We start from the raw sequence: 71846 nt of genomic DNA, 5'->3' as shown, positions 1-71846 counted from the left end.
TACATATTCGTCGCCAGACCCACTGGCTCCAGGTCATCTATAAGTCTTTACTAGGTACAGCTCCGCCTTGTCTCAGCTCACTGGTCATGATAACAACACCCACCAGTAGCATGTGCTCCAGCAGGCATATCTCACTGATCATCCCCAAAGCCAACCACTTCTTTGGCTGCCTTTCCTTCTAGTTCTCTGCTTGCAATCACTGAATCAACGAATTGCAAATTGCTGAAACTGGAGACTTATATTTCCCTCACTAAATTTAAACATCAGCTATCCGAGCAGCTAACCGATTGCTGCAGCAGTACATAGCCCATCCAATCTACCTACCTCATCCCCATATTGTTTTAATTTACTCTTCTGCTCTGTTGCACACCAGTATTTCTACTTGCACATAATCATCTGCACATCTATCACTCCAGTGTTCATTTTGCAAAATTGTAATTACTTCGCTACTACGGCCTATTTATTGCCTTACCACCTCATGGCATTTGCACACACCGTATATAGACTTTCTTTTTTTCTATTGTGTTGTTGACTGTATGCTTGTTTATTCCATGTGCAACCCTGTGTTTTTGTTTGTCGCACTGCCTTGCTTTATCTTGGCCAGGTCGCAGTTGTAAATGAGAACTTGTTCTCAACTAGCCTACCTGGTTGAAAAAGGTGAATAAATAAATAAGTGTACCAGGCTGCGGGTGTCGTGGCCCGGTTGTGGCCACAATGCTGCAGATGTAACATATCGATTTGCTGCAAGACTTGAACAAGGTCATGGAGGCGGGCTTCTCATGGGCCGGGTAGTGACCACGGAGTGATCATGATGGGAGTATCCATACTGGGATGGGGAGCGACGTGTGTGCTACTCAGAAAAGGGATTTGGTAAACAGCGCAAAGGATGCTGCATATTAATTACCTAGAGCTACAGACAGTTTTGTGAGGCATTTTCTTCTGATGTTGGAGGGCCGGTATGTGTTGGTAACATCTATGGAGTGGAGACTGCACCCCTCTGTGGTTGAGTTTCTCCTTTTCAGAACTCTTCGGTGGACATTTTGATGTTCTTGCAAGGATCCCCGGGACCACCCATACATAGAATGTATGCACACATGACTGTAAGTCGCTTTGGATAAAAGCGTCTGCTAAATGGCATATATTATTATTATTATTATAACCTTTTGAGTAGGGCCTTTCTTTTTCCACATTGAAGCTTTATATGGCAGCCATCTTGGCGTGTCATGTAGGGGTTGATGGCTCTACCCTGGGGTTTTATCCTCTTGTGTGCAGTTCCTGAAAGGTGTGCATCAGCTCAGACCAGTGTCTAAGCCTATGGCACTTATTGGAGTATGTGGATCTGAAGGTCCTTTGCTACAAGACTGTCCTGCTCATGGCCTTGGTGTCGGCCAAGCGAGTTCGGGATCTCCACATGCTATCAGTACAACCTTCCTGTTTGCACCTGGCGACTCCAAAGTGATATTACATCCTAATGCAACTTTTGCTAACTATTGTTTTGCCTATGTCTTACAGGTCCCAGCTTTCAAACTATTCCCTTTTCATATCTCTTCCTTATGGGTGTGGCAGCTTCTTGGCCATTGTTCAGGGGCATGACGATTGGTGATATCTGTGATGCAGTGAATTGGGGTTCCACACATACCTTTGAGGTTTTATCGCTTGGATTTAACTACTCCCAGTGTTGCTCAGTGTTCTTATGGCTGGGTCCAGGAGTGGGTGTTAGGCAGTGTACATGTTATGCATCTATCCGAGTTACCACAGTTCCCTGTGAGTTTGAGCCTTGTGCTGCCTTGGGGTGTGGCAGCACTTAAAGTGCACATTATCAGGGTTACTTCAGTTTCCTTTGGATTTGAGCCTTTGGCTGCCGTGGCAGCATGCAAGTATACAGTTTTCAGGTTATTGCTGATTTCCTGTGTATTTGAGCCTCGGGCTGCCATGGTTCATCGAATCTAGTGGATGCTATGCAGCACATGTGTGCGTTTTACCAAGTCACGACAGGTGTTCTAAACATTTTAGACTCGCAAGCTGAGTATTGTTTTTGAAAGCATGGGGTCTATGGAATTGGGCTGCAGTGACAGCGTGTCAGTGTGCCTTGCCAAGTTGCAGCAGGTTCTGGTTCCTACATGTGGCTCTGACAGTTCAGGCTTCTTGGGTAAGTATTAGTGAAAAAGGTGTCTTCTATAACTAGGGCTACACAATATAGGCAAAAAATCATATTGCGATTTATTTTTTTAACCAAATGTTACAATTGAAATTTGACTTGCAATAGATATCAAAACACTTGGGTGAACTATTGGAATAATAGAAGTAGGATGATTTATATTTAGACGCAAAGTGGAAAGCAGCATCATTCTTCTTTGGATCAATCTGCTGACTGAATTTGACCTAACAGAACAGCATGCAAACTTATAGTAAATATTACAGCCAGGAGGAGGAATTGTGATGTTTGAGTGTCAGGGCCGGGCTTGTGTGTGAAAAGCAGCCGCAAGAGGGGAAAAAACGGAGTAAGAAAAAAGGACGCGATACACAGATCTCGATACACCCATCTCTTGTGATATGGATATCTGAATTCAATTAATTGTGCAGTGTGCTTGGACTGCCGTAGGCCTCCTAGTTTGGTACCCTCTAAACCTGCTTGGGGTGTGACCATTATCCCAGAAACCCTTGACCCACCCCATTTTGCATACCTTCCCAACGGGTGCACATATGATGCAATCTCTATTGCACTCCACACTGCCCTTTCCCCCACTGGACAAAAGGAACACCTACATGAGAATGCTATTAATTCACTACAGCGCAGCGTTCAACACCATTGTGCCCTCAAAGCTCATCACTAAGCTAAGGACCCTTGGACAAAACACCTTCCTCTGCAACTGGATCCTGGACTTTCTGATGGGCCTCCCCCAGATGGTAAGCGTAGGTAACAACATATCTGCCATGCTGATCCTCAACACTGGGGCCCCTCAGTGGTGCGTTCTCAGTCCCCTCCTGTACTCCATGTTCACCCATGACTGTATGGCCAAGCACGACTCCAACACCATCATTAAGTTTGCTGACAACACAACAATGATTAGACAGCCTATAGGGAGGAGGTCAGAGACCTGATGATCAAGACAAAGGAGACGATTGTGGACTACAGGAAAAAGAGGACCAAGCACAGCCACATTCTCATTGACGGGGCTGTAGTGGAGTAGGTTGAGGGCTTCAAATTCCTTGGTGTCCACATCACCAACAAACTATCATGGTCCAAACACACAAAGACTGTTGCTAAGGACCCTTGGACAAAAAACTGGATCCTGGACTTTCTGATGGGCCTCCCCAGAGGGTAACAACATATCTGCCATGCTGATCCTCAACACTGGGGCCCCTATTCCCCTCAAGAGACTGAAAAGATTTGGCGTGTGTCCTCAGATCCTCAAAAGGTTCTACGGCTGCACCATCAAGAGCATGACTGGTTGCATCACCGCCTGGTATGGCAACTGCTCGGCCTCCGACCGCAAGGCACTACAGAGGGTAGTGTGTACAGGCCAGTACATCACTGGGGCAAAGCTTCCCATCCAGGACCTCTATACCAGCTAATAAAATGGCTATCCAGACTATTTGCATTGTCCCCCACCCTTTTACGCTGCTGCTACTCTGTTATTTATCTATGCAAAGTGCTTTACCACTACCTACATGTGTCATGTTTTGTCATTGATTATCATGTCTTGTCCCTGTGCTTCCCCTTCTATTCGTTTCCCTCTGCTGGTCTTATTAGGTTCTTTCCCTCTTTCTATCCCTCTCTCTCCCCCTCCCTCTCTCCCTCTCTCGCTCTCTCTCTCTATCGTTCCGTTCCTGCTCCCAGCTGTTCCTCATTCTCCTAACTACCTCATTTACTCTTTCACACCTGTCCCCTATTTTGCCCTCTGATTAGAGTCCCTATTTCTCCCTCTGTTTTCCGCTTCTGTCCTTGTCGGATCCTTGTTTGATGTTCGCTGTTCTTGTCCTCGTTCCGTCCTGTCATGTTTTTTGCCTTCTTCAAATGCTGCGTGTGAGCAGGTGTCTTGATCAGCTACGGCCTGCGCCTTCCCGAAGCGACCTGCAGTCTGTGGTCGCATCTTCAGTTGTTCCCCTCTACTGTCTAGAGGGTTTCTGTATTCCTGTTTTGACTTGGAATAAACTCTGTTTCTGTAAAGTCGCTTAGGGGTCCTCATTCACCTGCATAACAGAAGGATCCGACCAAGAATGGACCCAGCGACTACGGATTCTCGCAACACTGCCGTCGAGATCCAGGGAACTATGCTCGGCAGACACGAGCAGGAATTGTCTGCTGCTCGTCATGCCGTTGAGACCCTGGCCGCTCAGGTCTCCGACCTCTCAGGACAGTTTCAGAGTCTTCGTCTCGTGCCACCAGCTACTTCCTAGTCTTCCGAGTCTCCGGAACCTAGGGTTAATAACCCACCATGTTACTCTGGGCAGCCCACTGAGTGCCGCTCCTTTCTCACCCAGTGTGATATTGTGTTCTCTCTCCAGCCCAACACATACTCTAGAGAGAGAGCTCGGATCGCCTACGTCATATCACTTCTTTCTGGTTGGGCTTGGGAGTGGGGCACAGCTATCTGGGAGGCAAGGGCTGAGTTTACTAACGATTATCAGAACTTTAAAGAGGAGATGATACAGGTTTTTGATCGTTCAGTTTTTGGGAAGGAGGCTTCCAGGGCCCTGGCTTCCCTATGTCAAGGTGATCGATCCATAACGGATTACTCTATAGAGTTTCGCACTCTTGCTGCCTCTAGTGACTGGAACGAGCCGGCGTTGCTCGCTCGTTTTCTGGAGGGACTCCACGCTGAGGTTAAAGATGAGATTCTCTCCCGGAAGGTTCCTTCCAGCGTGGACTCTTTGATTGCACTCGCCATCCGCATAGAACGACGGGTAGATCTTCGTCACCGAGCTCGTGGAAGAGAGCTCGCGTTAACGGTGTTCCCCCTCTCCGCATCTCAACCATCTCCTCCCACCGGTTCAGTGACTGAGCCCATGCAGCTGGGAGGTATTCGCATCTCGACTAAGGAGAGGGAACGGAGAATCACCAACCGCCTTTGCCTCTATTGCGGTTCTGCTGGACATTTTGTCATTTCATGTCCAGTTAAAGGCCAGAGCTCATCAGTAAGCGGAGGGCTACTGGTGAGCGCTACTACTCAGGTCTCTCCATCAAGATCCTGTACTACTTTGTCGGTCCATCTACGCTGGACCGGTTCGGCAGCTTCCTGCAGTGCCTTGATAGACTCTGGGCTGAGGGTTGTTTTATGGACGAAACATGGGCTCGGAAACATGACATTCCTCTCAGACAGTTAGGGGAGCCCACGCCCATGTTCGCCTTAGATGGTAGTCTTCTCCCCAGTATCAGATGTGAGACATTACCTTTAACCCTCACAGTATCTGGTAACCACAGTGAGACCATTTCCTTTTTGATTTTTCGTTCACCTTTTACACCTGTTGTTTTGGGTCATCCCTGGCTAGTATGTCATAATCCTTCTATTAATTGGTCTAGTAATTCTATCCTATCCTGGAACGTTTCTTGTCATGTGAAGTGTTTAATGTCTGCCATCCCTCCCGTTTCTTCTGTCCCTACTTCTCAGGAGGAACCTGGCGATTTGACAGGAGTGCCGGAGGAATATCATGATCTGCGCACGGTCTTCAGTCGGTCCCGAGCCAACTCCCTTCCTCCTCACCGGTCGTATGATTGTAGTATTGATCTCCTTCCGGGGACCACTCCTCCTCGGGGTAGACTATACTCTCTGTCGGCTCCCGAACGTAAGGCTCTCGAGGATTATTTGTCTGTGTCTCTTGACGCCGGTACCATAGTGCCTTCTTCCTCTCCGGCCGGGGCGGGGTTCTTTTTTGTTAAGAAGAAGGACGGTACTCTGCGCCCCTGCGTGGATTATCGAGGGCTGAATGACATAACGGTTAAGAATCGTTATCCGCTTCCCCTTATGTCATCAGCCTTCGAGATTCTGCAGGGAGCCAGGTGCTTTACTAAGTTGGACCTTCGTAACGCTTACCATCTCGTGCGCATCAGAGAGGGGGACGAGTGGAAAACGGCGTTTAACACTCCGTTAGGGCATTTTGAGTACCGGGTTCTGCCGTTTGGTCTCGCCAATGCGCCAGCTGTTTTTCAGGCATTAGTTAATGATGTTCTGAGAGACATCTTTGTTTTTGTCTATCTTGACGATATCCTGATTTTTTCTCCGTCACTCGAGATTCATGTTCAGCACGTTCGACGTGTTCTACAGCGCCTTTTAGAGAATTGTCTCTACGTAAAGGCTGAGAAGTGCTCTTTTCATGTCTCCTCCGTTACTTTTCTCGGTTCCGTTATTTCCGCTGAAGGCATTCAGATGGATTCCGCTAAGGTCCAAGCTGTCAGTGATTGGCCCGTTCCAAGGTCACGTGTCGAGTTGCAGCGCTTTTTAGGTTTCGCTAATTTCTATCGGTTTTTCATTCGTAATTTCGGTCAAGTTGCTGCCCCTCTCACAGCTCTTACTTCTGTCAAGACGTGTTTTAAGTGGTCCGGTTCCGCCCAGGGAGCTTTTGATCTTCTAAAAGAACGTTTTACGTCCGCTCCTATCCTCGTTACTCCTGACGTCACTAGACAATTCATTGTCGAGGTTGACGCTTCAGAGGTAGGCGTGGGAGCCATTCTATCCCAGCGCTTCCAGTCTGACGATAAGGTTCATCCTTGCGCTTATTTTTCTCATCGCCTGTCGCCATCTGAGCGCAACTATGATGTGGGTAACCGTGAACTGCTCGCCATCCTCTTAGCCCTAGGCGAATGGCGACAGTGGTTGGAGGGGGCGACCGTTCCTTTTGTCGTTTGGACAGACCATAAGAACCTTGAGTACATCCGTTCTGCCAAACGACTTAATGCCCGTCAAGCTCGTTGGGCGTTGTTTTTCGCTCGTTTCGAGTTTGTGATTTCTTACCGTCCGGGTAGCAAGAACACCAAGCCTGATGCCTTATCCCGTCTGTTTAGTTCTTCTGTGGCTTCTACTGATCCCGAGGGGATTCTTCCTTATGGGCGTGTTGTCGGGTTAACAGTCTGGGGAATTGAAAGACAGGTTAAGCAAGCACTCACGCACACTGCGTCGCCGCGCGCTTGTCCTAGTAACCTCCTTTTCGTTCCTGTTTCCACTCGTCTGGCTGTTCTTCAGTGGGCTCACTCTGCCAAGTTAGCTGGTCATCCCGGTGTTCGAGGCACTCTTGCGTCTATTCGCCAGCGCTTTTGGTGGCCGACTCAGGAGCGTGACACGCGCCGTTTCGTGGCTGCTTGTTCGGACTGCGCGCAGACTAAGTCGGGTAACTCTCCTCCTGCCGGTCGTCTCAGACCGCTCCCCATTCCTTCTCGACCATGGTCTCACATCGCCCTAGACTTCATTACCGGTCTGCCTTTGTCTGCGGGGAAGACTGTGATTCTTACGGTTGTCGATAGGTTCTCTAAGGCGGCACATTTCATTCCCCTCGCTAAACTTCCTTCCGCTAAGGAGACGGCACAAATCATTATCGAGAATGTATTCAGAATTCATGGCCTCCCGTTAGACGCCGTTTCAGACAGAGGCCCGCAATTCACGTCACAGTTTTGGAGGGAGTTCTGTCGTTTGATTGGTGCGTCCGTCAGTCTCTCTTCCGGGTTTCATCCCCAGTCTAACGGTCAAGCAGAGAGGGCCAATCAGACGATTGGTCGCATACTACGCAGCCTTTCTTTCAGAAACCCTGCGTCTTGGGCAGAACAGCTCCCCTGGGCAGAATACGCTCACAATTCGCTTCCTTCGTCTGCTACCGGGTTATCTCCGTTTCAGAGTAGTCTGGGTTACCAGCCTCCTCTGTTCTCATCCCAGCTTGCCGAGTCCAGCGTTCCCTCCGCTCAAGCGTTTGTCCAACGTTGTGAGCGCACCTGGAGGAGGGTGAGGTCTGCACTTTGCCGTTACAGGGCACAGACTGTGAGAGCCGCCAATAAACGCAGGATTAAGAGTCCAAGGTATTGTTGCGGCCAGAGAGTGTGGCTTTCCACTCGCAACCTTCCTCTTACGACAGCTTCTCGTAAGTTGACTCCGCGGTTCATTGGTCCGTTCCGTGTCTCCCAGGTCGTCAATCCTGTCGCTGTGCGACTGCTTCTTCCGCGACATCTTCGTCGCGTCCATCCTGTCTTCCATGTCTCCTGTGTCAAGCCCTTTCTTCGCACTCCCGTTCGTCTTCCCCCCTCCCGTCCTTGTCGAGAGCGCACCTATTTACAAGGTACATAAGATCATGGACATGCGTTCTCGGGGACGGGGTCACCAATACTTAGTGGATTGGGAGGGTTACGGTCCTGAGGAGAGGAGTTGGGTTCCGTCTCGGGACGTGCTGGACCGTTCACTCATTGATGATTTCCTCCGTTGCCGCCAGGATTCCTCCTCGAGTGCGCCAGGAGGCGCTCGGTGAGTGGGGGGGTACTGTCATGTTTTGTCTTTGATTATCATGCCTTGTCCCTGTTCTTCTCCTTCTATTCGTTTCCCTCTGCTGGTCTTATTAGGTTCTTTCCCTCTTTCTATCCCTCTCTCTCCCCCTCCCTCTCTCACTCTCTCGCTCTCTCTTCTCTCTATCGTTCCGTTCCTGCTCCCAGCTGTTCCTATTCCCCTAATCATCATTTAGTCTTCCCACACCTGTTCCCGATCCTTTTCCCTGATTAGAGTCCCTATTTCTCTCCTTGTTATTCGTTTCTGCCCTGTCGGTTCCTTGTCTAGAATTCACCGTGCTGTGTTTGTGTATCGCCCTGTCGTGTCGTGTTTTCCTCAGATGCTGCGTGGTGAGCAGGTGTCTGAGTCTGTTTGGTTCAAGTGCCTTCCCGAGGCAACCTGCTGTTCACCTGCTGTTCAAGATCGAGTCTCCAGTTTGTCCTCGTCATTTCGAGTGAAAGTTGTGTTTTTTGATTGTATTTACTTTACTGGATTAAAGACTCTGTTTTCGCCAAGTCGCTTTTGGGTCCTCTTTCACCTGCATGACATGCTGATGGTAGGCTTTGTTACTTAGGTCCCAGCTCTCTGCAGGTCATTCACTAGGTCACCCAGTGTGGTTCTGGGACTTTTTTGACCCCACGGGGTGAGATCTTGCATGGAGCCCCAGATCGAGGGGGATTATCAGTGGTCTTGTATGTCTTCCATTTCCTAATAATTGCTCCCACAGTTGATTTATTCAAACCAAGATGCTTACCTATTGCAGATTCAGTCTTCCCAGCCTGGTGCAGGTCTACAATTTTGTTTCTGGTGTCCGTTGACAGCTCTTTGGTCTTGGCCATAGTGGAGTTTGGAGTGTGACTGTTTGTGGTTGTGGACAGGTGTCTTTTATACTGATAAAAAGTAAAAAGAGGTGTCATTAATACAGGTAACAAGTGGGGGACAGAGGAGCCTCTTAAAGAAGTTATAGGTCTGTGAGAGCCAGAAATCTTGCTTGTTTGTAGGTGACCAAATACTTATTGTCCACCATAATATGCAGATAAATTCATTAAAAATCCTGCAATGTGATTTTCTGGATTTTTTTGTCTGTCATAGTTGAAGTGTACCTATGATGAAAATTACAGGCCTCTCATCTTTTTAAGTGGGAGAACTTGCACAATAGGTGGCTGACTAAATACTTTTTGCCCCACTGTATAATCTATTCTGTGTGTGTGTTTTATGTAATTCTGTGTGATTATTTAGTTAGTCAGCAAATAAATAATTAAGACAATTTGTGTATCGCTGATTCATCATGGAGACTTGGGTTCGTGCAGATTTCCAAGAGTTTTGCGACATTCAGAATGAGACTGAAGGTAAATAAGAATTAATGAATTGACTGTGACTGATGTAAGACATATTTATATCTTTAGAGTTTAGTTAGGAGATAGTAACTCGTTAAATAACTTTTCCTGTGGGGCGCCAGATTACTACTTCATTAATTGTTATATTATTAATTTAATCGCTTAATGAACGTGGCATGTAATTATTTGATCAAATAACAGTCAAACATATCAATGATAGTCAAGACACAACATGGGCCTACATACCAAGTTAAGTTAAGCCCTCTATAGCATGTCCTAACGGTTAGGACCTTACAGGTGCACGTGAGATCTCAACAGACCCGGGGCCTCAAACATTGCGTAGCTACAAAAGAAGATGTACACCACTTTCTAAGCAAACTTTGGCGATTTATATAAAAACACACTTGACGAGAGGATGTGCGGTCCTCCATGTCCACTTTGACCCATACGTACAGCACATAAACTGGAGACATTAGAAACTGCGAATTTGATGGCAGAAGGATGAAACTCGGGAAAGGCTTTGAAATTGATACCATTGTGTAAAATAAATTGAAATATTACCTCTCACATTATATATGAAGGGTTCCCTGGAGTGCACACAAAAAACATGATTTAGGATAATAAATACAAATGGAGATATCTGTTTTTACAAAAGACCCCTCAAATGTGTTCTACAGTTTAATCGGGAATCAAATTTAATTGGACCTGTAATTATTAAACAATACTTTGCATGTTATGAAATGTATTCTCATAAATAATAAGGTGAACAGTAGGACAAATTGCATTTGAACTCATGCCGTTTTCCATGCCTCAGGTGGGAAGATACGAGTGCACAGTTTCATATTGTCTTCACATGTTCTTTGCGCAGAACTGTCAATGTAATAATGGCCCTGTCATTGTCCGTTACAATCAGGGGAATTACCACACCTGAAGGTGTTACGCAATTGAGTAGCTTTGACAATCAAATGGGTGGGTATTTAAAAGGCATGCAATTACAATGTGTAATGACTCACCATGGCTGCTTCAGCACTGTTGGAAGATTTGGCGAATGGAAGAATTAGACAAATATGGGCGTTAAAAAGGGTTGGACACGACGTTCGCTCACGTGCGCCAAATTTCAATTTGATTGTGATTTATAAAGGGAAACCGATGTGGGACGTGCATGCGCACTCTTATAAATCAGAATATTTCTGTGAGTAAGCACTTTCACTCCCTCTGGAGATAGAGGGTAAAAAAACATCACAGTCAACATCACTACACCCTGTGAAGATGGAGGCCCAGGAGATGAGGAAGGTAAGATAAATCATTATCCGTTCATGCCATCAGCTCTGAGCTCCATGCACTATTGTATAAATCTCTCATGATACAAGGGCTTAGTAGACTTGTTGTATTGTGATGAACCTGAGATTAGATTGGTCAAGAGCACCTCCTATTGGAGAAAATTTCACTGTGAACTTATACAATTATATACTTGAACTTGAGGACCCTAGGAAGAATATCTGCTGCTTCTTCAACTGTTTGCAGTTTACATTGTATGCTACCTTGTACCTTGTATGCTTCTGTGTTCTATTATGTGAGGTACACTAAGTATGTAATGTATTGTATTTGTTTTTCACTCACACAACACCACACAACAAAGATGAGGCATGGATGAAGATACTATACTCTTATCCCAGCAGCCTGTGCGGTGTACCCAGGAATCTTTGCAGAGTTCTTTAAAGGACAAAAGGCAATTTTAAAACTGTCCCGCAACTCCTGCTGTGTCTATAGACATCCCAAAATAATCAATAACTGAGAATGAATGCACCAGAGGAGGCTGGTGGAAGGAGCTGTAGGAGGAGGGGCCCATGAAATGGAATGGTACCAAACACATCAAGCACATGGAAATCACTAAAACTCAAACCTGGTTACGGCCCTTGAAATGGGGATATTAATTGCTTCCCCTGCACCTGTGGCCATTGCTGAGGTCAACGGCATCATGGACTTTACCCAGTACGAATACATTTTTGCCAAAAACCTGGTTGCCTCTGCAATAAGGCTGACACTTGGCCACAAGTGGATCTTCCAGCAAGACAACCTCAAGCACACATCAAAATACACAAAGAAATGATAAACTGACCACAATCAATATTGTGCAATGGCCATCTCAGTCTCCAGACAAAACATTTTAGAAAATGAATCAAGGTCATTATCCTTGCAAGGTAAGATATTGAAGGGTTTTGACCATTTTTATTTTTGAAAAATGTTTTTGACTTGATAAACAAAATCTCTTTCTCTGAGAAATTGTATTAGTATAAAATACAAATACAGCTCAATATTTGTATTTATTTCATACAGATTTTTTAAAACATCTTTGCCAAGGGTGCCAATACTTTGGTTTAGATTGCTATGGTCTGAAAAAACGAAATCTGTCGATACCATAGTGAGTTGTTGCACTCTATGCTATTTCATTTCTATATTTTTCTGTAGGCCGTTATCAATAAGACGTCACAATAGAGTGCAGAGTGTTCGATTAGCCTGCTGGGGGTCAAGGAGACCACAGCTCTGCTAAAACCGTTGACAACTGCATAACATTTTTGGGATTCTACACATTTATTGAATTGTTTGGTTGTAATATCATCACCTCCTGAAGAGCATACAGTGCCTTCAGAATGTACTAAAACCCCTTGACTATTCCACATTCTGTTGTGTTACAGCCTGAATTAAAATAAAATAAAAATATATACAGTTGAAGGTGGAAGTTTGCATACACCTTAGGCAAAAATATTTAAACACAGTTTTTCACAATTCCTGACATTTAATCTGAGTAAAGAATGTCCTGTCTTAGGTCAGTTAGGCTCTCCACTTTTTTTTAAGAATGTGAAATGTCAGAATAATAGTAGAGAGGATTATTTATTTCAGCTTTTACTTATTTCATCACATTCCCAGTGGGTCAGAAGTTTACATACACTCAAATAGTATTTGGTAGCATTGCCTTTAAATGGTTTAACTTGGGTCAAACATTTCAGGTAGCCTTCCACAAGCTTCACACAATAAGTTGGGTGAATTTTGGCCCATTCCTCCTGACAGAGCTGGAGAAACTGAGTCAGATTTCTAGGCCTCCATGCTCGCACACACTTTTTCAGTTCTGTCCACATATTTCTATGGGATTGAGGTCAGGGCTTTGTGATGGCCACTCCAATACCTTGACTTTTTGTTGTCCTTTTTTGTTGACCTGTTAAGTATGTATGAAATGCTGCAAGGTTTTATAAATCAATCAGAATCATGTTCAAAATCATTATACGGTGTCTTTCTATGTAGTAATGACACATTTCACACAAAACAAATTCCTTTTGAATTGGAACCAAATAATTTAATGGAAATGGGAGTAGAGGACAGAATTGCTGTTACTGTCTGTCTGTGTGTGTGTGTGAGGCAAACCACAGCATCAGTTCCTTTTGGTATCAGAACAGCATTGGTTTATGAGGGAGAAACTGGTCAGCTGGAAAGAATAAGATAGATACAGTAGGACCAAATCAGGTGTATATTATATTTGTTTCTCGACACCTGCAGGACTGACACTTGGGAATCAGAACTGTCAGCCTTACAGACTGGCCTCAGTTTCTCTGGGACTGCATTGTCTTCTCTTGCTGACCAGTCACAAGTCTCTCTGTACACTGTGACTATTCAAAAATCACGGGTGTGAGTGTGTATGTCTGTGTGTGTTAGCATCAGTGTGTGTGTAAAGAAACATGAAATTGTACATTTGTTCTCTGTTCCATCACAGATGACGATCACTACAATCAAATGTCCAGGACTCTCTCTAACGGCCAACCATACTTCAGAGAAGGAAGAACTAGTTACGAAAACCTGACTAAGGAGAGAGACCAGCTGGAGACTTCTTTCAACGCCTTGAATAACGACAGAGACCAGGTTCAAGCACGTTTTAACACAATGACTAGAAACAGAGCCCAGCTACAAACCCATTACAACACCTTGGCTGTAGAGAAACACCAGTTACAAAGGAAAATATCAGAGCTGTAAGCACGACGCTGGAGATGAGAAGCAGGCACAGGGAGTGAACATTTAATTAACCACGGACAATGGACAGGGCAGAACAGTGTCTGGACAGGAACACAACGACATTAATGCTGACACAGGGATCTAACCAAAGAAGCAGACAGATATAGAAGGGGCAATCAACAAGGTAATGGAGTCCAGGTGAGTCCAATGATGCGCAGCTGCGTGTAATGATGGTGAAAGGTGTGCGTAATGAAGACAGTCTGGCACCCTCGAGCGCCAGAGAGGGAGATCGGGAGCAGGTGCAACAGTACCGCCAACTCTAGGGGCGCTACCCGGCATACCACCTGCGCGAGCCTGACGGGGCCGAGGCATGGGCGCTGGACAAGCCGGCTGGGGAGTAGAATCCCAACAAACCGGCAGTGGCGTGGGAGCCTGACGAACTGGCTGAGGTGTGGGAGCCTGATGGCCAGCTGAAGCATGACGTGGGGTGGGCGCCGGCCGAGCCCACCGAGGGAAAACGAGCTCTCGAGCCAGCTAAGGTGTGGAAGCTCGACGAGCTAACTGAGGCACCACCGGTTCCCTAGGCGATAGCATCCGGACCCGACGTCACCAAATAAAACTAAAACAAACTCCCTGATGCTTCCAACAGTCTTTGATGACAGACACTGGGAGACAAGAAGCATGTACAAGGAGTGACCCTTTAATGGCAACGGACATGGAACAGGACAGCGTCTGGACAAGAACACATAAGGACAATAATGCTGACACTGGGATCTAAACCAAGGAACAGATAAATATAGGAGGGGCAATCAACAAGGTAATGGAGTCCAATGATGCGCAGCTGCGCGTAATGATGGTGAAAGGTGTGCATAACGAAGGCAGTCTGGCGCCCTCGAGCGCCAGAGAGGGAGAGCGGGAGCAGGCGCAACAGTACTGACACCTCTAGGGGCGCCACCCGGCATACCACCTAGGCGAGCCTGACGGGCCAGCCAAGGCATGGGCGCTGGACAAGCCGGCTGGGGAGTAGAATCCTGACGAACTGGCAGAGGCGTGGAGCCTGACAAACCGGCTGAGGTGTGAGGTGTGGGAGTCTGATGGCCAGCTGAAGCATGACGTGGGGTGGGCGCCGGCCGAGCTCATAGAGGGAAGACGACCTCTCGAGCCAGCTAAGGTGTGGAAGCTCAACGAGCTAGCTGAGGCACCCCCGGTTGTATAGTATGCAAATAACTGAGAATTTGAGTTGATGTGAAAAAAGTATTGTCATATATTGAAGTTATATGACTGCATTGACCAATATGCTGTCCTTCTGCAGGATGCTGCCCTGTCGGTTGGAGGAGATTCAAGTCTAGCCGTTAATTACCTCTTTAAAGAGAAGAAGACTTGGAGTCAGAACAGAGCAGAATGTATAAAGAGAGGAGCGGACCTTGTGATCATAAACAGTTGAGACAAACAGGTGAGAGAGAAGGTGAAAGAGAGGGAGAGCGACAGATACAGACAGGCAGAGATATTAAACATACTAAATATGTTTTCCCCAGGTGTTTCTGAGTAAACTGGCTAACAATAAGATGTTCTGGACTTGATTGACTGTGTCACTGAAGGAAGGCACCTGGAAATGAGTGGATGAAACAAATCTAACTAAAACATAGTTTGTAAAATACAAATGGATCCTGTAGACACTTGGTTCTTGTACTAAATGCTGAAGACTTAATATAATGACTTAATATAATGTCTCTAAACTTGTTGGTTCGTAGGTTCTGGAGACAAGACCAGCCAGATATTCATCTGTGTAGTGAGGATTTGTGGTATTAACTAGGGGGGCACTATTTTCATTTTTGGAAAAATAATGTTCCCAAAGTAAACTGTCTATTTTTCAGGACCAGATAATAGAATATGCATATAATTGACAGCTTAGGATAGAAAACACTCTAAAGTTTCCAAAACTGTAAAAATATTGTCTGTGAGTATAACATAACTGATATTGCAGGCGAAAGCCTGAGAAAAATCCAATCAGGAAGTACATTTACATTACATTTAAGTCATTTAGCAGACGCTCTTATCCAGAGCGGACTTACAAATTGGTGCATTCACCTTATGACATCCAGTGGGACAGTCACTTAACAATAGTGCATCTAAAACTTAGGGGGGGTGGGGTGAGAGGGATTACTTAACCTATCCTAGGTATTCCTTAAAGAGGTGGGGTTTCAGGTGTCTCCGGAAGGTGGTGATTGACTCCGCTGTCCTGGCGTCGTGAGGGAGTTTGTTCCACCATTGGGGGGCCAGGGCAGCGAACAGTTTTGACTGGGCTGAGCGGGAGCTGTACTTCCTCAGTGGTAGGGAGGCGAGCAGGCCAGAGGTGGATGAACGCAGTGCCCTTGTTTGGGTGTAGGGCCTGATCAGAGCCTGGAGGTACTGAGGTGCCGTTCCCCTCACAGCTCCGTAGGCAAGCACCATGGTCTTGTAGCGGATGCGAGCTTCAACTGGAAGCCAGTGGAGAGAACGGAGGAGCGAAGTGACTCTAATTTAGAAACCTCTGCATTCCTATGCGTCCCTATTGAGCAGTGAAAGGGATATCAACCAGATTAATTTTTCTATGGCTTCCCTAATGTGTCTAGTGTCACAAGACACAGTTTCGGGCTTTTATTTTTTAAATGAGCGTAAGTGCGCAACAACAACATTGCGTAAGTGGTCACCTGGTGGCTCTCAGAGTGATTTGTGCGTAATAGACAAATGCGGCCATTGTTTCTCTCGCTCCTACTAAGAAGCCAACTGACCCGGTTGATATATAATCGAATAGATATTTGAAAAACATCAATTAAGTTATGGCATGTACAGTGTATTTGTTATGGCCTTTTGAAAACCAACTCACAAGGATTTGGAAAGAGTGAGTGTGGGTGATATTGGCCAATTCATGGGTGGAAGTTGAGGGTCAGTGCACGCTGGGTCAAACAGTAGTTAAATCTCAATAGTTTCCTTTCCTTAATCTGAATTAATGTGGGTAAAAAACAGAACTGCTGAAAGCAAATACATCCACAATATTGCTTTCACCTGTCCCATGTTTCAGATCAGTGTCCCAGCACATCATCGACCCAGCACAAGCTCAGATCATTAATTTATTGTCAGGTTATTTCTGTGAAGCTGTTTGTCTCAGAGCTGGACTTAACAGGATAGACCTAGACTGTTAGCTAAAACTATCTGGAAATAGGTTTGGACAAAGAGAGGACAGAGATCCGGTAAGAACACGCACTTGCTGGCACAGACACAAACCACCCCAATGGATACAATCTTTATCAATGTTTTTTTAAATGAATTTGAAAGTGAATTGAATTATGTACACATTTGTTTGTGTTTCAACTCCACATTAGATGACCAACTTCAGGTTCTAGCAGTTATGACTGACTGACCAAAATGCATCAGTCATGTTGCTTATTGGAAAAATACCAGTATTAGGAACTTAGTGATTATTTTTCAACATTCTATCAACAGGTTGTTTTGCTGTCGACCTGCATTATTATGAAATACTTGGCAGGAGTCCTGTTGCTCTTGGCAACACTGTACACTACAGTCAACAGTGCAGAGGTGGGGGACCCCAGTTGTACATAATATTTGAATATATTTGTGACACAATTTACAGGAAGCCAGAGCTTTATGTAGGTAGCCACATACAGTATATATGCTAACACTGAATCACTGTCCTCAGCAGTGGCACAATAATTATAACACTGTATAGCTCTCCTCGGCAGTACCAGAATTATTGTAACACTGTATAGCTGTCCTCAGCAGTGGCAGAATGATTCTAACATTTTATAGCTGTCCTCAGCAGTGCCAGATTACTTCTAACACTGTATAGCTGTCCTCAGTAGTGCCAGAATGCTTCTAACACTGTATAGCTGTCCTCAGCAGTGCCAGTGCCGCTGTGACGCGGAGCAGTTGAACGTAGAACCGAGCTCAGTGGACGACAGCTAACCAGCGTGCAGGGAGGAGATGAGGGGGAACATCACCACAGGCGACCTGCTGACAAGAGAACGCCAGGCCAGCCCCTCTTTCTCCACCAACTGGTCACAAGCTGAACACTCCAAGATGACTGTAGCGAACCTCACTGACCTCCATGTCACAGCGCTGACCCTCTACACAAACAACCACACCTTCCCTTTGATCTTCGATGTGGAAGCCAGATCTCTGGGCCCCAATGTTTACCGCTGGTGCTTCCTGTTCAAGTCCCTCCCTCCACTTCCTGCTGACCGGCTCCTGATTGGTCGGGAGGAAACGGAGGCAGAGTTGGATTACAATGGGAAAGGCTGCCTGCTGGTGTATGCTGACAGCGGGCGCAGGGACAACTTGCGAGGGGAGGTGGGGCATCAGGTGCTGGGCACTGGCATCCACGCGGCTGTACAGCTCCAGCTTTGATCTGACCATCTGGACGTGCCACGGGCACCTGCTGCCCCGCTCGCACTCACGCCACTGCTGCTCCTCTTCAGGCCTCAATGTGCTGGTTCCACCCTACGAGCTGTTCAGGGTGGTGGCAGTAAAGAAGGTACCTAACAAATGGAGAGGGGCTCTGACATGGCACTTCTACCAGGAGTCTGTTGGCACTATGACCAACCTCAACTGCACTATGACTTCTGCCATGTGAACAGCAAGTCAGTTTGTACAAAGGTCTAAGCTAGGGCTGTCCTACCCTGTTCCTACAGAGCTACCCTTCTGTAGGTTTTCACTCCATCCCCAGATGTAACCAACCCAATTCCGCTTTTCAAGCAGCTAATTATTAGAATTAGGTGCGCTAGACGAGGGTTGGAGTGAGAACCTACAGGACGGTAGCACTCTAGGAACAGGGTTGGACAGCCCTGCTCTAAGCAAATAACATTTGTTTGTTTGAAGAATTGATTAATTGATTGATTTTAAGATTTTTCAGTAGACACTACTACCCACTACTCAGGCATAAACATGGATTGCAATCATCACTTTTTCTCTCTCTACATATAAAACACTCAAACCTACCCTTCTAATGTACCTATACATCTCTTTAACCTCTTTGGGATGGGGGGCAGCATTTCCACTTTTGGATAAATAGCGTGCCAAATTTCAACTTCCTGCTACTCATGCCAAGAACATAAGATGTGCATATTGTTAGTAGATTTGGATGGAAAACACTCTGACGTTTCTAAAACTGTTTGAATCATGTCTGTGAGTATAACAGAACTTATGTAGCAGGCAAAACCCCGAGGACTAACCAATCAGAATAATTTATTTTTGAATTTGGTTGAGGTTATTCCTTTGTGCAATGAAGAAGTACGGCCATCCTGGAAAAGGGTAACGCTGAGAGTTGGCCAAGACTTGAAAAGTAGCATTAGTTTCCTCTCCTCCTCTATTGAAAACAGATAGACCAGTCTTCAATTTGATCGATTATTAACGTTTAAAAATACCTAAAGTTGTATTCCAAAAGTATTTTGAAATGTTTTGGCAAAGTTTACAGGTAACTTTTGAGATATTTTGTAGTGACTTTTTGCAAATTGGAAGCTGTTTTTCTCTGGATGAAACGCGCCAAATAAATGGACAATTTGGATATATATGGACGGAATTAATCAAACAAAAGGACTATTTGTGATGTTTATGGGACATATTGGAGTGCCAACAAAAGAAGTTCGTCAAAGGTAAGGCATGTTTTATATTTTATTTCTGTGCTTTGTGTAGCGCCTGCAGGGTTGAAATATGCTACGCTCTTTGTTTACTGCTATGCTATCATCAGATAATAGCTTCTTATGCTTTCGCCAAAAAGCATTTTTGAAATCTGACATGTTGGCTGGATTCAGAATGAGTGTAGCTTTAATTTGCTATCTTGCATGTGTAATTTAATGAAATTTTGAATTTTATAGTATTTTATTTTAATCTGGCGGTCTGCATTTTCCCTGGCAATTGGCCAAGTGGGACATTTGCGTCCCCCTATCCCAGTTAAACTCGAAATCCCTCAACAGTCACTGCAGTGGCATTTTGGTAGATGTGGCATTACAATCTGTGGTGATGTCTCCCTAATAGACCATTCATACAGCAATGATGTCTTTCTAGTAGACCTGCCAGTGTTTGTCCCCCAGTACAGTCTGCATCCTCCACATGCTCATTTGGCGGGCGCATCCAACTCAAACGTTCCATCTCCATAAACACTTCCCTCTCCATCTCCCTGCCTGCCCAAAGCATGTCCGCCAGCTCCCAGCATTGTTCGGGCTCCAGCAGGAACCCCCACCGGGACTCGGAGGTCAGGTAGCGTCGGACCTCCCTGCCCAGCGAGGCGTCCCCTAGCTCCCGAAGACTGCGGAAAAGTGCCTCGGTGGTCTGAAGGTAAGGCTCAGACTTGATCGCCTGCTTAATGTATTCCGCCGTAATCTCTGTGATCATCTTGGAGCCTGTGACCTTTAAACCTTTCCCTAGACATGCTAGATCTAAGAGAGTCTGGTTGGGTGTTGAGAGGCCAAGGAGGAAGCAGAGGAAGATGTCATAAGTTCCGTGCATGTTCCATAAAACCCTGTCCACGGAGCATCTGTGGAGGTCTAAAAGGGTTGCTCTCCTGAACGTCCCTTTCAATTGATCAAAGAGTGTAGTAGGTTGGAGTAGTAGGTTTCTCCTTTTATTTGTATAGGTGAGAAACATGTGCAGGGCAGCTAGGTAGTCTTGAATGACTGTACGCAAAGCGGTACATTTCCTCCAGGTACAGCTCACACCCTGCTATGAGCAGCCTACACAACCTGTGGAATGTGGAACTTTTAGAGACGTCGATTCCATGTTCCATCACATCGCTCTCACTGAATATGAGGCCTTCTCTTTCCAGTTGTAGAAAAGCCAGCATCCCAGGTTTACGAACAACCTCTCTGAGTGTTCACCATTTCGATCGTTCTTCAAACCGATATGAACAAGCAAAAAGTGAGTGTATAGTTGCGTCAGTGTCTATCTCGACACGCTCTCACGCCTCAGTGTTTTCTAAAATGGCCGCCAACATCTCGCAGCACAACAGTGTTTGATACAGGATGCTGAGGTTCCGTGATGACTCTAGGGCAATAGCTTTCATGACTAGTGAGATAGCTTTGTGCAACAGACTCTGATCGCCAAACCTCTTTCTAAAGAACTCCCTCTTCTGGGTTTCGTCAAAGCCCCTTATCTCTGTCAAGCACTGTTGTTGGGGGAGGACGTCGATGGGGATGAAACTGGCGGACGCAAGCCTGGTGATCACCCAGACGTAGGCGGAGGGAAGAAGCAGCTGACACCAGATGAGGTTCGCTAGGAGGATGGGCAAAGGCATCTCCTTATTGATGTCAGACTCCACTGATATGCTTTCAAAGTCCAGGGGAAGGTTGAATTGGTCCAAACCGTCCAAAATGAAGTCCACTTTAGACCGACTCAGATCCAGCCCGGGGTTATCGCTCTCCGATGTCATGGACGAGTGAAAGTGGCTGATGAGGCCACTCAGACTGAAGTTCCGTCCTATCAGTCAATTGAGTACACTGAAGGGAAAGACAAACAAGGAGTCAACTTCCTGATTGGCTCTGTCCTCGGCCCAGTTAAAAACAAACTTCTGGACAATTGCCAAATAGGCCAAATAGGTCCACAGACGATGCAATCTCAACCACACTGCACACTGCCCTAACCCACCTGGACAAGAGGAATACCTATGTGAGAATGCTGTTCATCGACTACAGCTCGGGTACCCTCCAAGCTCGTCATCAAGCTCGAGACCCTGGGTCTCGACCCCGCCCTGTGCAACACTGGACTTCCTGACGGGCCGCCCCCAGGCAACAACATCTCCTCCCCGCTGATCCTCAACACGGGGGAGGGTGCGTTCTGAGCCCTCCCCTGTACTCCCTGTTCACCCACGACTTGGACGCACGCCTCCAACTCAATCATCAAGTTTGCGGACGACACAACAGTGGTAGGCTTGATTACCAACAACGACGAGACGGCCTACAGGGAGGAGGTGAGGGCCCTTGGAGTGTGGTGTCAGGAAAATAACCTCACACTCAACGTCAACAAAACTAAGGAGATGATTGTGGACTTCAGGAAACAGCAGAGGGAACACCCCCTATCCACATCGATGGAACAGTAGTGGAGAGGGTAGCTAGTTTTAAGTTCCTCGGCATACACATCACAGACAAACTGAATTGGTCCACTCACACTGACAGCGTCGTGAAGAAGGCGCAGCAGCGCCTATTCAACCTCAGGAGGCTGAAGAAATTCGGCTTGTCACCAAAAGCACTCACAAACTTCTACAGATGCACAATCGAGAGCATCCTGGCGGGCTGTATCACCGCCTGGTACGGCAACTGCTCCGCCCTCAACCGTAAGGCTCTCCAGAGGGTAGTGAGGACTGCACAACGCATCACCGGGGGCAAACTACCTGCCCTCCAGGACACCTACACCACCCGTTGTTACAGGAAGGCCATAAAGATCATCAAGGACATCAACCACCCGAACCACTGCCTGTTCACCCCGCTATCATCCAGAAGGCGAGGTCAGTACAGGTGCATCAAAGCTGGGACCGAGAGACTGAAAAACAGCTTCTATCTCAAGGCCATCAGACTGTTAAATAGCCACCACTAACATTGAGTGGCTGCTGCCAACACACTGTCATTGACACTGACCCAACTCCAGCCATTTTAATAATGGGAATTGATGGGAAATGATGTAAATATATCACTAGCCACTTTAAACAATGCTACCTTATATAATGTTACTTACCCCTACATTATTCATCTCATATGCATATGTATATACTGTACTCTACAACATCGACTGCATCCTTATGTAACACATGTATCACTAGCCACTTTAACTATGCCACTTTGTTTACTTTGTCTACACACTCATCTCATATCTATATATAATGTACTCGATACCATCTACTGTATGCTGCTCTGTACCATCACTCATTCATATATCCTTATGTACATGTTCCTTATCCCCTTACACTGTGTATAAGACAGTAGTTTTGGAATTGTTAGTTAGATTACTTGTTGGTTATCACTGCATTGTCGGAACTAGAAGCACAAGCATTTCGCTACACTCGCAGTAACATCTGCTAACCATGTGTATGTGACAAATAAAATTTGATTTGATTTGATTTGATCTTCCGTGAGCCTGCGGGTCCCTTCATCAGGACGTTTTTTACTTGGGGCCAATCCAGAGAGATCGGTGGTTTGAAGATATTGTCAAGCTTGATCGTTGCTTCCTCATTAGCAGTGGGCATTTCTGATGGTGACCTTACGGTTCGCGTGGCAGCATACCTATCGTTGTGCCATTGGATGTTGCCCTCGGTGATGAGGAGTTCCACATAGGAGTGTGTGAGGCACTGGCTCCGCACCTCTTGTCCTGCTGGGGTTCCATCACACAATGACACGCACTTCCCTCTCAGCTCTGATTGGAGTTTCTCCCTGACTCCTCCTACTGCTGGGATACAGAGAGAGAGAGAGAGAGAGACAATTTATGTATGCATGCCTACAAGAGAAACATTCTGACTGAAACTAAATCTATTATTGTATCTAGTGAACTTAGCTCTAAATGTTGTGTGCACAGTGAGATGAGCTACAGAATAAATGTCAATAGGAAGTAGATTCAGTATATAATTCCAGGCATATGAAATTCATGAAGAGATATAGTACTTACACTTGCTCCTCTGAGTAACAGCTGTATGTTATCCCTCGTTGGTGGCAAGGTCGCCCCCTGTTGGCCAGAATTCTCCATCGCAGTCTGATGTCACAATCTGTGGGGTTGGTCTGGGGTACACTTGTGATTTCCTCCCGGAAGAGATACACAGCAGGGTTGGGCTCAATTCAGCATGCTCTTGAATACAGGGTGGGAGTCATGTTGTCTGTTAAATGTACTAAAATGAGAACACAATAGAAATGCAAACTTTCAAATGGTACCTCAAAGATGATTGGAGGGTCACATCAGAGAATGCTGACCCTAATGGGAATTTCAGTTGTTTTAAATGATACTGTCAATCTTCCATAGGAAACAGGGTTGGGCTCAATTCAGAATGGAATTGAGAATGTCTGATAAATTCCAATTAAATTATTGAATTTGAATTGAATTCCAATTGAATTAGTAAACAGGATATGGAATTGAATTTAAGGAAATATAATTGAATTCAGTGAAATGAAAATGTCTCTTCTATTCTATATTAGCTGTACACTTGTTCACAAAACATCAAACGTGTTGTTATACACATGCACATAAAATATTGTTGAAACAATCAAATTAATGATCAAGATTAACAAAACCTGCATGTGGATATTGCAATAACTTAACTAATCACTTACATTTCGTTCAATATAGGGAAAATGAAACTCATGTTTTATAACTGAGTGGAATTTATTTTAATTGCACTAGAGGATTTACTCTGCCCGCAAAATCTGTCCACAACAATCGTTGTTGGTAATCAAGCCTACCACTGTTGTGTCATCTGCCAATTTGATGATTGAGTTGGAGGCGTGCATGGCCACGCAGTCGTGGGTGAACAGGGAGTACAGGGGAGGGCTGAGAACGCACCCTTGTGTGGCCCCAGTGTTGAGGATCAGCGGGGTGGAGATGTTGTTTCCTACCCTCACCACCCGGGGTCGAGACCCAGGGTCTCGAGCTTAATGATGAGTTTGGAGGGTATTATGGTGTTAAATGCTGAGCTGTAATCGATGAACAGCATTCTTACATAGGTATTCCTCTTGTCCAGATGGGTTAGGGCAGTGTGCAGTATGATTGCGTCGACTGTGGATCTATTGGGGTGGTAAGCAAATTGGAGTGGGTCTAGGGCGTCAGGTAGGGTGGAGGTGATATGGTCCTTGACTAGTCTCTCAAAGCACTTCATGATGACTGAAGTGAGTGCTACAGTGTGATATTCATTTAGCTCAGTTTCCTTTGCTTTCTTGGGAACAGGAACAATGTTGGCCTTCTTGAAGCATATGGGAACAGGAGACTGGGATAAGGGATTGAACGCAGCTATGGATGTCGTCTGGGCCGGCAGCCTTGCGAGGGTTAACACGTTTAACTCATGTTGGCTGTGGTGAAGGAGAGCCCGCAGGTTTTGGTAGCGGGCCATGTCAGTGGCACTGTATTGTCCTCAAAGTGAGCAAAGAAGTTGTTTAGTTTGTCTGGGAGCAAGACATCGGTGTCCGCGATGGGGCTAGGTTTCTTTTTAGATTTAGGGAGCCTTGTTTTCACATTAGCTTTGTTAAAATCCCCTGCTTCAATAAATGCAGCCTCAGGATATGGCCATCGAGATGTCTGCTTGGGGGGAAATATTTGGCTGTGATTGTCATCGAAGAGAATTCTCTTGGTAGATAATGCGGTCGGCGTTTGATTGTGAGGAAGTCAGATGAACAAAAATACTTGAGTAATGTTGGTAAGTTGACCTTGCTATTATATCCAATAGTTCTTCCTGGCTGTATGTAATAAGTCTTAATATTTCCTGGGGTAACGGTGTAAGAAATAATACATAATACTGCATAGATTCCTAAGAACGCGAAGCGACCATCTCTGTCGGCGCCATCATCAATATCATAGACCATTTTCGATTGCAATGAATTACATTCTACTTTACTCCGACTCAAATTCTACATTCTTTAGAGGTTTTAGGAGTGTGGTGAATTTCAATTTATGAATCAATTCCAAAAATCTTAATTGAGCCCAACCCTGATTCACAGCTAATAGTTCAAACCTGAGATACAACAGAGGGTCAGATAAACACCATGACCTTGTTTGCACCCTTTTCATTATTAACCTGACTCTAGGACTTGGGGGTAGTTTTCAGCTCAAATCGATAAGACTAGACAGACGATCTCTCAATGCGCTTGTATGAAATGAGACTTCTTAAATCGCACGTCATCAGGCACATGGAATCCCAAAAGAAATGTATACTGATAAAAACAAATCTAGCATTTACACATAAAAGGGTAAGTAGCATATTGTTTTAAAAATTTTTGCATGGTTTTCTCCTATGAGAAAACAACAGCTGATTCAAATGGGGTGAGGCAGATTTCAAACTCTTCAGAGAATTGGTAGGATTCTCTTGTGCATCCTCGCCAATAGGAAGGGAGGAACGATAACATAAGGAAGTTACATTTCATCGAAACTTTGTGGAGTTATGCTATAGATCAGGAATCAAATTAAAGTGTAAAGGTAGGCTACTCACCACTTTGTCCATGCTGCTACAGATGGAAAGCTAATGTATGTTTTATATACGAAGGTTACTCATTTCCTGTAACAAAACATTGGAGTTAAACAATTTACAACATTGCGCAATCTGATTTTCTTGGAAAATTACATAACATTTGTGTTTATTCCAGACCCACGTTAGCTACTCTTCCTGGGGTCCAGTGACCATTGCGCAATTACATACAAAATAAAACAGTACATAACACAACATATTATTACGCTATACTCTACCACAACATATCTATAATACATAATCATTAACCCAGCAATTTTACAATATTAAAATCAAAATAGATAACAAATACAAGGAATGATAAATGAGGCTCATGTTTAGCTACCAAATGGGATTTAAACTATAAAAATGCCATATTTCACAAATGTTTTAATTTTTACTCACAATAATGTATAAATAATGGCACATTGGCACAAAAATGCGTGACCACAGTCTACAGCACAGAAAGGTTGTTAGAGAACATATTGGTTGAACATGATTTAAGATACACTTACACAATTCACAGTACACTGTCTCAGAGCGAAACACTATACATTATGTACAGTATACTGAAATAAATTTAAAAAAATCAATCAACCACTAGATGGGAGAAAAGGTCAATGTTTTCTCAAAACAAAGCTGTAAATATTATAGGATTTTTAAATAAAAAGTTAGAAATTCACTATTTGTGGTCATTATTGTAAATAAAAAATAAAAATACAGCTGCCTGGCATGCAAAGTGACAGGACAAAAGGTCACACACTTAAACTCACTGAATAGAGAATCCACCAAACAATTACAGTTGTCTCTCCTATTTGACCCTAGAAGTGGGCAACGTTAAAACCCCAACATGGAGTTGTGTCTCTGGTGAAATGTTGCCACTCTTAAACTAATAGAAGCAGCCATGGTTTCAAGGAATGACAGTTTACCCAGGTATTCTGAAGCAATACATGATTTGTTTACACAGATTTAAATGACAACAAAAACATAAATGTGGAATGGAGTAATCTACCATCATATTTTGAGTTGTGCTAGATTATGCTAGATTGTGCTAGATTATGTAAAACATTAATGTAAAACATTTAGGGTCACAGTAACCTGTGCTGGCACAGGTATATACAAAGGCTGCAATAATATAGGTGGAGCACAACATGCTCTGATAGAAGGAGAGTCTACAGAGTCTACAGAGTCTGCAGGAGGGAGTGATTGTATTCTTAAGGAAGGATGTGCTTCATAGATAAGGACAACTAATAAATGGACCATCATAATAAACTAAACAAGCTAATTAAGAGCTACAATTGAATTAAATCAAGATCTATCCCTCAAAGTTATTTTCAATACAACATACACGGTGAAAGGAAAACATTTATCTATGGACCTTTTGTTTCTAAAGAAGCCTAACAGCCATTGCTTCTAAGGAGTAGGTGGCTTTATCTCAAACACCTGCTCTTTTTATATGATGTACACAGCTGCTATCCACTGGCAAGCTAAACAATGACCAGCTCTAAAAACGATACAGGGGAGGCACCTACATTTAAACAACAGAACAGACAGTACTGAAAATAAGCGTTGGTCCAGCAGTAGCATAGCAAACACACTAGTGAAATGTATTAAAATATATGTTCCATTTGTTTTAACCTATACATTGAGATTTGGGGAAAAAAGGCACTTGAAAAGAAGGATATTCTGCTACTAACTCAATGGATAGCTATTGAATTGGTCCTTATCAGTGGATGTCATCGAGGTCTCTATTTGACAGGTTTGTGAGAATGACCTACAAAGGAAACCTGAAATTCTAATATCAGCACAACAGTGCCAGGGGATTTTTCTCCCATAACAACTGTGCCTCTAAGAGGTTTTCTGGGTGAATCATTTTTGACTTTAGTTTTGTTTCAATGTCCTCTTCATGATATACTGTCCCCTACATGATGTGAGTTATCCTATTGACTTCACATTTGTCTCTTTCATGCTGTGTCAACATCCCCGCTGGCAGCCATGCGATGTAACAGGAGTGTATCATAAACTGATGTCAGCTTAGGGTTGTCTCTACGCCACTCCAATTCTGGTATATCTGTTCGCTCCTCCTAGGCAAGGAGAAGGGGGGAGGGAGGGACAGGGAAATAAGGGGCAGAGAGTGGGGAGATAAGAGGTTAGGAAAGTAACAAAAACAAAAAAAGTTCTTATGCTTCTTTATTATAAACTTTGTGCCAGAGGGAGGAAACAGGACAAGCCTGACGATCTCTTGTCTACTCTCATTGTTCTGCAGTAGGGAACTCAACAGTCAACACAACACATCTAGAACCTTTCCTAAAGCTAGTAGAGGGAATCACGAAGCCTAACTTAAAAATTCTACAGACTTTGCAAATACTGTAAAAGACTACATGAAGATCGAAGGCATTACTAAACAAATCAAATGTTATTTGTCACATGCGCCGAATACGACAGCTGTAGTAGACCTTACAGTGAAATACTTACTTACTGTACAAGCCCTTAACCAACAATGCAGTTTTAAGAAAAATAAGTGTTAAGTAAAAAAGTTACAAATAATTAAAGAGCAGCGGTGAAATAACAATAGCGGGGCTATAAACAGGGGTTACCGGTACAGAGTCTTATGGCTTGGGGGTAGAAGCTGTTAAGAAGTCTTTTGGACCTAGACTTGGAGCTCCGGGACGCCATATGCGCCGTGTGGCTTCTCATTGTGCAACCAACTGGGCAAAACTGGTTGCAACGACATCAGGCCGGGTATCAAACTCAGGTGGTCTGTGCAACTCAAGACCACATTAACCCACTGGCACAGAGATAAAGCCAACAGTTGTAGACATGAGGGCTGCTGTATTGTCAATCAGCCTGTAACATTTTTACTAACCTGGTTATCTGTTCGTTTTTTAGGAGTTATCTCTGTATACTCAATGTCAACCTGCACTCTTTCGGCTGAATCTAAGAAGACAAAATAAAAGAAAGTAAATATAGGCTTAAGGGGAGGTGTGACTAACTGACAGAGACATATAGATGCTCACCCCACAGCACAGGTTCTGTAAACACTCAGGAGCTATTTTGGTGTCAGATAAGCCAAGAGAGTGTGTGTGCCAACTGCTTTTTCAACATTTCGAGAAGTTGTCTGGGATAATGACACTGTCTGACCAAGCAGAGGAAGTGTGGAAGATACGGCACTTTATTTGACCTGCATCCTGGGTTCAAGCAAACATTTCCTACCTTTTCCAAAACACGACCCATGTCGTGACTTTGGGGAGTGACCTCACACCTGTAAAAGATAAATACCTGCCTTGTGAGTGTCCATTTCTACGCTTCCTTAGATAGATTGCAAGTCCAAACAGCCCCGAGGCAACCAAAACGCAGATTACAGCAATAATAAGCACACCCAGAGTCCTCTCGCCACTGTCTGAAATAAAACACAAGGAAATTATTTTTGTAAAATATGTCTTGAATGAGCTCAACTACACTTCACTTTCACTTAGTAATTGCTATTTTCTGGATGGTTTTAATTCAAAATGTCTCTTACCTGCATCATTAGCACGACCATCTTCACTGCAACATTTTGGGACAAGAACTGTCTCATTGCTGACAGGGTTGGAAGCCACACAGCTTCCCTCTACCTCCAAATGGAGAGATAGATCGGTGGTGAGGTCAGGACTGCTGGTCTGGTTTAGTATTTCCTCTCCCCTGTACAGGGTCAAGGTCACCTCTTTTTCATTGTCCACAGAACACACCACACTACAGGAGCTGCTGTCACACTCTGTCACCTGAGGTTTGGAAACAGAATCTGGAAGAAAAAATACAAATAAATTGAAATCAGAACCTATATTAAATGTTTTCAAAATACAACACACACACACTTACTGTATACAGTGAGCTCAAATGCTGATGTTTTTTTCTCTTCGTCTGTATTCTCAACAGTATAAACCCCAGCATCGTCTATCTGAAGGTCTGACAGAGTGAAGTATCTTGTAGCATTGTTCAAGTGGAGGCGGTTTTCAAATCTCTTCTCAAGGGTGATGTTGCCTTCTTTACCAGGGTACACATTTGCAATACTGCCAAGGTCTCCATAAAGTAAATTGCCAGACTTGATCACCCTCTCTTGAAAAGAGAAAGACTGTCCCACGATGCCTTTCACCTGCTGAGTCTCAGACTGGACTGTTTGCTGGGAAGCACAGAGTACTGTGGAAAGAGAGAGACTAAATATTAACACAATGACTGCAGTCACACACTAAATCTCACAATACCTGGATAAGTGTTTAATATGTCAGTAACTGCATCCATATGATATTGTGATCTGATGTCAGACTGCACTGAAGATGACAATGGCATTCAATCATTAGTTCATGTTTTCTGCACGTCTGCATTGTAGTCGTCTGGAATGACACTACTGACTTGAGTATCACAGTCATTCTTAGTTATTTACAGGCCTAATGTGATGGTTGGGGTCAGGAAATAATTGTTTGGAACTAGTAGTTGAATATTTTGTCCGAAATTAAGTTCACATGGAAATGCATTCTCTGAGTGAGGAAAGTTCTTCCCCCCCAAATAAAAGTCAAGGATATCACTGAAAAAGCACATGACTTTACAGAGATATTTCAAGTAACATAACTTTCCACTACAGCCTCTCAAATAGCCTAGATCGAATCCTTTGAATTTCAGGGTCAGAGGAACATTTCAACCTGATAGAGGACTATTGTAGGCGTTAGCCTATGTGTTATTTGTTCAATCAAGGTTTTGTGTTGAGAAAACAGAAAAATAGATCAGGGGCATGATGGTTGTCCTACGAGCAGTAGGAAAGAGGCAGGTTATCTGTACAAATGGACACTGTAAAAAATATTCTTATTATAAGCAGCTGTAGCCTGTAGAAATGTGTCTGCTAAATTACTCAGATGTAATTATCTAGACAGATGTAATGTATATCAATAATCATTGGTGGAAAAAGTATCAAATTGTCATACTTGAATAAAAGTAAAGACACCTTAATAAAAAATCTAAATGAGTCACCCAGTAAAATACTACTTGAGTAAAAATGTAAGTGTTTGGTTTTAAATCTACTTAAGTATCAAAAGTAAATGTAAAGGCTAAAATATACTTAAGTGTCAATGGTAAAAGTATGAATCATTTCAAATTCCTTATTTCAAACAAACCAGAGCTCATTATTCTTCGTTTTAAATCGTTTTTATTTACGGATAGCCAGGGGCACACTACAACACTCAGACATAATTTACAAACTAAGCATTTGTGGTTCATGCGTCTGCCAGATTATAGGCAGGAGGGATGATTAGGCATGTTCTCTTGATAAGTGCGTGCATTTTACTTTTCTTTGTCCTGCTAAGTATTGAACATGTAATGAGTACTTTTGGGTGTCAGGGAAAATGCATGGAGTAAAATGTACATTATTTTCTTTAGGAATGTAGTGGAGTAAAAGTAGAAGTTGTCAAAAATATAAATGGTAAAGTACAGATACTCCCCAAAAACAAATGAAGTAGTACGTTAAAGTATTTCCTTTTTTTCCCTAAATAGTATCTTCTTCTTTTTCATAAATAAAAAAGTCTTAACTGCAAAATATTTGTAGATTTTAGGCCCAGCTGCAGGAAGTAGTTTGGGGGTGGGGGGGGGGTATATTGGCACTACAGATGGCTATATCGGTCCGCTAATACAGGACGATTAAATGCCCAGTGCACTACTTCTGACTTTTCAGCACCCTTACTTCCCACAGCTATGGTTTAAGGTGTTGAGTAAGGTAGAACAAATGTTTCAGTGTCACATCCTCTGAGGAGACATAGTCTTAATGTAGGCAGCAGGTGGGCTCAATTAGGCATTAGGTTACCCAGGTCATTAGCTTATTAACCTGGTTATTGGCTCATAGCCCCAAAGACATATTATTGGGCTTGTACAAGAGCAGCTTTTCAGTATTAGTTCTACAGGTGAATAGAAGAGAACTCATGCACACCCTACAAACATAATGTATTTGTCCTCCAATAGCGAACTGTATACATAGTCTATCTGAATAGGTGACTGCTTGTCTCTGCTTGTGAACACAGAGTCGTTTCCTTTCCCATCAGTCTGTCACATCGTGTGGTCCGCCGCCTTCTGTCACGTTAGTGGTTTGACCACACTGAGAAGCAGCCCCACACAGTCTTCCCTGTGTACAGGAGTCCCATCTCACTAACAGGCCTACTGTATGTGGTGAAATAAGTTTCCACTGCAATGAATACTTTTCATTGCTGCGAACAGAATAGTTCTCAGTAATGCTAAAGGTCACCCGTGACTTATAATTCTTACAGTTGTCGGATCAATGTTGACCTGATAGGGGTGTTTGGATTTCTAAAAATGAAAGTGAAATTGCACTGGGAAAAGGAAGGCTATTTTACATGTGTGGGTCTAGGAGTGTAACTACAGTACTTTTGTACAACATTGTTTTCACATTCTCTAAGTTAATGAACTATATAAATTGGTGATGAGACGATGAACATTGTGGCGATAGCCTCCCTAATGTTGTATGTTCTTCAGCACAAGGAAGCTAGACTCCAGCGTACATACTCCAGACACAGCCAGAAGAGGACTGGCCACCCCTCGTAGCCTGGTTCCTCTCTATGTTTCTTACTAGGTTTTGACCATTCTAGGGAGTATTTCCTAGCCACCGTGCTTCTACACCTGCATTGCTTGCTGTTTGGGGTTTTAGACTGGGTTTCTGTACAGCACTTTGATATATCAGCTGATGTAAGAAGAGCTATATAAATAAATTTGATTTGATATTAAGAATGCATATGAAATAAGCCCACCTCTTTAAGGAATACCTAGGATAGGATAAGTAATCCCTCTCACCCCCCTAAGTTTTAGATGCACTATTGTTAAGTGACTGTCCCACTGGATGTCATAAGGTGAATGCACCAATTTGTAAGTCGCTCTGGATAAGAGCGTCTGCTAAATGACTTAAATGTAAATGTTAAATGTAATATCGTTCTGCGTTTATGTCTCACCCACACATACTCACATACCAAAGTTTTGTTCATTTAGGATAAACATACTTCTCAGCAATGCCATAGGGATTGTAACAAAGGATAGACAACACACAAACAGTGACTTGTTATAAGAAAAACAGTTTAAAAAATGTATGCAAATGTTGAGGGGCTATTTCTGCAGCTGGCTACTGTAACAGTAAAACTGACAATTAACAAGCATTGGCTGTGCCATCAACTTGTAGTTCATTTGAATTGTGAAACTGCAGTTACAGTATTTGCAGTATAATGGTTATTTTGAAAGCAGCAATTGCAATATAACTGCAAAATAACCAGAGTTAGGACATAACCACTACACCAGGGGTAAGGCAACCATGATCCTGGAGTGACGCAGGTGATTGATGTTTTTCATTTAACTGACCTGGAAGGACAGGTGTGTTGAATTTAGGCAATAACTGAACTGATCAATTAGCTCAGTTGGTCAGGTGTGGTGCATAGTTGGAACAAAATCCTGTAGTACCTGCGGCCCTCCAGGAAGAGGATTGCCTACCGCTGTACTACACAATTACTGAATTGTACAGTATAATCTAACATTAACCCTGCAGGTACAAACGTGACTGTAACTGTGTTATTTTGGACAAAGCTATTAGCAGTAGCCATATAAAAAAACAACATGTGCAACTGCACAACTGCAATGATTTTTGCTGGGAAATATATTTTTCATTGGAAAATGACATCAGTTATGATGATTATATGATGAATAAGTTATACTTATTTTCCACCATAATTTGCAAATAAATTCATTAAAAATCCTACAATGTGATTTTCTGGATTTTTTTTCTCATGTTGTCTGTCATAGTTGAAGTGTACCTATGATGACAATTACAGGCCTTTCTCATCTTTTTAAGTGGGAGAACTTGCACAATTGGTGGCTGACTAAATATTGTTTTGCCCCACTGTATGTGGCAGGGTCTACAGGAAATAACGGACTACAAAATAGAAAACCAATCACGTCACGTACAACGACGTCACACTTCCAGACAAACTAAACACCTTCTTTGACCGCTTTGAGGATAACACCTTCTCCGTGCCTGACGCGAGTAAAACATTTAAATGTGTTAACCCTCGCAAGGCTGCTGGCCCAGACGGCATCCCTAGCCGTGTCCTCAGAGCATGCACAGACCAGCTGGCTGGTGTATTTATGGACATATTAAATTGCTCTGAAGTCCCCACATGCTTCAAGATGGCTACCATTGCTCCTGTACCCAAGAAGGCAAAAAGAACTTAACTAAATTACTTCTGCCCCGTACCACTCACTTCTGTCATCATGAAGTGCTTTGAGAGACTAGTCATCGATCAAATCACCTCCACCTTACCAGCCTCCCAACAAATCAAATCGCATTAGTCACATGCGCCAAATACAGCAGGTGTAGACACTAGTGAAATGCTTACTTACGAGCCCCTAACCAATAATGCAGTTAAAAAAATAAGGATAAGAATAAGTGTAGCAAGTAATTAAAGAGCAGCAGTAAAATAACAATAGCAAGACTATATACAGGGGGGTACCGATACAGAGTCAATGTGAGGGGCCCTTGCATTGGGCTTGATTACCAACAACGACGAGACAGCCTACAGGGAGGAGGTGAGGGCACTCAACCTCTCACTCAACGTCAACAAAACAACAGAGATGCTAGATATAGCCATATGTTAGCTAGCTGGCTAACATTGAACCTAGTTGGTTAGCTTTAGCTACCTGCAGATTCAAACTTCATGGATGGTCGCTAGCTATACTGACAGGACCCGGTTACGAACCCGGGTCTCCGGAGTGAGAAACAGTCGCTTAACCAACTGAGCCACGAATAGTCGGCAGAACCCAGAAGATGAGGCAGACACAGCAGTACTTGAGACAGTGTATTTAATGAAGTAAAAAAGTGAAGTCCTTCAGGAAAACATGTAACTCCACAACCTCAAAAGGAATTCCACAAGAACAAAGGTAATCCTCCAAGACAAAAAGGTAAATCCACAAGGTGGTAGGTATAGCATAAAAAGCCTCAAAAGATACTCAAAATAAATAAACAAGAACAAAAAAACAGAATTCCACAAGAGAGTCCACCGGGATCAACAAGAGTACACAGAATACTAGGGCTGGGTGCTAACATACAAACACAGAGCAAATAACTGAGGAAAACTAAGGGTTTAAATACAATCAGGGGAAACGAGGCACAGGTGCAAATAATAATGGGGATCAAGGGAAAACAAAAGGTCAAAAAGCACAATGGGGGCATCTAGTGACCAAAAACCGGAACAACCCTGGCCAAATCCTGACACTATACCAATCTGTTTGTACTGAAGCTATGGGTTGGTGTTATGGTTCATTGTTTAGCTAACTTGCTATTTCATGAACATGTCAAGACAATAATGACCCAACCACAGCTAGATGTGGCTAGAGGGGTGGTTATAGCATTGATTTTCCCATCAATTTAGTGTCTGGGTAAGCATCATCTAATAATTATTACATATTTTTATCTGGACACTTTCATAGTCAGATTAAGATATAGACCAAGGAGTATATGAAGTATATTTTTACGTGGAGTATTTCCTTATTGTAGACTACTACTTTCACCAGTTTTAGTCTTGAAATCAGTGGTTGGGTGGGGCTAAGGCTTAAGAGTGTGTGAATGCTGAATATGTGTAGACAAAGAACTCTTCAGTAGGTGTACCAAAACATTCAAAGGCCATTTTCTCAAAAGTGGGGTTACAAGTTTATCAACTTCAAAGCAGAATTATGCATGCAAGTATAAAAAAAATATGTTGACTCAACCTACTTGAAGAGAAACACCAATGACATCCTCCTCTTTCATGTTGGAAACGGTCATACAGTAGGCTACACACTTTTAGGTTATGTTGTTCTAGGCTGCCTGGCTAAAATGCTTGCTATAGCTAGCCTAACTTCCTTTCATTGGCAATGATGTGCCAGGCCAGCTAGTTAACGTTAGCCTATAGTAGGCCTATATTGTGTGAAAATGGTCTGTCCTTGGTTTCAAATGGTCTGTCCTTGGTTTCAACACTCACTTCTGAGTTCCAATATGCCTCTGGAAGCAATGTCAGCACAAGAACTCTTCATCGGGAGCAACCCGGTGGGTTTCCATGGCCGAGCAGCCACACACACAAGCCTAAAATCACTAAAGTAAAGCTCACCGCCATTGGACTCTTGAGCATTGGAAATCACGCTTCACCATCTGGCAGTCTGATAGATGAATCTGGGTTTGGCGGATGCCAAGAGAACGCTGCCTGCTTGGATTCATAAGGCCAACCCCAAAAAACTACTTAAGTAGTACTTTAAAGTATTTTTAATTAAGTACTTTACACCACTGCTGACCACATACTTTTGGTCATGTAGAGAAGCTCTTATTTCTCTTGAAGGTCTTCATTCTCAGTTTTAAGACATTCAAGTGAGAGACTTACACCCTAAAAAAACACCACTTTTTTGTCTCACGCTATGAACCGAGGTACATCACATTTGTGGTGAGCTGACTTGTGACCAGACCATGAACTTCATCAAAAAGACATCGCCTGTTCCAACGACCTGCCTCGCACTCTTCCATCCGTCTATGTGACAGACAGCCACTGACCACATAATGACATAAACCACAAACATTTCCTGTTTAATGTCCCCCTCGAAAGTAGCTTAAATGCCACTGAGTTTTAATGTTAATTTTACCTAATGACTTTTAGATATTGATATCCATTAAAGAATTTCTTCATTTTGGGGATGAAGCCATGGCCATGAAGGTGCATGTTTTATTGTCACATCCATAGTAATTAGTCTTTTCAAGCATCAATGGGCAGGTACTGTGAGCCTAAACACAGTGAACATGTAACTTCTGTCATTTGGCCAAAATTCTTATAGAACACAAATTAGTTTCTAATGACAAGCTACAGTCTCAGTCTCAGAGAACTATAAAAAGTTATCAGCCTGTTGTTTCCAAAATATTATTAATCTCTCATCTAAATTAGTCTATGAATCAATAAAGTATTGGCATACTCTGTAGTTGGTGTATAGATCACAAACTTTTATATCCTACAACTCTTTTTTCCCGTGAAAGAACCTATCCCTGTCTGTATCTGTACCTTACTTTAAATATTTGTCTAATGCTCTGACAGGATACAGGAGCACGTCTCTCCAGAAAGGGAGGAATGTTATTTTGGAATGAGTCTTAGCGATAGGCTACACACAGTGTAAATGTTGCACTGTTTAAATGATTCACCATTTTTTAATTTGACCAATGTTGCTAATAAAAACATTGAACATTTCAAAATAAAAACATTTGGCTACTTATCTGTCATCTCCCACATACAATTTTAGTTAGTGCAGCAAATCAGTAAAAACAAAAGAAACATACCATTAATGACAAAATATAGCAGCATGAACATCAGTCTGGCAAGCCTTTTCCATCTGAACAAATGGTTCATTCCTCTAAAGCTCCAGCTGTTCAGTGGTGCGCACTGTGAAGAACCGGAAAGATGTGATCTTGTCCTGGTACAGAGGAGAGAATAGACTCAACCAGACCAGCAGCCCTTTGTGGTGTATTCATTAAGACGATTCTGTTGCAAAATGTTTCTTAAACAGAAGGAAACAGAAAGGGGAGGGACATACCTGAATTTATCCAATAGAAACTGCTGTTTTAGTTGCAACTGTTTGGGCAAATGTTTACACCCCTCGTCTCATCACCAGTCTGTCTCTCCCTCTCTCGAGATAAGATTACAACTCCATCTACAGTGGTGTATTTGATTACCCTGTCAGTAATCACATCATCGCTGTCAACATCACAACACCCTGAGGAGATGAGATGGAGGTTTAGCAGAAGAAGCATGTGTGAGAAATTGGATAATCCATGACTGCCATCATGTCTGAGCTCATTACATTATAATACCCATCCCTCTAAAGATACAGAGAGCGGTTAGTAGACTTGTTATGTAGTGATGAGTCTATGTTGTTAAACTCTTAAGGATCCGCCCCTTTTTTTCAATTTTCACCTAAAATGACATACCCAAATCCAACTGCCTGTATGTCAGGCCCTGAAGCAAGGATATGCATATTCTTGAAACACTTTGACATTTTTGGAAATGTGAAAAGAATGTAGGAGAAAATAACACAATAGATCTGGTAAAATATAATACAAAGAAAAAAACAACCGTTTTTGTGTATTTTTTTGTACCATCATCTTTGAAATGCAAGAGAAAGGCCATAATGTATTATTCCAGCCCAGGTGCAATTTCGATTTTGGCCACTAGGTGGCAGCAGTGAATGTGCAAAGTTTTAGACTGATCAATGATCCATTGCATTTCTAAATCAAGACCGCCCAAATGTGCCTAATTTGTTAATGAATTAACTTTCATGTTAAAATGTGTGCACTCTCCTCAAACAAGGAAAGTGGTCAGTGCAGTTAGATTAACAAGAATTTAAGCTTTCTGCCAATATCAGATATGTCTATGTCCTGGGAAATGTTCACGTTACTTACAAACTCATGCTATTCGCATTAGGCTACGTTAGCTCAACCGTCATGTGGAAGGGACATAGATTAAAGAGCACCTTCTAGTGGAGAAAATATAATTTCACTGTGAACTATTTGCAGATTGCATTATCGTGTATGGTAGCCTTATGTATGCTATTGTGTGAGGTATATACACTGAGTGTACAAAATATCAGGAAAACCTGCTTTTTCCATGACGTAGACAGACCAGATTAATCCAGGTGAAAGTTATGATCCCTTGATTTCACGGTTACCTGCTAAATCCACTTCAATCAGTGTAGATGAAGGGGAGGAGACAACATGCCTGGGAACGGGGTTCTGCTAGCGGAACCCCTCTTCAACAGCCAGTGAAATTGCAGGGCGCCAAATTCAAAACAACAGAAATCTCATAAATCACATTTCTCAAACATACAAGTATTAGGCACCATTTTAAAGATAACATTATCATTAATCCAGACACAGTGTCTGATTACAAAAAGGCTTTACAGCGAAAGCTCCACAAACGATTATGTTAGGTCACCACCAAGTCGCAGAAAAACCCAGCCATTTTTTCCAGCCCAAGATAGGAGTCACAAAAAAACAGAAATATAGATACAATTAATCACTAACCTTTGATGATCTTCATCAGATGACACTCATAGGACTTCATGTTACACAATAAATGTATGTTTTGTTCGATAAAGTGCATATTTATATCCAAAAATCTAATTTTACATTGGCGTGTTATGTTCAGTAGTTCCAAAACATACAGTGATTTTGCAGAGAGCCACATCAATTGACAGAAATACTCATAATAAACATTGATAATAGATACAACTATTATACATGGAACTTTAGATAAACTTCTCCTTAACCTCTTGCGACAAGCAAACCCGTATCCGGGAGCGTAATCATAGCCTCAAATGCATTAGCATAATGCAGCGGACATAAATACCCCTAGAAACTTTTCCTCTTCATGAAAATCGCAAATGAAATGAAATAAATATATTCAAACACAAGCTTAGCCTTTTGTTAACAACACTGTCATCTCAGATTTTCAAAATATGCGTTACAGCCAACGCTAGACAAGCATTTGTGTAAGTTTATCATGGCATAATGCTATGCTAGCTCTGCTGGCAGCAGGCAACATTTTCACGAAAATAAGAAAAGCAACCAAATTAAATTATTTACCTTTGAAGAACTTCGGAAGCTTTCACTCAGGAGACTCCCAGTTAGATAGCAAATGTTCCTTTTTTCCAAAAATAATATTTTTTGTAGGCGAAAAAGCTCCTGTTTCTTCATCATGCTTGGTCACCACTCCGTCAGGTGAGTGAGGAAGGACGCCTGTATCTTTGTAGTGACTCTCCACTCGGCACAGCCAGAAGAGGACTGGCCACCTCACATAGCCTGGTTCCTGTCTAGGTTTCTTCCTAGGTTTTGGCCTTTCCAGGGAGTTTTTCCTAGCCACCGTGCTTCTACACCTGCATTACTTGCTGTTTGGGGTTTTAGGCTGGGTTTCTGTACAGCACTTTGAGATATCAGCTGATGTACGAAGGGCTATATAAATCAATTTGATTTGATTTGTGTATTGATACACCATCCAAAGTGTAATTAATAACTTCACCATGCTCAAAGGGATATATTCAACGTTTGTTTTTTAATATTTTTACCTAATTTACTAAAATGCGGCCTTCTTTGCAAGCCATTTGAAAGCCTGGATTCTCTTTGTGTTTGAAATTCACTGCTCGACTGAGGGGACCTTACGGATAATTGTTTGTTGTGGGGTACAGAAATGACGTAGTCATTCAAAAAGCATGTTAAACAATATTATTGCACACAAGTCCATGCAACTTGTTCTGTGACTTGTTAACCACTTGCTCCTACCTGGCACGCAGGCGTCCCATCTAGAGCTCTGGAAATGCAAATGCGCTATGCTAAATGCTAATAGTATTAGTTCAAACTCAAACGTTCATTAAAATACACATGCAGGGTATTGAATTAAAGCTACACTCGTTGTGAATCCAGGCAACAAGTCAGATTTTTAAAATTATTTTCGGCGAAAGCATGAGAAGCTATTATCTGATAGCATGTAACACAACAAAAGACCCGCAGGGGACGTAAACAAAATAATTAGCATATTCGGCGCTACACAAACCGCACAATAAAATATAAAACATTCATTACCTTTGACCATCTTCTTTGTTGGCACTCCTAGATGTCCCATAATCACTATTGGGTCTTTTTTTCGATTAAATCGGTCCATATATAGCCTAGATATCGTTCTATGTAGACTGTATGATAATGGAAAAAAAGAGCGTTTCATAACGTAACGTCATTTTTTAAAATTCAAAAGGTCGACGATAAACTTTCACAAAACACTTCGAAATACTTTTGTAATGCAACTTTAGGTATTAGTACACGTTAATAAGCGATAAAATTCATCAGGAGGCGATGTAACTTCTATAGGTGTCGTCTGGAAAAAAAACATGGCCGAGAGAGCTCGACCAAAACATCCGGTCGGAGAACGGAGGGAAGGAGTTCCCTTGAACCGGTTAGACCAAGAATCAATTGCGAATCAAATGACAAGACTCTAGACAACGTGTGGTAGCTGTAGGTGCTGAAACCTCGGTCTCATGTAATTCGGTTCACTTTGAACAATTCCTGGAAGTAAGCGCAAGGATATTTATTTCCATTTTCAGTGATCAGGTTTTCCTGCGCTATTCGATGAAACTCACGCTCTGTTAAAGTCACAGCCGTGATTTAACCAGTTTTAGAAACGTCAGAGTGTTCGCTATCCACACATACGACTCATATGCATATACTATATTCCTGGCATGAGTAGCAGGGCGCTGAAATGTTGCGTGATTTTTAACAGAATGTTCGAAAAAGTAGAGTTAAGAGACTTAAGAGGTTAAGATAATTATTTTCTCCTGAACATATTTAGGCTTGCCATAACAAAGTGGTTGGATACTTATTGACTCAAGACATTTCAGATTTCGATTTTGAATAATTTTGTAAAAATGTCTAAAAACATAATTCCACTTTGACATTATGGGGTATTGTGTGTAGGCCAGTGACACAAAATCTACATTTAATTCATTTTAAATTCAGGCTGTAAAACAACAAAATGTGGAAAAAGTCAAGGGCTGTGAATACTTTCTGAAGACACTTTATATACAGTATATATAGGACTAAGGTTTCATTGAAGTTTTGGTTCTGAAAACACTGTGTGTCAGGTATTGGATTTGTTTTTCCCCACACAACCCCACACAACAAAGACAAGAGGCATGGAGGAAGATACTATCCTGTTATCCCAGCAGCAGCCCTGGTGGTGTTCCCAGACATCTTTGCAGTATTATTGACCATAGGGGAGATGCCAACGAAGGTAAGATACATTTACTGGAACACATTTCACTTATCCTGTACGTTTCCCTCTCAAATAGCTGATTCTGTGCATTCATTTTCTCACTTCATATTCTCTAGAGAATCTTAGAATGTTGATGGATGGTGGATGACCAACCAATCTGTTGAAAAGCAGAGAGCAAAGTTGGTGAGAGAAAGTAAAAAAGAAAGTTTTATTTCACCTTTAAAGTAGTTTGGTTGAAATGGAAAACCAATGGACTTGTAACACAATGCTGCTTGGAAGAGTCTTTGGAATCTCCGAGATTTGAGGCTGGGCTGCAGGTGGTTGATCAAAGAAAACATCTTCCTCAGGAATGCGTTTTGGAGGAGCAGACAGATTGTGGGAAGATTGGGGGCTTGTGTGGGGTAACCAGAGATCTGTGTGGGTGTGTTGCATCGGCTAACTCAGCCAGGTGAAAGCTAGAAGATTGTACTTGGTATGAGTGGGGGGATAAACAAGCTGTGTGGGGGGTTGACATTTGTCTTGGCAAAGAGCTCATCAAATGCTTTAACGTTTAAATTAATAATTTACCCTGGCCACAATAAGACATACAGTGCTGAATGTATCATAAATATCATATTTGCATATAACTTTACCGGTACCTGACTCTCCCATTCCCTTCATGGTGTGTGTTGGAATACAGTAAGAGTAGCATTGTGTATTATTCTTTAGCTGTAATATGACTTGACATACAGTAGAACTAACTGTTGAAAAGTAAATCCAATTTGTAAAATATGTAGAGATTTTTGCTTTCATAAAATATTTATTTTCAGTGTTATTCAGAAGATTATTGGGGTTGATCTGATGTGTTTACATTGAATAGGATATCAAGGTGTTTTGACACTTGAACAGGTGATTCTGGTGTATCTCTAGATCAGGGTTTCCAAAGCTCGGAGTAGCATGTCTCTTTCTATGAGCATGGTGTGGTCCTGATAGAATGTGTTGTATAGAACTGTAAAGCCACCTCTTCTGTACATCACTCTGCAAGAATCTTTGAATAAGGTCCTGATGTTAGTCTCAAAACAACACCCACAAACAGAGAGAGAGTGGGAGCCTTGTGGTTGCTAAATCTCAAGTAAAGCCACTCAAATACATTTATCAAAATGAACGAGTGTAAACATATATGGATTCCATCAACCCCCAAAACACACTCATTGTCACGCCCTGGTCGAAGTATTTTGTGTTTCTTCATTTATTTGGTCAGGCCAGGTTGTGACATGGTTTTATTGTGGTGTGTTTTTTCTTGGGGTTTTGTGGGGTGGGGTGTGTGGCTTAGTGGGGTTATCTAGCAAAGTCTATGGCTGTCTGGAGTGGTTCTCAATCAGAGGCAGGTGTGTATCGTTGTCTCTGATTGGGAACCATATTCTTTGAGTGTTTCGTGGGTGATTGTCCTTAGTGTCTTGATGTCCTTATTCTGTGTTAGTTTACACTAGTATAGGCTGTTTCGGTTTTCGTTACGTTTATTGTTTTGTAGTGTTTGTATTTAGATTTGTGTTTCGTTTGTTGAATAAACATGGATTGCAATCTACATGCTGCATTTTGGTCCGACTCTCCTTCACCACAAGAGAACCGTTACAGAATCACCCACCACAAACGGACCAAGCAGCGTGTCAACAGGCAGGAGCCAAAGGAGAAGCAACAAAGGCAGCAACAGCGGCGCAATGAGGTTTGGACATGGGACGATATATTGGATGGCAAGGGTTGCTACACATGGGAGGAGATCCTGGCGGGAAGGGATTGCCTTCCATGGGAACAGGTGGAGGCAGCGAGGAGAGCAGAGGCAGCCGGAGGAGGAGCCGGCGATATGAGGGAACACGGTTGGCAAGGAAGCCGAGAGTCAGCCCCAAAAATGTCTTGGGTGAGCTCACAGGGAGTAGGGCTACGCCAGGTAAGAGACCTGCGCAAACTCCCTGTGCTTACCGGGGGGCTAGAGAGACCGGGCAGGCACCGTGTTATGCAGTGGTGCGCACGGTGTCCCCAGTGCGGGTGCATAGCCCAGTGCGGTATATTCCAGCTCCCCGTATCGGCCGGGCTAGAGTGGGCATCGAGCCAGGTAAGGTTGGGCAGGCTCGGTGCTCAAGAGCTCCAGTGCGCCTGCACGGTCCGGTCTATCCAGTACCACCTCCACAACCCAGCCCTCCGGTAGCAGCTCTCCGCACCAGGCTTCCTGTGCGTGTCCTCGGTCCAGTACCACCAGTGCCAGCACCACGCATCAGGCCTCCAGTGCGCCTCGCCTCTCCAGCGCTGCCGGAGTCTCCCGCTTGTTCAACGCTGCTGGAGCCTTTCTCCTCTCCTGCACTGCTGGAGTCTCCCGCCTGTTCAGCGCAGCCAGAGCTGCCAGCCTGCATGGAGCAGCCAGAGTTGCCAGCCTGCATGAAGCAGCCAGAGCTGTCAGTCTGCATGAAGCAGCCAGAGATGCCAGTCTGCACGGAGCTGCCAGTCTGCACGGAGCTGCCAGTCTGTAAGAAGCTGCCAGTCTGCAAGGAGCTGCCAGTCTGCACGGAGCCGCCAGAGCTTGCCAGTCTGTAAGAAGCTGCCAGAGCTGTCAGCCTATATGGAGCAGCCAGAGCCGCCAGTCAGTGTGGAGCAACCAGAGCCGCCAGTCAGCATGGAGCAGCCAGATCCGTCAGTCTGCCAGGATCCGCCAGTCAGCCAGACTCTTCCAGATCTGCCAGTAAGCCAGACTCTTCCAGATCTGCCCGTCAACCAGACCCTTCCAGATCTGCTAGTCAACCAGACTCTTCCAGATCCGCCAGTCAACCAGACTCTTCCAGATCCACCAGTCAACCAGACTCTTCCAGATCTGCCAGTCAGCCAGGATCCGCCAGTCAGCCAGGATCCGCCAGTCAGCCAGGATCTGCCAGTCAACCAGACTCTTCCAGATCTGCCAGTCAACCAGACTCTTTCAGATCCGCCAGTCAACCAGACTCTTTCAGATCCGCCAGTCAAACAGACTCTTCCAGATCCGCCAGTCAGCCGGGATCTGCCAGAACTGCCAGTCGGCCAGGATCTGCCTGTCAGCCAGGATCCGCCAGTCGGCCAGGATCCGCCAGTCGGCCAGGATCCGCCAGTCGGCCAGGATCCGCCAGTCGGCCAGGATCCGCCAGTCGGCCAGGATCCGCCAGTCGGCCAGGATCCGCCAGTCGGCCAGGATCCGCCAGTCAGCCAGTATCCGCCAGTCAGCCAGGATCTGCCAGTCAGCCAGGATCTGCCGAAACCACCAGCCAGCCAGGATCTGGTAGATCCATCAACCTGCCTGAGCTTCCTCTCACTCCTGAGCTTCCTTTCACTCCTGAGCTTCCTCTCAGTCCTGAGCTTCCCCTCAGTCCCGAGCTTCCCCTCAGTCCCGAGCTTCCCCTCAGTCCTGAGCTGCCCCTCAGTCCCAATCTGCTCCTCAGTCCAGTGGGGTTCTGGGTGAGGACTACTAGGCCATGGTCGGCGGCGAGGGTGGACTATCCAAGGACGCGAGGAGGAGGGACTAAGACAGTGTTTGAGTGGAGTCCACGTCCCGCGCCGGAGCCGCCACCATGGACAGACGCCCACCCGGACCCTCCCTATTTTTTTGAGGTGCGTTCGGGAGTCCGCACCTTTGGGGGGGGAGGGGTTCCGTCACGCCCTGGTCGAAGTATTTTGTGTTTCTTCATTTATTTGGTCAGGACAGGGTGTAACATGGGTTTATTGTGGTGTGTTTTTTCTTGGGGTTTTGTGGGGTGTTGGGTGTGTTGCCTAGTGGGGTTATCTAGCAAAGTCTATGGCTGTCTGGAGTGGTTCTCAATCAGAGGCAGGTGTGTATCGTTGTCTCTGATTAGGAACCATATTTAGGCAGCCATATTCTTTGAGTGTTTCGTGGGTGATTGTCCTTAGTGTCTTGATGTCCTTATTCTGTGTTAGTTTACACTAGTATAGGCTGTTTCGGTTTTCGTTACGTTTATTGTTTTGTAGTGTTTGTATTTAGATTCGTGTTTCGTTTGTTGAATAAACATGGATCGCAATCTACACGCTGCATTTTGGTCCGACTCTCCTTCACCACAAGAGAACCGTTACAAAATCACCCACCACAAACGGACCAAGCAGCGTGTCAACAGGCAGGAGCCAAAGGAGAAGCAACAAAGGCAGCAACAGCGGGGCAATGAGGTTTGGACATGGGACGATATATTGGATGGCAAGGGTTGCTACACATGGGAGGAGATCCTGGTGGGAAGGGATCGCCTTCCATGGGAACAGGTGGAGGCAGCGAGGAGAGCAGAGGCAGCCGGAGAGAGGAGCCGGCGATATGAGGGAACACGGTTGGCAAGGAAGCCGAGAGTCAGCCCCAAAAATTTCTTGGGGGGGGGGCTCACAGGGAGTAGGGCTACGCCAGGTAGGAGACCTGCGCAAACTCCCTGTGCTTACCGGGGGGCTAGAGAGACCGGGCAGGCACCGTGTTATGCAGTGGTGCGCACGGTGTCCCCAGTGCGGGTGCATAGCCCGGTGCGGTATATTCCAGCTCCTCGTATCGGCCGGGCTAGAGTGGGCATCGAGCCAGGTAAGGTTGGGCAGGCTCGGTGCTCAAGAGCTCCAGTGCGCCTGCACGGTCCGGTCTATCCAGTACCACCTCCACACCCCAGCCCTCCGGTAGCAGCTCCCCGCACCAGGCTTCCTGTGCGTGTCCTCGGTCCAGTACCACCAGTGCCAGCACCACGCATCAGGCCTCCAGTGCGCCTCGCCTCTCCAGCGCTGCCGGAGTCTCCCGCCTGTTCAGCGCAGCCAGAGCCTTCCTCCTCTACAGCGCTGCTGGAGTCTCCTGCCTGTTCAGCGCAGCCAGAGTACTCTTCTCTATCGCCATCTTAACAGCGTGTGGTTATTGCCTATTTGTTTTCTCTGAGGTCAGTAACCTATATGGGTCAGTCGCTGTCATTCTCACTTGCATATAGGGGAGATGTGGTACCGCCCTCTATCTCTGCACATCTTCTCTCAAAGCAAGAGAGCTGACACCACAAACCTCTCAGTCCCCTGCACCCACATTTAGCAGGCACTCTCATAAAGAGATCTTCGTTTTGCTGTGAAGTACACCACCACAAGCTCGCCAATAGCATCTTAACTGGATTAAATGCTCATTAAATCATTTTAAGATACAAGGGGTATGATGAATGACGTTTATTTCTCTTTATGGAGAGGTGTAGATAATGTCTCTGTCTCTAAGCTAGACAGGATGTGGTGGGGCTGCAGAGAAACAGAGAAGATAAAAAAAATGGGGGCAGGGAGAAATACACCATCTCTGACTGATATCATCGACCACACGCCCAAGGTGACAGGCACCAAAAACCTGTTCAAACTAGATTTCGGGTTCAGAGTAGGGCTAATGCCAAAAAAAGTGTATTGTTGTATATAATTTTAACTTTTGAGGATATGGTAAGTGCTTTATTTGTCTCTTCCCCGTGCTGGGGTCTTAACAAAGATTAGAGACGGCTGCTGTGTGAAACTACACTGTAAAAGTAGAAAGTCTGAAAACAGCATGGTTGTGTAATGAAACCATGAAAAGTAGTGCTCCTAATCAAACATCTAATCAAATCAAATATTCTTGGTAGCATACACATATTTTGCAGATGTTATAGCAGGTGCAGTGAAATGCTTATGTTTCTTGCTCCAACAGAGCAATACTGTAGGTAGCATGGAGGTTTGAAGTGTTGGGCCAGTAACCGAAAGGTAAACATCTGTCGTTCTGTCCTTGAGCAAAGGAATTAACCCTAATTGCTCCAGAGTTGCTGTCAATATTGGCTGATCCCTGGCCGTGACCCCCCCACTCTCTGATGGTGTCTCAGGGGAGTGAGATCTGCAAAAAAATGTGCATGCAGTGTAACATGACTATATAATTACCCTGTAATTATAACAATACACACAAATGCAAAAAAAGAAAAAGAAAATAACGAAGAAATATCAGAATGAGCAATGTCAGAGTCTGGAATATAAATACATTTGTATTTTATGGTGTGTTTAGACATTTAGGATATGAATAGAAAATGTATGTACAACATATGAAATGGGTAAAACAGTATGTAAACATTAAAGTGAGCAGTGTTTAAAGACACATTACACAGGGCAGCAGTCTCTAAAGTGCAGGGCAGAGTAACGGGTGGTAGCTGGCTAGTAACAGTGACTAAGTTCACGGCAGAGGCCGGCAAGTGGTGACTATTTAACAGTTTGATGTCCTGGAGGTAAAAACTATTTCAGTCTCTCGGTCACAGCTTTGTACTGTCCGCCTTCTAAATGGTAACAGGATGAACATGCCGTGGCTCGGGTGACTGGGGTCTGTTGAGGTCCTGGAAGGTCTGTTGATGTCCTTGATGCTGTTGAGGTCCTGGAAGGCAGGCAGTAAGCTGAGATCTGGTGTTTGGAGGGTGTTTGTTTGTAAACTCAGCTTATTGTACGTGTTATAATACACAGAAATTAAGTGTTAAACCTAAATATTGGAATTTTTAAGAGAATGTTGTGAAAACACTTTTTGTGGGATTCAGTGCAGGTAAAAGGCAGCATCAAAACACAATAACTGTTTCTCAAACAATCAATGGTTTAGAAATGAAATGGTTTAAAGCCTAAATAGTTATTGATATTAAGGGCCGATTGAGAATATTTTTTTGTGGAATTCCACCCTTATTTTTTTCAATGCTTTATTAAGGCAGATTGGAAACAGGAGGGGCAGTAAGATGGTACATTTTATTGGAATTTTACCCTCTTAACCACATAGCTATGCTTTAAGAATTTATTCTGGGGTGAATAAAAAATAAAAACATATTGCATACATTCGGAAAGTGTTCAGACCCATTCCCTTTTTCCACATTTTGTTTCATTACAGCCTACACACAATACCCCATAATGACAACCTGAAAACAGGTTTTTCAGTTTTTTTTAAATGTATTAAAAATAAAAAACTGAACACCTTATTTACGTAAGTAATCAGACCCTATGCTATGAGACTCAAATTGAGCTCATGTGCATCCTGTTTCCATTGATCATCCATGAGATGTTTGGAGAACTTGATTGGAGTTGTAGGAGTTGTCCGAAGAGCTCCGAGACAGGATGGTGTCAAAGCACAGATCTGGGAAAAGGTAACAAAAAAATTATACAGCATTGAAGGTCCCCAAGAACATAGTGGCCTCCATCATTATTAAATAGAGTTCGGGGGAGAAGGGCCTTGGTCACTCTGACAGAGCTCCAGTGTTCCTCTGTGGAGATGGGAGAACCTTCCAGAAGGACAGCAATCTCAGCAGCGCTCCACCAATCAGGCCTTTATGGTATAGTGGCGAGACAGAAGCCACTCCTCAGTAAAAGGCACATGACAGCCCGCTTGGAGTTTGCCTAAAGGCACCTAAAGGACTGTCAGACCATAAGAAACAAGATTCTCTGGTCTGATGAAACCAATATTGAACTCTTTGGCCAAAATAATGGAAATTGGATGTTCAGTACATTTTAATGGGTAATGCAATTGTATTGCCTAACATGAAAACATTGTAATGTACTGTAATTTACAGTACTATAGGATACTAGATTCAAAGGGCAATTTTGAAACATACATCAATTTGTTTTTGCTATTGGATTAATTGGCTGTTAAAATAACTAAGCACAATATCTGCCAATATTGCCTGTCTGTCGGTGTGATGCCTGAGTTTGTATATTACTCCGTGTGTAACCAGTTGATGTGATAACTATATATTGAGTTGACAGAAATACTTCCTTTCAGCAAAACCTACTTGTGTTAACGATGTTCTCTGCAGAAATCACTCTTTCCATTTCCTGGTTGCTTATGTGATAAAACATGCAACTATAGCGAGGGGAATCATTGTACCATCTAAACCGCTGTGGAATATCTTTTCCATAATGAAAAATATTGTATTTTCGGCTGTTGTACAAAACCAAAAGTAAAATACACAAAAACAAAACTCAAGCAAATTGCAGCTTTAACTGCAAAGTAGGCTCACCTGGTGGAAGTATATCATGAGTAAGTATATCATTTGTATATATTAAACTAGTTTCTCTTTAAAACAATTGTAATTTTAAGAGTGGAAAACTTTTTTTAAATCTGAGATTTTATAGGGCCCTTTTAGAGTTATTAACCATTATTTTTTACCAGGAATATTGACAGAAATCTGTGTGCTACTTTCTTTTGTCCACTAAAGACCTGGGGAAGAGTTGCAGGGGAGAGGAGAAGAGAAGAACGTCACTATTTGAAAGCTAGAAAAAAATGTGTAGCTCACAAAATGTTTTATAAATGATTTAAGTAATATATAATAATATATATACTATATGCCATTTAGCAGACACTTTTATCCAAAGCGACTTACATTTATGTGTGCATACATTCTAGGTATGGGTGGTCCCGGGGATCGAACCCACTACCCCGGCGTTACAAGCGCCATGCTCTACCAACTGAGCTACAGAAGGACCACAAGTAACTCTCATATTGGAAAAGGTTGGATAATTGAATTAGAATCAAACTAGTAAACAGGATACAACATTTTATTAAAGGAAATAGAATTTAAATCAGTGAAATTGTATTAAATTAAAATTCCTCTTCTATGCTGTATTAGGTGTAGTAGTCTATACAAATACACAAACATAGATAGATTTTCAAGACAAACTCATAAAATGAATGATCAAGGAACACAAAACCTGCATGCAAATATTCTAAGTTATTATATTTCATGAATCACTTATATTTAATTCAAAATGGGGAACATACTACATTTCCCAGAATGCATTAGTCTAACATAAATTTACTCTGGCCTGAGGCCTTAAAAAAGAAGCTAACAAATTTGGTGGAAATATATTTGGCTATTCCAAGCACTAAGGTTAAAAGAGTATTTGAACATTGTTTCCAGAGAAAAGTTACATATTCTTTCGTATCTGGAAGTGTGCCCTGTCAGATTCAATGAAACTCTCTCATTCTATGACTGAATGGAATATCTTTGAATTGCACCAGAGAGAAAGAGGCGAAGTGAGCGGTTTTGCTCTGCCAAAAATCTGTCCACGAAAATAAGCCGACGAAATGAGGAATTGTTATTATGGAGGTCAAAAGACAATCGAGATGGCCGACTGAGATGGCCGCCTCGCTTCGCGTTCCTAGGAAACTATGCAGTTTTTTGTTTTTTTACGTGTTATTTCTTACATTAGTACCCCAGGTCATCTTAGGTTTCATTACATACAGTCGAGAAGAACTACTGAATATAAGATCAGCGTCAACTCACCATCAGTACGACCAAGAATATGTTTTCCGCGACGCGGATCCTGTGTTCTGTCTTACAAACAGGACAACGGAATGGATCGCATGCAGCGACCCAAGGAAACGACTCCGAAAAAGAGGGAAACGCGGCGGTGTTCTGGTCAGACTCCGAAAAAGGGCACATCGCGCACCACTTCCCAGTATTCTTCTTGCCAATGTCCAGTCTCTCGACAACAAGGTTGATGAAATCCGAGCAAGGGTGGCATTCCAGAGGGACATCAGAGACTGCAACGTTCTTTGCTTTACGGAGACATGGCTTACTGGGAAAACGCTATCCAGGGCGGTGCAGCCAACGGGTTTCTCCACGCATCGCGCCGACAGAAACAAACATCTCTCTGGTAAGAAGAGTGGCGGGCGTATGCCTCATGACTAACGGGACATGGTGTGATGAAGGAAACATACAGGAACTCAAATCCTTCTGTTCACCTGATTTAGAATTCCTCACAATCAAATGTAGACCGCATTATCTTCCAAGAGAATTCTCTTCGATTATAATCACAGCCGTATATATTCCCCCCAAGCAGACACATCGATGGCTCTGAACGAACTTTATTTAACTCTTTGCAAACTGGAAAACATTTATCCGGAGGCTGCATTCATTGTAGCTGGGGATTTTAACAAAGCCAATCTGAAAACAAGACTCCCTAAATTTTATCAGCATATCGATTGCGCAACCAGGGGTGGTAAAACCTTGGATCATTGTTACTCTAACTTCCGCGACGCATATAAGGCCCTGCCCCGCCCCCCTTTCAGAAAAGCTGACCACGACTCCATTTTGCTGATCCCTGCCTACAGGCAGAAATTAAAACAAGAGGCTCCCACGCTGAGGTCTGTCCAACGCTGGTCAGACCAAGCTGACTCTACACTCCAAGACTGCTTCCATCACGTGGACTGGGACATGTTTCGTATTGCGTCAGATGGGAATATTGACGAATACGCTGATTCGGTGTGCGAGTTCATTAGAACGTGCGTCGAAGATGTCGTTCCCATAGCAACGATAAAAACATTCCCAAACCAGAAACCGTGGATTGATGGCAGCATTCGCGTGAAACTGAAAGCGCGAACCACTGCTTTTAATCAGGGCAAGGTGTCTGGCAACATGACTGAATACAAACAGTGCAGCTATTCCCTCCGTAAGGCTATTAAACAAGCTAAGCGTCAGTACAGAGACAAAGTGGAATCTCAATTCAATGGCTCAGACACAAGAGGCATGTGGCAGGGTCTACAGTCAATCACGGACTACAAGATGAAATCCAGCCCAGTCACGGACCAGGATGTCTTGCTCCCAGGCAGACTAAATAACTTTTTTGCCCGCTTTGAGGACAATACAGTGCCACTGACACGGCCTGCAACGGAAACATGCGGTCTCTCCTTCACTGCAGCCGAGGTGAGTAAGACATTTAAACGTGTTAACCCTCGCAAGGCTGCAGGCCCAGACGGCATCCCCAGGCGCGCCCTCAGAGCATGCGCAGACCAGCTGGCCGGTGTGTTTACGGACATATTCAATCAATCCCTATACCAGTCTGCTGTTCCCACATGCTTCAAGAGGGCCACCATTGTTCCTGTTCCCAAGAAAGCTAAGGTAACTGAGCTAAACGACTACCGCCCCGTAGCACTCACTTCCGTCATCATGAAGTGCTTTGAGAGACTAGTCAAGGACCATATCACCTCCACCCTACCTGACACCCTAGACCCACTCCAATTTGCTTACCGCCCAAATAGGTCCACAGACGATGCAATCTCAACCACACTGCACACTGCCCTAACCCACCTGGACAAGAGGAATACCTATGTGAGAATGCTGTTCATCGACTACAGCTCGGCATTCAACACCATAGTACCCTCCAAGCTCGTCATCAAGCTCGAGACCCTGGGTCTCGACCCCGCCCTGTGCAACTGGGTACTGGACTTCCTGACGGGCCGCCCCCAGGTGGTGAGGGTAGGCAACAACATCTCCTCCCCGCTGATCCTCAACACGGGGCCCCACAAGGGTGCGTTCTGAGCCCTCTCCTGTACTCCCTGTTCACCCACGACTGCGTGGCCACGCACGCCTCCAACTCAATCATCAAGTTTGCGGACGACACAACAGTGGTAGGCTTGATTACCAACAACGACGAGACGGCCTACAGGGAGGAGGTGAGGGCCCTCGGAGTGTGGTGTCAGGAAAATAACCTCACACTCAACGTCAACAAAACTAAGGAGATGATTGTGGACTTCAGGAAACAGCAGAGGGAACACCCCCCTATCCACATCGATGGAACAGTAGTGGAGAGGGTAGCTAGTTTTAAGTTCCTCGGCATACACATCACAGACAAACTGAATTGGTCCACTCACACTGACAGCGTCGTGAAGAAGGCGCAGCAGCGCTTATTCAACCTCAGCAGGCTGAAGAAATTCGGCTTGTCACCAAAAGCACTCACAAACTTCTACAGATGCACAATCGAGAGCATCCTGGCGGGCTGTATCACCGCCTGGTACGGCAACTGCTCCGCCCTCAACCGTAAGGCTCTCCAGAGGGTAGTGAGGACTGCACAACGCATCACCGGGGGCAAACTACCTGCCCTCCAGGACACCTACACCACCCGTTGTTACAGGAAGGCCATAAAGATCATCAAGGACATCAACCACCCGAACCACTGCCTGTTCACCCCGCTATCATCCAGAAGGCGAGGTCAGTACAGGTGCATCAAAGCTGGGACCGAGAGACTGAAAAACAGCTTCTATCTCAAGGCCATCAGACTGTTAAACAGCCACCACTAACACTGAGTGGCTGCTGCCAACACACTGTCATTGACACTGACCCAACTCCAGCCATTTTAATAATGGGAATTGATGGGAAATTATGTAAATATATCACTAGCCACTTTAAACAATGCTACCTTATATAATGTTACTTACCCTACATTATTCATCTCATATGCATATGTATATACTGTACTCTACAACATCGACTGCATCCTTATGTAACACATGTATCACTAGCCACTTTAACTATGCCACTTTGTTTACTTTGTCTACACACTCATCTCATATGTATATACTGTACTCGATACCATCTACTGTATGCTGCTCTGTACCATCACTCATTCATATATCCTTATGTACATGTTCCTTATCCCCTTACACTGTGTATAAGACAGTAGTTTTGGAATTGTTAGTTAGATTACTTGTTGGTTATCACTGCATTGTCGGAACTAGAAGCACAAGCATTTCGCTACACTCGCATTAACATCTGCTAACCATGTGTATGTGACAAATAAAATTTGATTTGATTTGATTTGAAAATAAATGTAATTGCTAGTTTGCTATGTGAGGCTTATTTGATCTAATATACAATCTAATATATAAGAAAACCGACTACTTTAAAATGGAGGCTGCCTCAAGGGCGCTGCCCATGCTGTCAAGTAACTTGTCGGTATCCTCTCATGTCTGACAAACAGGCGCTGACAAGCACCTATCTACCACGTATGCAAATGGATATTACAGGTGGATTCAGTGGAATGCGTCACAGCCCATGCAAACAAACTGGTAAGCGCACAGGAGCCTTTTCTCGATTGGATTTGTTCAACTCCTGCATCTCTGGACTTTTGAAAAAGGTCAAAGGTGAGGAGAGGCGGCAAGGAGAGGGAAAGTGGATGAAAATGCGCTTGGATGACATGAGACTCCTTCAATCGTCATCAGTCAAATCCCAAAATGAATATATAGTGATAAAAATCTAATTTAGCTAGTTGTGCAAGACATTTTATAGATAAAAGGATAAGTTGCACATCATTTTAAATGTTCGCATGGTTTTCTCCTTTGAGAAAACAATAGCTGATTTAAAAATCGGGTGTGGCAGATTTCAAAACTCTTCCAAGAAGGACTCAGGTTGGATACACTTGCATTTCCTCGCCAAAAGAAAGCTATCAAGGAGGGGAGGACCGTGTTCCGTTTGCATACTAACGAATTGACACTTTACTCAACGACTCGACCACTTGTCAGTTTCCGGGTCACGAATGAAAGAGGACAGGATTTTTATTTAATAAAACCTAATGACGTCACCAACATCATGGCTGGCGTGGACATCAACCTCCTAATAGCCACACCTCCTTACTGCAGATACAATCAGTCAAGTTAGCCGCAAGGTTTCCTTGTTAAATCTTGTTCATTCTCTTAAATATAAAACCATGACTGTTTTCTCATTAGCTGGGATTGTTGTTTGAAATGTCCGATACAACATACTTTGGTGATATCGTTATCAACCGATTGCATACTGCTTACAAATATAACTTCCTGTGTGCAGGGTGTGCTATTAGTTTGCCTTCACTCTTTAAGAGAGACTGGTAGAACAGCTAGCAGAGCTAGATATTGATAGCATTCACTGGTTGAAGTTGAAGTAACTTTTGAGTGTAATAGAGTGGACTATGCCATGAATTTATACATCAAAAGGATGTCCAATTAAAAACACATATTTTGACCAATGGATAAAATAGAATGTTAATTGTGTAGATACTCCTCTATGAAAACCAATGGTCCAAACCCGCATGTCTCATTCATAATCTGTTCAAAGGTTTTTACCCTTGTGGGATGGCCAAAATTAGGGTGACTAAAGTAATGAAGGCCAGAGAAAGAAAGTTGTCAAAAACCTAGAAAATAGAATTGTGTCAGCTAGGCTGGATGCTGAGAATTAATGCTAACTTGACAGGCTCACTGTGGAACTCGTCATCTTTCTTCTCGAGGACACAAAACAATCAATTTTGAGACATTACTTAGTATTTCCCTATTTTCATATTAATGCGAAATTCCTGTTATTTTTCGAAGATTTCTCACAAACACAAGCATCTCTCTGTGAAAGGTCAACGGAGCACTGAGCGCACCCCACGCTTTTTATTTTCAAGCCTTTTATATTTAATTCAACTCGTGTCATGTTAATTTAGTTTTTTTATATTTAACTAGGCAAGTCAGTTGAAACTTCTTTGGCATACTGGTTATTGTTCAGAATTTCGTATGACTGACATGCCCAAAGTAAACTGCCTGTTACTCAGGCCCAGAAGGTATGCATACAGTTGATAGCATTGGATAGAAAACACTCTGACGTTTTTAAAACTGTTAAAATAATGTCTGTGAGTATAACAGAACTGATATGGCAGGCAAAAACACGAGGAAATCCATCCAGAAATGTTGTTTTTGAGGTCACAGGCCATTTCAATGCTAGCCTATGGGATATACAAATAGAAAGGACCCAGATTGCAGTTTCTATGGCTTCCACTAGATGTCAACAGTCTTTAGAAAGGGTTTCAGGCTTGTTTTTTGAAAAATGGCAAGTGGTTGTAGTTTATCCAAGGTGTCTCTTATTAGAAAAGTAGTCTTTTTGTCGCAAGAATGAGGTGCACGTTCTTCGTTATTTATCTTCCCTATTGAACATGCTATTCTCCTTCTTAAATATGATTATTTATTTAGATATTAGAGTACCTGAGGATTAATTAGACATTTTTTTTTACTTGTTTGGATGAACTTTACCAGTACATTTTTGGATTAGTTTGTATGTGTTTGTATGCACGAGTGGATTACTGAGATCATTGGCGCCAACTAAACTGACTTTTTTGGATATAAAGGACTTTATCGAACAAAACCACCATTCATTGTGTAGCTGGGACCCTTGGGATTGCAAACAGAGGAAGACCTTCAAAGGTAAGGGATTAATTTAATCACTATTTGTGATTTATTGACATCTGTGCTGGTTGAAGAAGTATTTTGATGTGGGGCGCTGTCTTCAGATAATCGAATGTTATGCTTTCAATCGTAAAGCCTTTTTGAAATCTGACAACGCGGTTGGGTTAACAAGACGTTAAGCTTTTAAATGATGTATGACACTTGTATTTTCATGAATGTTTAATATTACAATTTTTGCATTTTGCACTACATTTTGCAATTTCACCAGATGTTGTCGTAGGTGTCCCGCTAGCGGTTCATGCGCCCTAACAGCTTTCAAGAACAAATTCTTACTTACAATGATGGCCAAGGAACAGTGGGATAACTGCCTTTTTCAGTGGCAGAACAACAGATTTTTACTGTGTCAGATCGGGGATTCGATCTAGCAACCTTTTGGTTACTGGCCCAACATTAACCACTAGGCTACTTGTCTGTTTGCTGACAGGGTTAGCAGCCACTCAGATGTAGGTGGAGTTGTAGTTCTTTCCCTCTACCTCCAAACGGAGAGAGAGATCAGTGGTGAGTTCAGGACTGCTGGTATGGTTTGGAGTTTTTCTTCTCCCCTGTCCAAGGTCAAAGTCACCTCTCTCTCATGTTGTTTGGAAACCAACATTTGGAAGACAAATAGTAAATACATTGGAATGGAACTTATACTTAATGTTTTTGTAATATACCACCACACACACACACACACACACACACACACACACACACACACACACACACACACACACACACACACACACACACACACACACACACACACACACACACACACACACACACACACACACACACACACACACACACACACACACACTTATAGTAAAGAGTGAGGTTAAATGTAGGTGTCCTCTTCTCTCCTTTATTCTCCACAGAATAAACCCCGGCATCTTCTATCTGTAGATCTGACAGACTGAATAATCCTGTCACATTGTCCCAGTGAAGGCGATTACATCTCTCTTCTGGATCTATTTGGCTTTGTCCATTGAGCACAAATGCATTAGTGTCTTCTACAAACCTCACATATCCAGTTTTAAACACTCTCTCTGGAAAAGATACAAACTTTCCCATGATGCCTTTCACCTGCTGAGTCTCAGACTTGACTGTTTTCTGGGGAGCACGGAGAACTGTGGACAGAGAGAGACTCAATGTCAACACGATAACAGTATTCCAGGAGGTCTGCTTAACAGTAACACAATAAATCTCACAATACCTGGATAAGTGTTTAACATGTCATTAACCACATCCATATGATATTGCAATCTGATGTCAGAAGATAACAATGACATTCAATCATTAGTAGATTTGTGCAGCACGTCTACAATGTAGTAGCCTGGAACAACACTATTGACTTGAGTATCACAGGTCTTCTTAGCTAATAACTGGTCCGATGTGAAGGTCAGGAAACAAAGTTTAAGAACTGGTAGTTTCATATTTTGTCTGTAGTTGAGTTCACATACATTCTCTGAGCAAAGGGAAAATCTTTCACCAATTGACTGTTTTCTTTTCCTTCCAAAATAAAAAAAAATCAAGGATCATTGAAAAGCAAATGATAGAGGGATATTCAACACATTTCCACCAGCTAAACAGGTGAGGCTCAAAACTGTCCCTCACCTGCCCTGAATGACGGAGAGCCACTGTTCATGCCAGGAGAGGTACTGGATCCTGGAAAATAGGTTTCGGAATGAAACAGTCCGAAACTGAGAGGTGCCGGATCCTGTTCTCATATTAAGCACTGGTTTCATTGTCACATCCTCTGAAGAGACATAGGCTTACTGTATGTGACATGTGGGCCCAGGTTATTAGCTCAATTTACAGGACGTATTTGTCCTTCTATAGTGAAGTGTATAAATTGTATGTACAGTGTGGTCGGGAATTATTGGATCCCTTGATAAAGATGAGAAAAAAATACTATAAGCTGAACTATATTGTGTACTCCAAAAATGAAAAAATAAGTATTTCATACTATTGGGTCACTATAATTGTATCTCCCCTGTTTTCAATACTCCAGCAGCCTCCCCTTGCAATCAAAATGACACTGGGCCTTTTCATTAAATGTTTTATGAGATTGGAGAACACATTGGGAGGGATCTTAGACCATTCCTCCATACAGAATCTTTCCAGATCTTTGATATCATTTGTCTGTGCTTATGGACTGCCCTTTTCAATTCAAACCATACGTTTTCAATGGGGTTCAATGGGGTTCAAGTCCGGAGACTGGCCATTGCAAAATGTGGATTTTGTGGTCAATGAACCATTTCTTTGTGGATTTTGATGAATGCTTGTGGTTATTGCCTGGCTGGAAGATTCACTTGGGGCCAAGTTCCAGTCAGGTCCTGGCAGAGGCAAGCAGGTTTTTGGCTAAAACTGAGGGGTGCAGTGGTCTAAGGCACTGCATCTCAGTGCTAGAAGCATCACTACAGACACCCTGGTTCAAATCAAGGCTGTATCACAGCTGGCTCTGATTGGGAGTCCCATAGAACGGCGCACAATTGGCCCAGCTTTGTCTGGGTTTGGCCAGTGAAGGCCGTTGATATAAAATATAAAAAACCTAGCGCTGGTGTGCAAGGCCAAGGAGCTCTATTTTCATGGCATATGAACATAGCACCGGTTCCATTCCAAGTGCCAATGGAATTTAGCAAAATTCCAGGCAGTGCTATGGTCAGATATCATGAAAATAGAGGTCTTTGGGCACTCACACCAATGATGTGTATTATTTATTTTATACAGTCTTTTTTTGCTAATCTTTATCAAGGCATCCAATAATTCTGGACCCCAATGTACATATTTGACTGTGTCTCTGCTTGTGATCACAGAATCATTTCCTTTCCCATCAGTCTGACACATTGTGTGGCCAGTGCTTTTCTGTCACATGTTACTAGTGGTTTGACCCCACTGAGAAGCAGTCCCACAGTCTTTGCTGCGCACAGGAGATCCCATTTCACATGATGCAGACCTATGTGGTGAAATACCACTGCAATGATACTGTAAGGGGGGCGTAACTGATGGCAGGGAAGTCAGATGCAGGAGAGCAGAACTAGGAGCAGTTTAATTCCAAAACCAATGGCATCAAGAAAATAACGACTTGGGTACAAAACCCGACGCGCACCAGTCAACATGTGCACAAGCACTTACAAACAAACAATACCACACAAAGACATGGGGGGAACAGAGGGTTAAATACACAACAGGGAAATGAAAGGGAAATTAAAACCGGGTGTGTGGGAAAACAAGACAAAACAAATGGAGAAAAAAAATAGATTGGCGATGGATAGAAGACCGGTGACATTGACCGCCGAACACCGCTGAACATGGAGAGGAACTGACTTCGGCAGAAGTCATGACAGATACGTTCCACTACGGCGAACAGTATAGTTCTCAATCATACTAGAAGTCTAGTCATCAGTTTTACAATGGTCGGATCCATGTAGGCCTGTAGGGGTCTTAGGATTTTTTAAAGTGAGCGTTACACTGGAAAAAGAAGGCTATTCTGCATGGGTGGGTAGGTCTGGGAGTGTAACTTTATAGTGCTTTTATAAAACATTGTTCTCAAATTTTCAAAGCGAATGAGGTATGCAAATTGATAAAGATGAACATAATGTACAATGTACATCATCGCCGATTTGCAAACTAATTTGCTTAGAAAACATTTTCGGCCTATTTTTCAACAGAAGGGAGCCTCTAGCGTACATACTCCAGGCACTTGATAATTTAGCATGCATACAGTATAAGCCTAACATCTTTCTGTGTTTATGTCTCACAAACTCACATACAAACTCATTTTCATTTAAAATGGTTTAGTATCCTATTCACTAGATTTTTCCACTTGCATGTTCCACTAGAATTGAATTGACTTTAAATTATTAATACTTACCTAAAACTGCAATAGTTTCCACTCCATTTGACTTGCATGAAAGAAAACAACAATTTCTCCAATTCTAAACATTTTATTTGAACATTCTTATTAAGGTTCATGTTTTTGATGCCCAAAGACTATATTACATGGAAAACAAGATGACTTAACAGGAACTTTAAATACTCCTGAAATGGGCACAGGTCAACAAAGCCCCTAGCCCTGCAGTCACACACTGAAAGTCTATACCAAATAGGTGATCTCACTTTTCCTACAATTGTTTAAAATCTTAGATTAAATCACAGTCCAAAATAGAAACACCAAAATGATCACCATCGCTATGAGTGCATTTACACAGGCAGCCCAAATCTGATATTTTTTTCCTGTAATTGGACCAATCAGATTTGCTCTGAAAAATATATGATGTGGTCTGATGTGATTGGTCAAAAGACCAATTAGTGGAAAAAATATCAGAATTGGGATGCTTCTGTGAACACAGTCTACCGCAAAAAGCCATGAACCAATGATAGGTGGTTGCATTCATGCAAGTCATACATTGTGGAAGATACTGAAGTTTTAAATAAGTATTTTTGACGATAAAATTTTAAATGTTAATGCTGAGCAATCAGTGCTTTTTGAGGTCGGTTCAGTTTCAGTTCAGCTCGCATAGTTGCACAGAAAAATCCATATCTCAGACTGACCAATAAAAATAAAAGATTAAGATGGGCAAAAGAACACAGACACTGGACAGAGGAACTCTGTCTGCCTGGAAGGCTAGCAGGCCATTATCCTGGAATTGTCACTGTTGACACTGAGAATGGTGTTTTGCGGGTACTATTTAACACAGCTGCCAGTTGAGGACTTGTGAGGCGTCTGTTTCTCAAACTAGACATTTTAATGTACTTGTCCCCTTGCTCAGTTGCGCTGTTCTGTGAAGGGAGTAGTACACAGTGTTGTACGAGATCTTCAGTTTCTTTGCAATTTCTCGCATGGAATAGCCTTCATTTCTCAAAACATGTATAGACTGACGAGTTTCAGAAGAAAGTTATTTGTTTTATGGCTGTTTTGAGCCTGTAATTGAATCCACAAATGCTGATGCTCCAGATACTCAACTAGTCGAAAGAAGGCCAGTTTTCAGCTGTGCTAACATCATTACAAAAGCATTTCAAGGTCCTGGAGTGGCCTAGATAGTCTCCAGATCTCAACCCCATAGAAAATATTTGGAGGGAGTTGAAAGTCCGTGTTGCCCAGCAACAGCCCCAAAACATCACTGCTCTAGAGGAGATCTGCATGGAGGAATGGGACAAAATACCAGCAACAGTGTGTGAAAACCTTGTGAAGACTTACAGAAAACATTTGACCTCTGTCATTGCCAACAAAGGGTATATAACAAAGTATTGAGATACACTTTTGTTATTGACCAAGTACTTATTTTCCACCATAATTTGCAAATAAATTAATAAAAAATCCTACAATGAGATTTTCTGGATTTTATTTCTCATTTTGTCTGTCATAGATGAAGTGTACCTATGAGGAAAATTACAGGCCTCTCTCATATTTTTAAGTGGGAGAACTTGCACAATTGGTGGCTGACTAAATACTTTTTTGCCCCACTGTATACGTCTGTAACAGTTTGGGTCTAGAGTGTCTCCCCCTTTGAAGAGGAGGAAGACCGTGGCAGCTTTACAATCTTTAGGGATCTCAGACAATACGAGAGGTTGAACAGGCTAGTAATAGGGGTTGCAACAATTGCAGGGGATAATTATAGAAAGAGATGGTCCAGATTTTGCAGCTCTTTGAGAACATTAGCTATCTGGATTTGGGGGAAAGAGAAATGGGGGAGTCTTGGGCAAGTTGCTGTGGGGGGTTACAGGGCTGTTGCATGGTGTAGGGGTAGCCAGGTGCAAATCACGGTCAGCCATAGAAAAATGCTTATTGAAATTCTCAATTATCGTAGATTTATCGGTGGTGACAGTGTTTCCTAGCCTCAGTGCAGTGGGCAACTGGGAGGAAGTGCTCTTATTCTCCATGGACTTTACTGTGTCACATATCTTTTTGGAGTTTCTGTTTGAAAAAGCTAGCCTTTGCTTTCCTAATTGCCTGTGTATACTGTTTCCTTAGTTCCCTGAAAGATGCATATTGCGGGGGTTGTTCGATGCTAATGCAGTACGTCACAGGATGTCTTTGTGCTGGTCAAGGGCAGTCAAGTCTGGAGTGAACCAAAGGCTATATCTGTTCTTACTTCTACATTTTTTGAATGGGGCATGCTTATTTAAGATGGTGAGGAAAGCACTTTTAAAGAATAACCAGGCATCCTCTTCTGACGGAATGGGGTCAATATCCTTCTAGGATACCCGGACCGGGACAATTTAAAAGGCCTGCTCTCTCAAAGTTCTAGGGAGCGTATGAGAGTGATGAGGGGTGGTCGTTTGACCGATATTTATGAGGGTGCCCTCGTAAATTCCTTAATAATTTGTGTGAGATTGAGGGCATCTAGCTTTGAATCTAGTACAGCTGGGGTGTTAAGTTTATCCCAGTTTAGGTCACATAACAGTATGAACTCTGAAGATAAATGGGGGGCAGGTAATTCACATATGGTGTCCAGGGCACAGCTGTGGGCATAGGGGGGTCTATAACAAGCGGCAACAGTGAGAGACACGGCTTGGACATTAGGGTTGGAGGAGTGTGCTAAAGCACTGAATAAAACAAAGTTAGGGAGGAGGCTTCTGATGTTAACATGCATGAAACCAAGGCTTTTACAGTTACAGAAGTCAACAAATGATAGCACCTGGGGAATAGTAGTGGAACTGGGGGATACAGGGCCTGGGTTAACCTCTACATCACCAGAGGAACAGAGGAGGAGTAGGATAAGGGTATGGCTAAAGGCTATGAGAACTGGTCATCTAGTGCTTTTGTGAACAGAGAATAAAACAAGCAGATTTCTGGGTGTGGTAGAATAGATTCAAGGCATAATGTACAGACAAGGGTATGGTAGGATGTGAGTACAGTGGAGTTAAATCTAGGCGCTGAGGGATGATGAGAAATGTTTTGTCTCAGGAGGCACCAGTTAAGCCAGGTGAGGTCTCAGCATGTGTGTGGGGTAGGACAAAAGAGCTATCGAAGGCATATTGAGCGGGACTGAGGGCTCTACAGTGAAATAAAACAATAAGAACTAGCCAAGACAGCAGTAGACAAGGCATATTGACATTGGAGAGAGGCATAAAGCATTCACAGGCGTTGATTAGGAGAGCTAAGACAACAACGGGTTAATGGCGATGAATTGGCAGAGCGGGTCAGTTAGGTAAATACAGGACATGAGTTCGAGGCTGGGGCCGACATGTAAACAAAATTATGTACCGTGTTATTGAAACAGTCCAGGGGGCATCAACTATGTAGCCGAGTGATCATAGGGTCAAAAGAACAGCAATAGGTGAGGCAGGTTGTTGTTCGGTAGTCACTACTACCTAGGCGAGCAGGGGACACAGCGTTCAGAAAGGTTAGCTGGCCGGGGCCAGTAGATGGATCTTCGGCGACATCGTAACAGAATAGCCTGTTGAGACCACACCGTGCGATCACGTCGGCAGTCCAGTCGTGATGGATCGGCGGGGCTCCGTGTCGACAGTAAAGGGTCCAGGTCACTTAACTAAAGAGGTATTGTAGCCCTAGAATTAGCTGGTATATGGGCCTAGCGCGAGGCAGGCTCAAGGCTAGCTGGTGCTAGAAATCAAGTGTTAGAATCTATTCAATTAACACCATCACAAATATAATTCGTTATTCATTTGTTAAGTACAGGTCTTAAGGAATTAATTCATGAATTTCAGAACATTAATTTCAAAAGAACAGATTGGCATATTTTGAGTTTAAATATATTACTGTGCTTTGAGTGTTGCAAGTGCAAATGTTGAAATAGAGCTCAAGGGGTCAGAATCGGATCTTTATGATACTTTATAGACATCAAAATGTCTTGTGACTTTAGAGGAACGAGCAAAAGTCCTTTTGTGGCACTCCATTTCATTTCCCTGCCTGTGTCAAAATCAAGCTGCACTGTTAATCAGAATCTTCATATACAATTTAACAAATTATAATATTCTCACCCATCAGACTACTGACACTTTAATCTTGTCTTTAGGCTGATCATTATTTTATGTGTGAAATTAGTTTCAATATAGTTTAGGTGTAGTTTCGATGGGCCATCAGCCCCCCCAAAAAGGCATGTCCTCGTAAAAATGCTCATAACACATAACACAACTTCGTTTGTGATAATGAGATTCGAACAATGATAGTATGTTAGACAGACTTATTTAGGAAAGGTCAAGCACGGGGCAGACATAACTTTAAAAATGCAAATGAATTTAAAAAGTCAATGTATTTATGACGCTCTCAGCAAGTGTTAAATGGTAACATTTGTGGCTGCTTTAGCCTAGCCTACCATCTCCTGGTTGCTGAGCCTAGCCTATTATCGATTGGTTGATGAGTCTAGCCTAGACTATTATCTCCTTGTCACTGAGCCTAGCCTACTATATCCTGGTTTGCTGAGCCTAGCCTACTATCTCCTGGTCTCTGAGCCTAGCCTATTATCTCCTGGTCGCTGAGCCTAGCCTATTATCTCCTGGTCGCTGAGCCTAGCCTATCATCTCCTGGTCGCTGAGCCTAGCCTATTATCTCCTGGTCGCTGAGCCTAGCCTATTATCTCCTGGTCGCTGAGCCTAGCCTACCATCTCCTGGACGCTGAGCTTAGCATACCATATCTTGGTCGCTGAGTCTAGCCTAGCTTATTATCTCCTGGTCACTGAGCCTAGCCTATTATCTCCTGGTCGCTGAGTCTAGCCTACCATCTCCTGGACGCTGAGCTTAGCATACCATATCTTGGTCGCTGAGTCTAGCCTAGCTTATTATCTCCTGGTCACTGAGCCTAGTCTATTATCTCCTGGTCGCTGAGTCTAGCCTACCATCTCCTGGACGCTGAGCTTAGCATACCATATCTTGGTCGCTGAGTCTAGCCTAGTTTATTATCTCCTGGTCACTGAACCTAGCCTATTATCTCCTGTTAACTGAGACAGTGAGAGGTTGTCAAGCCTATTGTGATTATTACTGTTATTTCAGGGCATGATGTTCTAGTCTCATTGTCTATTAATTATAGGCCTATGGTTTATTATGTGAGTCGTAGGCCTACAAGACAATTTTATCTCTATTGTGAAATCACGTTAGATGATTTGTTGTGTTCGATCGATTACAGTAGGGTATTGTGTATTCTTTTCTGATTATTCTTTTTTTTTTGGCCACCTACATTTTTTGCAATGTTATACCTCTGAAAGGAGAGAAAATGAGAAATGATTCAAACTGACATGTAGCATCAGAGGCATATTACATAGAGCCCCGACCCCAAGTTTGGGAACCAATGTACTAACTTCTCTCTGCTTACTTCCTCTCTCTCTCTGTGTCCTCTGCTTCCTCCTGCATGCATTGCAGCCTGCCTCAGCCTCACCACTGAGAGCTACTTCAATGTTTGTCTCAATATTCTGCTCTCTGTAAAGCAAAGTTATTAGAACTTAGTAGGGTATTTTATTGCTCCTGCTGAGTTAGGCTCCGTTTAATGTTAGCTTCTTACTTCATCCTTCTAGCTGGCTAAGTAATACTAGCCAGAGCCCTTCAACATTACTGCAATACAAGTATCTGGCAGGAGCTAGCCACCTGACTGACATATCTATGAGTGACTATTAACCAGTTGTGCACTTCAGAGGAAGTTTTGGGAAGAGCTATAGGAGGACGGGCTCATTGTAATGGCTGGAATAGAATTAGTGGAATGGAGCCAAACACGTTTCCATGTGCTTGATGTGTTTGGTACCATTTCATTTCATGGGCCCCTCCTCCCATAGCTCCTTCCACCAGCCTCCTCTGGTGCATTCATTTTCATTTTCCGATTTTGGGGGATGTCTGTGGACATGGCAGGAGTATTAGCAGTTTTAAAATAGCCTTTTGTCCTTTGAAAAACACTGCAAAGATTCCTGGGTACACCACAAAGGCTGCTGGGATAAGAGTATAGTACTTTCTTCCATGCCTCATCTTTGTGGTGTGGTGTTGTGTGGATGAAAAACAAATACAATGCATTACATACTTAGTGTACCTCACATAATAGAACACAGAAGCATACAAGGTAATGCAAACAGCAAACAGTTGAAGAAGCAGCAGATATTCCTCCTGGGGTCCACAAGTTCAAGTATATAATTGTATAAGTTCACAGTGAAATTCTAAATTTTCTCCAATAGATGGTGGTCTTGACCAATCTAAGCTCAGGTTCATCACAATACAAAAGGTCCACTAAGCCCTCGTCTCAAGAGAGATTTATACAATAGTGTATTGAGCTCAGAGCTCATGGCAATAAGGGATAATGATTTATATTACCTTGCTCATCTCCGGGCCTCCATCTTCACAGGGTGTAGTGATGTTGACTGTGATGGTCTGGTTACTAACAGCGTTGGCAGCTACGCAGCTGTATATTGCGTTGTAATGTTCTCTCTCTACCTCCAGAGGGAGTGAGGTTAGGTTGATGATGAGATCAGGTCTGTTGATCTCTCACATGCACCTGTCAGGTCCTAACATGGAGGGCTCAACTTGTTATGCTGTTATGTCTTGTTGGCATGTCGGCCAATGTTTACCTTTATTTACTTAAATGATGTGCCTTCGGATTATTGATTGCAGCCCAACATGGTGAGAATTATGTTAGAGCAACTATTTGTGCTGAACATACCAGCAGCCTATTTTACAGCTACGCCTAAACCTTAAATGTAGTCCTGTATGTCCTAATACTATAATTAAAATGACATTCATTTAATGCAACATTGATATACAGTGCTTTGCGAAAGTATTCGGCCCCCTTGAACTTTGCGACCTTTTGCCACATTTCAGGCTTCAAACATAAAGATAAAACTGTATTTTTTGTGAAGAATCAACAACAAGTGGGACACAATCATGAAGTGGAACGACATTTATTGGATATTTCAAACTTTTTTAACAAATCAAAAACTGAAAAATTGGGCATTATCTCACATTTCTTTTAGACTAACATTGATGTTTTCAACTGCAGAGATTTGTATCAAACTTTCTGTCTGTCTCTCTGACATTTGCAATATTGGTTAAATTTCCAAATATTGTTTCAATATTCAAATTCGATCAAATTCAGCTGTCCCATAGTAAGGAACGTGTCGGGAGTCGGGACGAGACAGACAGGCAGGCAGCGTTTCTCAGCCAGTCTAAATCATGAATCAGCTGGCATAATTTTTATGGATATATACAAAGAAATGTCAATTGAAAAAAACTAAACAAAGTGCAGCTAGTTTGCAGATGTTTCAGATGGAAGTTATTATGTTAGCTGTGTTGTTGGTTAGCACAAGAGTGGCCTAAGAGAGCATATTTTCTATGCATGTCAAAATCGTACCTCTTTAGCTCATTGCTATGGATGTATCCAAATAAATGTCACTAGAAAACAGCTTAAAGTGCAGCTACTGTTGTTATTCTGTATTCAATGTGTGACGTGACTGTCAGTTTGCCATTGTTGGCTAGCTAGCAAGCAAGGGATAAGAACGTTGCCAGCCAGTATGGCAATTGAACATTTAGAACAAACGACTGAGTCACGTCCATAGATACAGAACAAAAAGACTGACCGACTGGGTAGCGTCTCTGGCAACAGATCCAATAGAACGAACGACCAGCAGCCCTAGATTTGTAAGTAAAGGGGGAGTAGTTTTTTTCCCTCTGGTTTTACATTTAACATGCTGATATAAATGAGGTAAAAATAGATTTGACTTGTCCTGCATTAAAGTCTCCGGCCACCAGGAGAGTAGCCTCTGGATGAGTGTTTTCCTGTTTACTTATGGCCGTATACAGCTCATTGAGTGTGGTCTTACTGCTAGCATCGGTTTGTGGTGGTATGTAGACAGCTTCAAAAAATACAGATAAACTCTCTTGGTAAACTGTGTTATACAGCGTATCATGAGATACTCTACCTCAGGCGAACAAAACCTTGAGATTTCCATGGATTTCGTGCACCAGCTGTTGTTTACAAATGTACATAGACCGCCACCCCTTGTCTTACCAGTGGCCGCTGTTCTATCCTGCCGAAAATGGTTAAAACCTGCCAGCTGTATGTTATACGTTCAGCCACGACTCGGTGAAACATAAGATATTCGTTTTTAATGTCCCGTTGGTAGGATATACATGATCTACTATTTTATTGTTGATTGATTATACATTGGCTAATAGGACCGACGGTACCGGTACATTACCCTCTCGCTGACGGATCCTAACAAGGCACCCGGACCTCCGTCTCTTTCTCCTGCGAATGACCGGGATGAGGGCCCTTTCGAGCGTCTGAAGTAATCCCCCCCCCCCCATCCGACTCGTTGAAGAAAAAGCATTCCTCCAGTACGGGGTGAGTAATTGCTGTCAAGATATCTAGAAGCTCTTTTCGGTCATAAGACACGGTAGCAGACACATTATGTACAAAATAACTTACAAATAACGCGAAAAAACATACACAATTGGTTACGGGATCGTTAAACGGCAGCCATCTCCTTTGGTGCCATTCTTCAGTATACAATCTGGGATATTTTCTACTAATAAATGGTTGTCATGCACCCATTCATGCTTGAAAAATATACTTACCTTAATCACAACCCAGAATATTATTTAAGTTTACTCCATTGTTTATTTTTGCTGTCAATTTCGTTTTTGTAAACACAATGTACTGCTACAACATACCTCTGAAAACTCAGTTGTTGCAGCCGTAGCTGCATTCAAGAGTTTAAGATTGGCAACATTTCTCCAGAGACATTTCTCCAGAAACACACATTCTGGTTTTAATGTTTGACCTAGATAGTTTGTGTGTATGTATTGATATGCAAGCTACGTGTGCCTTTGAAAAACATTGATGTAGTTCTGTCCTTGAGCTGTTGTCAATTAATGTTCAGTATTTAAGTGATAATGCCCGAGAAGCCGCTGTTTGGAGGATATATTGGCACGGGTGTTGTTAGGCCTAAGACGAAGTGCCAATATATCCTCCAAACACCGGCTCTGTTGGCATTATCACTTGTATACAACGGGTTACCAACATATTCAAATAATGATTAACATATTTTCATTAAAAGCAATTATTTTTATGAATTTATTCATACTATTTCATTATTCCACAACATATAGTCCCGAAACAAATCTAGGGCTGCTGGTCGTTCGTTCTATTGGATCTGTTGCCAGAGACGCTACCCAGTCGTTCAGTCTTTTTGTTCTGTATCTATGGACGTGACTCAGTCGTTTGTTCTAAATGTTCAATTGCCATACTAGCTCAGTTGGTAGAGCATGGCGCTTGTAACGCCAGGGTAGTGGGTTTGATCCCTGGGACCACCCATACGTAGAATGTGTGCACACATGACTGTAAGTCGCTTTGGATAAAAGCGTCTGCTAAATGGCATATATTATTATTATTATTACTCCACACACAGAGACTCGTACAAAGCTCTCCCTCACCCTCCATTTGGCAAATCTGACCATAATTCTACTAACAAAAACTAAAGCACCAGTGACTCGGTCAATAACAAAGTGGTCAGATGAAGCAGATGCTAAGCTATAGGACTGTTTTGCTAGCAGAGATTGGAACATGTTCAGGGATTCTTCCGATGCCATTGAGGAGTACACCACATTAGTCACTGGCTTCATCAATAAGTGCATCGATGACATCGTCCACACAGTGACCGTACATACGTAACCCAACCAGAATCAATGGGTTACAGGCAACATCCACACTGAGCTAAAGAATAGAGCTGCTGCTTTCAAGGAGTGGGACTCTAACCCGTAAGCTTCTAAGAAATCCGCTATGCGCTCCTATGAAACATCAAACAGACAAAGCAGGATTAAGATTGAATCAATACAGGATTAAGATTGAATCTGGGAAGCACTTGCCCAGTGACACAAGCCTACCAGACGAGCTAAATTACTTCTATGCTCGCTTCGAGGCAAGTAAACACTGAAGCACGCATGAGAGCATCAGCTGTTCAGTAAGTCTCTGTGATCACGATGTGACCGATGTGAGTAAGACCTTTAAACAGGTCAACATTCACAAGGCCACAGGGCCAGACGGGTTGCCAGGACGTGCACTCCGAGCATGCAGTGACCGATGTGAGTAAGACCTTTAAACAGTGACCGATGTGAGTAAGACCTTTAAACAGGTCAACATTCACAAGGCCACAGGGCCAGATGGATTGCCAGGACGTGCACTCCGAGCATGCACTGACCAACTGGCAAGTGTCTTCACTGACATTTTCAACTTCACCCTGTCTGAGTCTGTAATACCAACATGTTTTAAGCAGACCACCATAGTCCCTGTGCCCAAGAACACTAAGGTAACCTGCATAAATGACAACCGACCCGTAGCACTCACATCTGTAGCCATGAAGTGCTTTCAAAGGCTGGTCATAGCCCACATCAACACCATTATCCCAGAAACCCTAAACCCACTCCAATTTGCATACTGCCCCAACAGATCCATAGATGTTGCAAACTCTATTGTACTCCACACTGCACTTTACCCCTGTACAAAAGGAATACCTATGTGAGAATGCTATTCATTGACTCAGCGTTCAACACCATAGTGCACTCAAAGCTCATCACTAAGCTAAGAACCCACGCGCCACGCTGATCCTCAACACGGGGGCCCTCAGGGTGCGTGCTCAGTCTTCTCCTGTACTCCCTGTTCACTCATGACTGCATGGCCAAGCATGACCCCAACACCATCATTAAGTTTGCCGATGACAGTGGTAGACCTGATCATCGACAACGACAAGACAGCCTATAGGGAGGAGGTCAGAGATCTGGCCATGTTGTGCCAGGACAACAACCTCTCCCTCAACTTGATCAAGACTAAGGAGATGATTGTGGACTACAAGTAAAGGGGGACCAAGCATGCCCCCATTCTCATCGACGGAGCTGTAGTGGAACAGGTTGAGAGCTTCAAGTTCCTTGGCGTCCACATCACCAACAAACTAACATTGCCCAAGCACACCAAGACAGTCGTGGAGAGGGCACAACAAAATCTATTCCCCCTTAGGAGACTGAAATTGATTTGGCATGGGTCCTCAGATCCTCAAAAGGTTGTACAGCTGCACCATCGAGAACATACTGACTGGTTGCATCACTGACTG

General features: G+C 43.3%; 1 protein-coding gene across 3 annotated transcripts; it reads right to left on the bottom strand.

Annotated features, from left to right (window-relative positions):
- Nucleotides 1-26354: 26354 nt before the first annotated feature.
- Nucleotides 26355-37541, bottom strand: LOC124012035 (SLAM family member 5-like). 3 transcript variants are annotated; one of them, XM_046325385.1, is made up of 6 exons: nucleotides 37342-37541; nucleotides 29838-30155; nucleotides 29500-29760; nucleotides 29263-29379; nucleotides 28846-28916; nucleotides 26355-28063 (listed from the first exon to the last, which is right to left on the bottom strand). In XM_046325385.1, exons 1-6 carry the CDS (start codon nucleotides 37409-37411, stop codon nucleotides 27944-27946), a joined length of 957 nt encoding a protein of 318 aa, XP_046181341.1. In that variant the 5' UTR covers nucleotides 37412-37541; the 3' UTR covers nucleotides 26355-27943. The 3 variants fall into 3 exon arrangements, with proteins under 3 accessions (XP_046181341.1, XP_046181342.1, XP_046181343.1); XM_046325387.1 differs by having other exon boundaries at nucleotides 27927-28063; nucleotides 29259-29379; XM_046325386.1 differs by lacking the exon at nucleotides 28846-28916 and having other exon boundaries at nucleotides 29259-29379.
- Between the last annotated feature and the right edge of the window lie 34305 nt (nucleotides 37542-71846).

The sequence above is a fragment of the Oncorhynchus gorbuscha genome, linkage group LG24, assembly GCF_021184085.1.
Source record: "Oncorhynchus gorbuscha isolate QuinsamMale2020 ecotype Even-year linkage group LG24, OgorEven_v1.0, whole genome shotgun sequence".
NCBI lineage: Eukaryota > Metazoa > Chordata > Actinopteri > Salmoniformes > Salmonidae > Oncorhynchus > Oncorhynchus gorbuscha.
This window is presented reverse-complemented; position numbering and strand designations above follow the sequence as displayed.

Bases quoted from the DNA above. Each gene is read 5' to 3' on its own strand.
- LOC124012035 (XM_046325385.1), bottom strand. From the start codon at position 37,411: ATGAACCATTTGTTCAGATGGAAAAGGCTTGCCAGACTGATGTTCATG. The intron at 29,761-29,837 runs GTAAGTGTGTGT...TTTTTCTTCCAG, and splicing joins ATTTGAGCTCACTGTATACA to ATTCTGTTTCCAAACCTCAG. The intron at 28,064-28,845 runs GTTAGTAAAAAT...CTCCTTGCCTAG, and splicing joins AAAAACGAACAGATAACCAG to GAGGAGCGAACAGATATACC.